Here is a 72,089-nt window from a genome sequence, read left to right on the forward strand (position 1 = left end):
TCTGTTCAAATGCTACTGAAATGACTATACAAAAACAACAACCACAATTTAGTGGAATGTAAAACTGCCTAAATAAAGGCAGTATTTTGTTGTGAAGGAGACGCCTGATAAAATACAACTTGTTTTAGAGAAATATGATAAACCGTTCAGCTGCTACTGAAGTTCCTTATTTATATTGTTTACAAAGAAAACCTCTTTATACAGAACCAGTAGAACTGTGTGCCGCCGTCGCCCTCTGCTGGCAGCTTTCTGCATAGCCTGAACCCCTCACTCTGTTTAAATCCTATTGAAATTATTAGACAAAAAATTTAACACCACAATTGAGTGAAAGTTAAGCAAAAGAGGCACTTAATAAAATATTACTTGTTCTGGAGATTTTTAAACAACCGTTTTTTATTTTTGCAGAGACAACCTCTAGTGCTGCAGTCTGTGCGGCCGTCGCCCTCTGGTGGCAGCTGGCGGCACAGACTGACCCTTTACACTGCTGAAAAGCTCCTGAAATTATTAGCCAAAAACTGACAACCACAATTTAGTAGAATATAAAAACTTGTTTTGGAGACATATTATCAACCGTTCAGCTGCTGCTGAAGTTTCTTATTTCTGTTCTGTTTTGTTTGCAGAGAAAACCTCTCTTTTCTCTCTTTGTTCGAAATTTGTTTGATTTATTTTGTAGAGTGTTTATTTTATAGTGTGTTTATTTTATACACAAACGGTTGCAGCTGTAACAACTGTAATTTCCCTTCAGGAACAATAAAGTATCTCTGATTCTGATTCATACAGAACCAGTAAAACTGAGCGCTGCAGTCGCCCTCTGCTGGCAGCTGTCTGCATAGTCTGAATCCCTTACCCTGCTCAAATCCTATGAAATTTTTAGACAAAAAACTGACCACCACAATGTAGTGGACTGTAAAATAGTCATATAAGCGCTGTAGTTTGTTGTGAAGGAGGCACCTCATAAAATGCAACGTGTCTCAGAGTCATATGATGAACCGTTTAGACGCTATTAAAGTTTCTTTATTCAGAACCAGTTTTGCAGTCTGTGCTGCGTCGCCCTCTGCTGGCAGTTGGTGGTACATGCAGCCTCTGTTCACCGTTTAGATTAAAGGCATTAGACAAAAACTGACCACCACAATTAAGTGGAAGATGAATTTGGACATAAAACATTTATAGTTTGTTGGGAAGGAGGCAGTTAATAACATTTAGATAAAATAACATTTGGCTTTCAACTGAAATGATTAGACAAAAACTGACCAGCACAATTTAGTCCCTAGTGAAAAAAGTAAACTCAGGTGTGTTCAGCTTTATTAAGCTACAGTGGACTAAAGTGTTCTTGTAGACTCACTAAAGATCAGTACACTTAAAGAGGGCAAGAAAGGATGAACCATCTTTCTACTTTTTCTTTTTTAATTACATAAATATAGAAAACACTAACTTTAAATTAAAATATTACTGTATATGTATTAAACCCATATTTTACATAAACTTAAATCCAAATAAAAATGTATTTGTATATGTATTTGTTTCCAATCCTGGATTTTGTTCTTAATAGACTTTAAAAGATCAGTTAATGTAACTGATTGACCATGTAATGTTACACCTACCAAGAACAAAGTCTCTGTCAAATTTGACCTAATTAACATATTAACAATGACCATCTTCACAAATACAGATGGTACAATTCTGCATTAGTGATCACTTCATTATTCAGGCACCATCAAGCTCTTACAGCCTTCAGCACTAAGATTAGACCCTAAGAACACTATACAGACAACAAGTGACCACATAGGGGAATGTAGCCTGGGGGAAATTACTGCACATTGATGGTGAGTAAAGGGGGAAAGACACGCCCAGTATGGAAACAGGTGGCACCAGGAGCCAATAGGAAAGTGAGAGTTTTACTCAAATAGGTTGTATTCCACACACAACCCCACTGTATATTACTGACCCAGCACAACTGACTCAGTTACTGGACTTGTTGGGAAACATCAATATGGGAGAAATGATTCAATCCAACATCAGTGCAGTTTATTTCTATTTGTGTGTTTTTAAGATCACATGGAACAATCACTGTCCATTTACCAACATCAACAGAATAAACTCAATTATTATAAGCTGATTCAACAAAGATCTGTAAAATGATCACAAACGCTCACCAAACTCAAAACAGTTGAACAGTTTTACTGCACCAGGCTTCATTTATTTGGGTAGAAACAGCGTTTAGGATTACAGTAGTCTTCATCATTTTATGAGAAATGGAGAGATTAGATTTAATTGTCTGCCTCTGAAATCTGATATGTCCAGTTGAAAAGGCTGGCCAGTGCACAGCACTACTCGGGTGATTTTGGAGTTAAGAAGCTTTGGCAGGGATACAGCAGCTATCCCTACGTGGACCCTCACCATCTTCAGCATCTGGTTGTCGGTTGAGCATCACATCGGCTACGACCTGCCCTGGACCCCAAGCCACCTTGTTTCTTTTGGACTGCTTGGAGGAGCACTAGCTCATGACCTTGACCACCAGGAGCCCAGCAGCAACTCTGCTCCTTTCTTCAGTCACTGGGACAGACTTTTCGGCACATCCAACAATGTGGTGAAATGGACTGAGAAAAGCATGTTGGATGGGAAAGTCGCTTAAACATGTTTATTTATTTATTTATTTATTTAGTGTACAAAAGCCTATTAATTCTAAAAAGACCAATATTAAAATATTATTTATTATTTTTCTGCCGTTCTCTGTTATGAATTCTATGCTGTATTTTCTTTATTAAACATGGATAAACATTAATAAATATATTTTCTAAGAAATGTGGTCTTGTGGGATGTTTTGCTTGGTAAGTCTGAGCATAGTTCAGCAGCACCATGATCAAACTGCACTTGTGAGCCCATATGCTGGTGCGGTTGGCCCTGGGTTCCCCCTAACGCAGGACAATGCTAGACCTCATGTGGCTAGAGTGTGTCAGCAGTTCCTGCAAGATGAAGGCATTGAAGCTATGGACTGGCCCGCCCATTCCCCAGACCTGAATCCGATTGAGCACATCTGGGACATCATGTCTCGCTCCATCCACCAACGTCACATTGCACCACATACTGCCCAGGAGTTGGCGAATGCTTTAGTCCAGGTCTGGGAGGAGATCCCTCAGGAGACCATCTGCCACCTCATCAGGAGCATGCCCAGGCGTTGTAGGCATGTGGAGGCCACACACAATACTGAGCCTCATTTTGGCTCAGGACATTACATCAAAGTTGGATCAGCCTGTAGTGTGTTTTTCCACTTTAATTTTGTGTGTGACTCCAAATCCAGGCCTTCACTGGTAAATAAATTTGATTTCCATTGATTATTTTTGTGTGATTTTGTTGTCAGCACATTTAACTTTGCACAGAACAAAGTATTCAATGAGAATATTTCATTCATTCAAATCTAGGATGTTATTTGAGTGTTCCCTTTATTTTTTGAGCAGTGTATGTATATGTGTTTATTAATATAAATATGATATAAATATTCTTTATAAAGATTCTGAAGGTCCTTAAGAAAATGGAATGAAGCTTGTGAGGACAAAGACAAAGCTAATCCTGTGCTACACACTGCAGTAGGTGTCTGGTGCAGAACAGGAACGAGGACTAGGATGTGATGATGAGGAGCCTGGCTGTGGTGCTGCACATCCACCTAGTCTTCATGATAGCAGTGATTCAGGTTGGCAACTGGATGGAGCCCAAATGTCCGACTTTAGTCTCTGTTATTAATCTCACTGATTCAGACTGACCAAAAGCTTCAGACTGATCACCTTCATCTCTGTACCACTCATTCCTTCTGAGCTGGCACTGATCACTAGGTGTGATACAGCAGCCCTATGATTAACATTACAGTAGTTTACATCCCTTGTAAATAAAGGACATAATATTATGCAGCTAACTGGATTACAGTGTGTTAGCTAGGGAACTGTGGGATTAGTGAAAGCACAGTGTTCAGACTGAAGAACTCCTTCTACACTCTCCAAGTTCTTGCCAGTTTGTACTGTGTCTTTAGAATGACCACTGATATTGATCACATGACCACTTCATTTAGTTTACAGTTTAAATCTATTAATGAATATGGAATTTGAGGTTTACCTGAATCCACCAGACAGTAGAGCGCGCAGGACCAGGCCAGGAGAGCAGTTCTGCACCATGCCACCTTCACGTCCTCTCTGATGAAGTGGCTGAATTCCTGAATCTTGTGCAGGAGAACACAGGCAGTGCTCTCAGCCTTCTTCATTGCACCCAGTGACCCAGAAGGTTCCAGGTGACTCTTCAGCAACAGGGTCATTGGCACCTGAGGTTCATTGATGGGCGTCTATTGAGGCCCCATCTCACAACTTACAGGATGTAAAAGATCTGCTGATTATGTTTTGGTGCCAGAGAACACAGAAACCCTTCAGAGGTCTTGTAGAGTTCATGTCTCTAATGCTCAAATCTGTTAATGCAGCACAAGGGGGACCAACTCATATTAGACAAGTGGTATTAATGATATGGCTGATCTGTGTACACACCTTCTTTAAAGAGAGCCTCCAGTTATTATGAGCAAAGCAGACACCTTGTCCCGTTAGGAGCCAACTGCCCTTCATATAATCCACCCTGCACTTCTCAAAATACAGCGAGTTACTGAGCTCTCCCTAACTGTCTAACATCACTCCAGCTTCTGTAAACATGGCAAATTCACTCAGGACTCAACAAAGTTGATGCTGGCTCATGTTTCAGAGTCCTGAGTTAAGCCATGTTAAACAAACCCATCATGCAGTCAGAGAACTAGTTAACACTATGGGCTCCTACCCACTTAGCCACCATGCTAACGCTCCCATTATGAAAGCCTCAGTTTAGGGTGGAGCTGCTAGCAGCATCGTTAGCTAAGGAGCTAACATTGTTTTAACTCTGAAATGATGTCGGGTTGAAAAAAATGCTGTTTGCTGTTTAGAACACAGTAAACTTACTTACCAGACAGTGTCAGCTCTTTAAAGCCGTTTTACAAAATGATCCATCAGCCAGCAGAACTTCCAGGAGCACAGCACAGCATAGAGGCGCGTATTTCTCCTCTGTAGAGCAGAATATTCACTGCATGTCTGCAGAGCTTTACACTCTCTTTAACTCCACCATTAGAGCAGCTTCACTCTCCACAGGGTTACATCTACTCTCTCTGGGTGGCTATATTGTCACTGATTTTTATGTGTCAGAAATGTTTATTGGAAAGTTTTGAGTTGAACAGATCTGAATAAATAAGTGAGATGGAAAAATGGGTTTTTATTTAGCTGCATAAAACTTCTGCACAATAATAGTTGCCCAAAACCTCACTTTTACTTTCTTAAACATTCATGTTTGAGGTTTATTAGCATTTTGGATTAACAGAGAGCACTGTAGTTGGTTAGATACCAGCATGTCCTCAGAAACCAGTATCAGAAGCCAGTATCAGAAACCAGTATCAGAAACCAGTATCAGAAGCCAGTTGAGCAACTCAAGCTGGTCTGAGGGGAACGAACAGAGAGGCTTTAGCTACAAACAGCAATTTCTATCTAAACCTCAGTGAACAAAGTTCACCTACTGTCAGAGTTATCAGACTGTAATACTCTGTAAGGCTGTTTGTCAATATTATAACATCAAAACTATCAATATTATAAACAGGAGGCCATATGCTGCTGGCTAAGCTCTGCTGCGTCTTCTTGTTTTAGCCTGTAATGACAGCTTGATACAGCTGGTTTAAGAGTTTATGGAGGGGTACTTCTGGTCCTGTCCTCAATAATAGAAGCTGTGCAAGTTCATCATCCGACAACTCCTTAAAACCGGTCATGTAATTTTAAACAGTGAGAGAAGTGGGTGACCACTAAAGACACTTCTGACCAGGCCAGAGCTTCACAGCAGACAATAAGATGAGCTAAAATACAAAAAGAGAGAGATGGGAGCTGAAAGTAATGGAGTAGAAGAAGATTAAGTAGAGAACTGTGTTCTTTATTTGGGTTCTTGTGGTTTTTCTTGTAGATGTTAATCTGTACACTTGTGTTGATGGAGCACTTGGATTGCTGCTCTGTAGGACGAGGAGGACAATGCTGCAATCATCGTCATCCTAATTGTATGAGCCTTTCGTTAAAAGTTCATTAGAGGAATGTCAGACGAAGCCGATCTGTAGACAAGTTACTTTCAGTTCTGCTGTCTTCAGAAAACCCCTGAGAAAACCCCTCTGATCTAAACTTTAGACCGGTGTTTTATTGTGTGATGTATGTTTGTGGATCTGATTGTAAGTCTGGTCATTGACTGCTTCAGCAACCAGAACCCTGTAGAAGAAGAGATGAAGAGACGTTCTAGATAAACATTAGGTACTAAAGCAGTGCAGAATGAGTAAAGCTGTAATGACAGGGTTTACTCACTGGGGGGCAGCAGTGTGTGTGCTGAAGTTCACAGCAGCATACTGAACATCCTGCTCTTCTGTGGGATCTAGAAAAGGTCTGGAAGTAGAGGCTGGAGATTCCTTGTGTGTGTGAGAAGGTCTGAACTGAACACTGGAGTAGTGAACGTCGTCCTGTTCACCTGAGTCCTCTCTCTGTGTGAGGTCAGAGGTCATGGCTAGGACTGAAATGTTACCATACACAGGAGGAGAGTCACACTGAGAGAGAGAGAGAGAGAGAGAGAGAGAGAGAGAGAGAGAGAGAGAGGTTTGGAAATAGGCTACATTTGATGATGTTTAGTCTCTCCTCTCTAATATATTCACCTGTTCACTCTCCTCAGTGCTCCTGTGCTCTTCAGACTTTCTCCTCCTGAGAGACAGTCAGCAGTGTTGACAGAAGTTAAAGCTTTCATTTAATGAAATTCATGTTCACACATTTATCTGATTAATAGTTCACATACCACAACCACACAGCTGCTGTGATGAGTATCAGAGCCACCAAGACCACCATCACTCCCACTGTGACCAGATTTAGCACTGAGCTCACCTCTGGACCTTCAGAAATAAACCATGAACCACATCATAAATTACAGAGAAGAAAAAAAAAAATCGAAAAAGAAAATAATTTAATACAAATTTTCCACTCTGACCCTGAAACTGCTAGTTTATGACTTCTAAACCCAAAGACCAACGCTTCAATATAAATGTGTTCACAGCTGTTATGTGCATTTTATCAATGTAATTAAGGCCCTCTATCTATCCACCTAAATATTTCACCCATACTGTTTTTTATGCCTTTATTGTGTATTTAGATTTTATGAAAAGAGCAATAAGTCACACAGTGAGATTCGGGTGGACTTTATTATACAGTCAGTAATGGGTCAGTAGTTTCCTCTCCTTCAGTAATTCTCACATTTAAATATTTGACAGAAGTGCTAACATATACAGTTATGATCCACAGCTGTGTAGTTTACATACACTCAGCATGTTTTATCTAATATTAGGTCAGATGTCCCTTAGCAAGTTGCACCATGACCAGACACTTTGGGTAGCCATCAACAAGCTTCTAGCAGAATTCTGTGTGGATATTTGACTTCTCTCCTCAGAACTGTACCCAAGGTTAAGGTCAGAGTCTGCTTTATCAATTACACTAATGTGTTTGGGCTCAGCGTCAAGTTTCAACCGTCTTGCTGAAGAGTTCTGGGGTAGTCTGCCTTTGTCATTATTCCATTCACTTTTTGCAATATACCAGTGCTAGACTTGCAGAAAAAATGTCTGAGAATGATGCTCTGGTGTTTAACGGCTCAGCTTTACTCTTCCAAACAAGCTTCTGGTCACTGTGGACAATCAACTCCAGAAGGCTTTTCTTTTGTCTGTGTGGTTCAGCTGCAAAGAGCTTTAAAGGTGTTGATTTAGGAGCAGGGCCTTCTTTTGTGGACTGCAACCTTTAAGTCCAATGTAAAACCTGCTGTTCCAGCAACTTCCAGTTAATGGCAGGCCTGTGCCTTGATGGTTCTTATGTTGTTTCTGACCATCTGAACCGTTTTCGTCTTAGCTGATGGTGACAGTTTGGGTCTTCTTACAGACCCTAGTGACGACACACTTCCAATAAGCTGTTCTTACCTATAATTGTTTAAACTGATGATCTCTGAATCTGCACTTGTGTAAGTCTACATAAGATCTTTCTCAGATCTGCACTGAGCTCCTTGGACTTACACACCCATGTACTGTGTGTTGGCCAAATCAATGACTGCTTTCAACCAAACCCTGGAGACAGAAGCTACCAGCTGTAGACAATCATGATCACCAACAGGAAGTTAAGAGGTATTGGTTTAGGCAAATTAAAAGACATTTAACACCAAATAATTCATAAGCCAATGACCCTGTGTTGATAAAAAAATAAAGCAGGTGGACAAATAAAAAAACATATTTTCTAATAAAGATGTTTGTCATGATATTCATGTCCATGATAAATGTGTGTAAAACATCCCACTACAACTATACAGTATATCAGCCATGTTACAAAATCCCTAAATCAAAGAGAGGGTGTAATCCAAACTGATCATCATTCTACAGCTGCTTACGTTTCACATCCAGATGAACGGGTGTAGAGCTGTGATGTCCTAGAGTCCGCTGTGCTGGGAGCTGATGTTGGTGATGCTGTAATTCTGGCCTGTTGTCAGCGGTGTGTCTGCAGCTGCTCTCTGCTTAAACCAGGAGTAGGAGAGAACAGGAGGGTCTGCATCACTGCTGCAGCTCAGAGTCACTGACTCTCCCTCCTCTGTCTCTCCAGAGGGAAGCAGCACTGCTCTGATGTTTCTGGGAGAGTCTGGTTGGAAAGTTGGTAAACAATCATGTTTCACTTATTAGTAGAATGATAGAAGATTAGATTATTAGTGAGTGTAGAAATGTCCACTCACACACTGGAGGAGAGAGGAGGCTCTCATGGCCTTCAACAGCACAGCTGTAGTTGACCGCTCCACTGACCACAGCTACAGAGCAGGAGGCAGATCTGCAGTGAGACTCACTCTGTCTGTTCTTGTACCAGATGTAAGTGGGGTTATTGGGCAGAGTGCAGGTGCTGCTGCAGATCAGTGTTACTGTCTGTTCCTCTGCAGCAGTTTTCACTTTCACCTGCAGGCCTGTGACAGACTCCCATCAGTGTCTTTACAGCTCAGACACAGATTAACACTGAGAGACAAACATAACACACGGCTCCTACCTGTGACAGAGAGAGAGACACCAGCAGAGCTGTGTGTGTGTTTCCAGTAGGGGGCTTTAAATCGGAGGAGATATTCTGCTGCGTCGCTGTGTGTGAGATGGTTCAGTCTCAGTGTGATCATATTCGCTCTCTCACTGAAAAACTCCACTCGGCCATCTGCAGGACTCAGCTCTGTCCTTTGTGTGGAGTCTGATGTACCAGGCAGGCTGGGGGTCAGGCTGCTGACGAGGGAAGGTGTAGTATCCGTGGATGTCCACTGATAAGCCAATCAGAGTGCAGATAGTCTGTGTGGAATAAGAAACACTCCAGCAGCTGCTCTGGTTAAAAACACCTGAAAGAAACAAAAAGAAATTAAAAATCAATCAGTTTTACAATCAGAAAAACCCCAAACACCAAACCACCTCCAGTACAAACTGAATTCTAACAGAAATGCTGAAACATCAGCGTCTCATATCTACTGGATATCACTGAATATGAGTTTACTGTAATCAGACAGAAGGAGGGAGAAGTTTACAGTGAGGTTCTTACAGACAGCAGGAGAGCGGAGCTTCTCATATCCTCTTACAGCGCAGGAGTAGCTGCCTGCATCCACAGTATTGTCATGCACATATAGCCATCTGCTGTACCTGTTAGATAAAGGCTGTCCGTTCTTGTACCAGATGTAAGTGGGGTGGTCAGGCAGAGTGCAGGTGCTGCTACAGGTCAGCTGCTTTCCTCTACTCTCTGTGTTTGACACTGTAATCTTCAGATCTGCAGGAGAGTTTGAACAAGGTCTGGTGTTCTATTCATTTACAGAATATTAATAATTAATAAACTAAACTTATTTAATAGAGTGCAGCTCTACCTGTGACAGACAGACTGACTCCAGGTCTGCCAGTATATTTGCCTCCAGGATCATCAGTGTAGAATCTGAATCTGTAGGTCTGAGCGTCTCTCTCTCTCAGGTCAGTGATTATCATGCTACAGTCATTCTGGGAGCTCTGTCTGTTCTGCACTCGGCCCTGATACTCCTCATCCTCTCTCACATCCACAGGTTCAGCAACAGTCTGCTCTTTAATGAACCACACTGATTTAGTCACTGTGTGTCCTCCAGGGTATTTATAAGAGCAGGAGAGATCAACTGATAATCCTTTCAGGGCACACACACGTTCAGCAGTGTAGGTCACACCCCAGCACTGTTCACCCAGCACACCTGGAACACACACACACACACAATAAATGATACCAGTTATGAGCACTACACTCTGTGTAGGTTTGTCTTTTGTCTGTCTGTCTGCTGTGAAGTGACTCCATTAGTTTAGATTCCATTATAAAGATTTGTTTATTAATACAGTAAAGGATAAACTACAGTCAGAAATGTTATGGTTTACTTCAAACTTTACTAACTGATCTGGGAAATCTGAGGACAGCTTATGCAGCAGGAGAACAGTTCACTGATGTTACTGTTGTTAGGTACAGTAGATTAATACTGTGTGTTCATACAGTACTGAGTGTAATTACACTATTTAAATAAAGAGAACATTTTTAGATCCAGTAGTTCTTTATGTTCATGTAGTTGTTAGTGCAGTTATGATACAGGTGCAGTTGTTACAGTGTAGTGTTTTGTATTCACTCTCTTTTTGGGCACCACTGTTGTCTGTAATAGCTCTGTTTAGGAACTACCCAGTTATCCAGCCTACAGAGGCTGTGTTTACTACTTTTCAATAAAATAAATAAAGACAAATTGTGTTAATTAGCCAAACTTGTGTCCAAACATTTGCATTAGACTGTGTACTGTTATAAATAATGTCTTCTTTAATTCCCTGTAATTCAAACACTGTTACAGAAGCAGTAGCTCTAGCGGAACATGTGCCTGTAGCTCACACACACACACAAATTATATCGAAACATTTGTAATGTTCACATGTAATGTTAAAATCACATGTAATGTTAAAACACAGAGACTCTGAGTGAGTGTATGGGTGTGTACCTGTAACAGTGAGCTGAACTCCAGATGAGGCTGATATCCAGTCACTGCTTGATGTTCTAAATCTGAAGTTATAAACTCCAGAGTGTCTCACTCTCACATCCCTCACTGTCAGCTCACACTCATTCTGCTCTGTTCTTACAGACACTCCTCCTTCAGTGGAGCTCAGGACTCGTTCTTCTCCATCAGAGCTGTGGATCCACTCTCTCTCTCTGACACTGGAGGAATCAGGTGTTGTATATTTGCAGGAGATTTCTACTGTAGATCCAGTAACAGCACAGAGACTCTGAGAGAGGAGAGTTACACTGTGCTGAGCCCCAACTCCTGCAACAAGTAAAAAGTAAAAAAGGTAAAGGTAAAGGTGAACTATGTACAGCGAAATGTGTCCTCCGCATTTTACCCATCTGTGGTAGTGAACACACACACATACATACATACTAGTGAACTAGGGGCAGTGAGCACACACACATCCAGAGAGGTGAGCAGCCAACTCCAGCCAACATCAACAGCTCAGATTGTGGCAGTCTGACCGAGGTGCATTTCTAACTGTAGTTTGGGCAGATTTGATGACGTACACATTTGGCAACAGTAATTAGGATTCTATCCTCTGAACCATGCTGTTCTCCAGGACTCACAACTTACTTAGTTAAATATTTATGTTATGTTAATTAAAATATTTAAATAAATCACAATTTAAAATGCATTCCACCAATGAACACTCAAATATCAAACATCCCCAAAATGCCACAGTGCTACAAACCATTACTTCTTAATCTAGAGGCACGAGAGGGTTGTCTGAAATGTACAGACGCTGAACTACAATCCTCTTGTCAGAGTGCGGATTGTAAAAAGATTTGTAAAACCACATCTGTCCCCAACCAAAGTCACATATTTACTATTTACACACCAAAGAACCACTTCAAATACTCCTGCTTTCTAATGCATTCTATTGCACCTTTAACCAGACTGGTGTGTTCATCTAAACACAGTTACTGTAGTGAAACACAAGCACATAAACACAGTAAAATGTAAAAGTTTACCTGCTAATAAGACGAGGATCACTGCTGCTGTAAAACCTCCTGACATCTGGTAAGACATGACCGCTGATACTCGAGGGTCTGATCAGTAGCCGATAGATTCAGAGAGTAGATTAGAGAAAATTTCACTAATAAAGAAGAAAAGAACAAACTCTGACTAAAATAAATGATCAAGCAGACTCACTCTTTTAGCTCCCAGCTGTAACTGAGTTCATCTCAGATTAGTGTGCTGTTACTCACCCTGTCCTCGTACCTTCTGATCTTACTAGTGAGCAAAGCAGGCCGAGACCCTGAAGACCTGTTTGTGCATGCGGTCATCACACCTCCTCCTTTAGCCACTTCCTGTTGTTCACTCAAGAATACAAACACCTTCAAGTGCAATCAGCTTTTCTCTTATTGCATTTAAAGTAGGAGTTAGAAATGTCCTGATTTCAGGCTTGACCTCTCCTGTGTCCAGCATCAGACAGTACATCTGGACTTCAGTTCTCTGTCTCTGTGTTTAGGAGCTCTGGTCAGTCAGGTGTGAGATCAGTTCAGTATATAATCAGTAAGTGTGTATTAAAAAGTGCAGAAGTGTCTCTGTACAGAATCTGAACTTATTTTCAGTTCAAAATCAATAAAATCATGTAATCTGACCAGGGGTGCTCAAAGTTCTGCATGCAGCTGTACACTGACTCACTAATGTTGGTATCTTTGGTAACTGGTCCTGAAACAGGAAGTCAAAGAGTCAAGCAGGTGAGAGAGCAGCTTTTCTCACCATCAGTCATTAGAGTGAGAACATTTACCCTTCTTTACTCTCAGTCCCGTGTTCAACACATCAGTCGAACACACAGAGTGTCTGCAGTGACCATTTAGCTGAAGCTGAAAAGCTGTGTATTCTTCTAGAATCAGTCACGTGACTGACGTTCAGTCTCGGCTCTTCCAGACTTTTAATCAATGTTCATAAACACTCCTCAGTTTTTACCAGGTGACTGACCGTCAATAATCCCTTTATTTTACTGAAGATTTTTAGAAGGCCAAAATCAGTCTGTGCTGATAAACCTGAACAGAGACTCTGAACTGAATTCTGGGAGTTCTGAGTGGTTGGGTTAGCTTTAGCTTTAGAGGTGAAACGGTGGAGAACGTTTAGTTAAAGGTGTGAGCAGAACAAGCCACATCAGCCTTGTGATTGGAGAGGGAACTTCTTACATGAGCTGTATCCAAAATTAAGAGTAATTTATTCATAATGAAGTTATTTCTAGAGTCAAATCTTTGTTTATGTAGATTGACTCCCCACAAGACGCCCAGTTTAAGGCTTTTCAGGCCTCAGGGCTTCAAGGTCAGCATCTCCACACAGAAACTGTTATTGGTACATTATTGAATATTGAATGCCTGACCTTTCATATTCAAACTGACTAATGAAGTCTTCAGGCTAAATGTAGAGGGCAATGAAGAGGCCTGGGAGAGCCCTGTCCTTCTGATCATCTGACACTTCTCTCCTTTTGGGTTCAGAGGTCATGGTCAGGGCTGAAATGGTCGGTTTAAGTGATTGTCTACAAATATAGCTGCAGTTTAACCTCATTCTCACACACTGGAGGAGAGCAGAGACTGCTGTCAGACTGACCAAATAACTGTAACAGTGGCTCCCCCTCCTGTCCTCTACAGGTACTGCCCAAAAGAGGAATTCAGAGTCCAGTATTAACAGACTTTAGAGGCTCTAAAGCAGATTTACATGTTAGAAACACTTCATTCTCATCTTTAATTCAGTTTATATTACATTCATATGATTTATGTTCAGCACATTTCATTAATTTCATTCAATGAGAAACTGATTTAAAAGCGTCATATTTTTATTATTCTGCACTGTTTTTATGGCATTTCATTTACTGTTATTGGTTAGATTTACTAATATATGTGTGATTCTGCTTCATCTTGTGTGATTTATTACTCTGAACAGTATTTTACAAAAAGACCATCAGAAATAAAATTGTGAAGCAGCTTTTGGTTTAGTTTTTAATGCTTATTTCTTCCTGGTTCCTCCACTGTGCAGCATCTGCTCTTCTACAACACTGCAGTGACAGCAGGGAGAGGATGGAGCTTTAAAACATGAAGAGATGATTGAACACAGCCTACAATAATGGATTAATGCTTTACAATCTGAACAATAATAAAACCAAAGCAGAGAATCAACCAACACATCTTCCAATCACAGATGCAATGACCTGATCTGATCACTGGGGGGCAGCAATGTGTGAAGACATCAGATGTCCCTGCTGCTCTACTGGGCTTCAGCTGGAGGAGCTCATTTACTTCATCTACTGCAGAAAGTTACTGCAAAGCCAACGTGGTAAAAGCAGCTCATCCATTTCAAGTAAAGAAAGATTTGAACGCTTCAGCAAGAGGAACTTTTAGCATGTCCGCTAAAACTACGCCTGGGTTCTACGACTTTTTCCACAAGTGCTTTCATACACAGCTTCTTATTCAGTCAAAGCAGCTCAAATTAGCAACTAAACAGCAGATCAAACGACTCACCTCTGAGTGAACACAGCTGTCTCTGGTTAAGGTGTGTGTGTTCAGCTCATGGGGAGGTTTACCACAGACGAGTCCAGAGCTGACTTTTTCAAATGAGCTGTTGTTTTTGGAAACGGGGAGAAAACAGCCTCCTTCAGTCTGTCAGGCTCTCTGTGTCCCCCAGACACATCTTATGACTAGAACTGGAGCTTCACCTTCAAACTCTATCCGCGGAAACAGGAGCTCGAGCTGAACAGCGCTGAAGGAGTCCTGCAGAACAACGGTTGCTAAGCAGTGATTGGAGGGTTAAGAAAATAAGGCGGGGCTTGAAGGGAGACAGCGCGCTGTGGAAAGTGCTAAACTCTCATTAAAGAAATCAAATCTCAGCAAAATCTGCATTTAAGCCCCAAATTTAGCTCCTAGATATGAAGAAAGACAAGAGAATCAGCAGAGTGATGAGTGTTTACTGTAGTTCTGTTAGTAATCCCACTGTTTTTAGAATGGAGCTGGAATCTGATTACTGCCTTTTTCCTCTGGAACTGGACTTTTTTCTATCCTGATTACAGAAAACTGTTACATGCATTGTGTTTCCAGCCAACCCTGGATGATACACTCCTAATATTTCACTCCTAATAGTGTGGAGGCAGCAGAGAACCACGTCCCGATCTGTGACGTCATAATAGAGACACGCCCACGTAACGTTCCATATTTAATGGCTGGTCTCTCAGTACTGTAATCAGTAGATGTGTGACTGTGGAGGAGAGCACATCTCAGAAGACTTCTCATCAGGATCTACAGGAATTACTTCGAGATGAAACCGAACAGTCCTGAAGATGGACCCATTATTCTTGCCCCCTCCCTTCGAGAGAGCATCAGGAGGAAGCGGCAGGAGTACATGGAGAAAATGAGACTCATGATGGACGACCCAAATGTGGACGTTCAGGAGTCCCGCATGGACCCTTCACCACCCTGCAGTTTGCCTCCGATAAGGCAGAGGGTCAGAGTTCAGACCCCACAGGTGGTGATAGAACAGGGAAGGTCTCCCTTCAGGGTGGAAGAGGACCTGAAATTTCCTGTTCTCCACACCCCTGTCCCTCCACCTGCTGCTGCCAAGTCCAGGAACAGGGCCTATGGGAACTCTTTTTCACTTCAGGAGTTCCTTTCACGCCCCCTGGTCCACACACCTGTCCCTCCACCTGCTGCTGCCAAAACCAGCAGATTCCCAAGACTGAGGGGGCTGAACATGGAGACCAAGGATAAGAACAAGACCAATGGGAGCTCCATTACTCTGGAGGAGTTCCTTTCACGGCCCTTGGTCCACACACCTGTTCCTCCACCTGCTGCTGCCCAACCTAAGGTGGATAAGAAAGGGTCCAAGGCCTATGATGCACCAGGTGAGTTCCAGTACTGAAAAACCTAGAGTCTTTAACCTACAGTATTTACATCTCAGGAGTCTTATGCATCATCTCCATAAACTCCATATAGCTCAGAAACACAATTTCTCTATATTACAAATTAGAAACACATACAAGTCATATTTAATAAGGAATGGAAAGATAATTAACCATAGCAAAATCCTGTTCTTATGATTTTATGATGAAAATGAATTAAAATAGTTTAGGTGCTCTAACCAGGTTTATTTAATCACAGGTAGCAAGATCCCCAGGTGGGTAGGCCTAGGTAGGAATGAGGCTGGACTTAGGCAGGAGAGGAGGACAGGATGCCAGATGGACACTGCAGGACAAACAGCTGCTCCAGATGTGTCCGTGGTTAGACAGAGCAGGGGAGCAGAGACCAGCAAGGAGCCTGTCAACAACAGGGCTGCTCCACACCTTGCTGAAGGTAGTCAGGGAAGAGGAGAGGTGCTGGAGATCCCAGCCCTGACTAGCGAGCAGCCCCTTGACAGGCCTGAGCTGGCACTCGGCCAGGCATTTAGCCTGCTGCAGGATGAGGAATGGTATGTCTTCAGTGAGCTGGAGTAGACCCACCACCCTTCCACTGATCCAGTTCTAATGGAGCAGTGATGTGTTTTAGAGTAGTGCTCAGACTAGAGTTAGAATAGCTGAAGTTACCTGAGAATATACAACTAAAATGCTTTGGAGTATCCAGATAAAATTAGTGATGGAATCTTCTAAACATCAGAGTCTATAAAGTGTCTGAAGAGAATTTCCAATGATCTCCATCTACTGCTGCTCTTCTGCTGTTAAATGTTCAGTGTATTGACTGAATCAGTCTTTATCATTCCTACTGTAATAACACCACCTTCCAGTCGTGTTCACCTCATTCTAATGTCTTGCTTTTGAAACAGGGAGAGGAAGATGGAGGGGCTGAAAGTGCTGCGCGCTCTGGCGGAACACCATGCCGAGGTTCTTCTGCCTGAGCTACATGATGTCTGCTTGGCCCTCATCAAGGAGGTAAGACCCACACTTCATACACACTCTGGACAACAGCTTCTGTAATGACATTATTCTAATTAATGCTAAAGCAAGTGTCAGTGGTTAAGTTAGAGACAGAGGCTCACTGTGCTTCTTTTGTCTCCACTGTCTCAGGTGAAGAACCTGCGCTCCATGGTGTCTCGTGCCGCCATGACCACCCTGTCCCAGCTGTACGCCCACCTGCAGCGGAAGATGGACAACGAGTTGGACAGCACTGCCTGTGTCCTCCTGCACAAGGCTGGGGAATCCAGCCACTTCATCAAAGAGGACGTAGAGGTGGCCCTCAGCACATTGGTGCAGAACTGCTCGCCTGGCCGGGTCCTGCACGCTCTACTGGCTGGTGGATTCAGGTAAACATCACATTCCATATTCATTAATAGATTTGAACTGTAAACTAAATGTAGTGGTCATGTGATCAATATCAGTGGTCATTCTAAAGACACAGTACAAACTGGCAACTAGCACTGATGTACGGCTGAGTCTCTTCCTACATTTTGGAGAAGATCTTGCTAGAAGGTGAGTCTAGAGTTCACCTGTGTGTAAACGCTGGATGTGTATCTTACTGTGTTCACTCTCCTCTCTCCAGCCACAGAAACGCAGCAGTGAGAAGATGCACTGCACTGCATCTGGAGAAGCTCTCTCACAAGTTGGGGGCTTCTCGTGTGCTGACCAGCAAGAAGGAATTCACCAGCAGGTTCCTGACCGCCGTCAGCAAACTGGCCCTGGACTCCGCACAGGAAGTGAGGTAAGCAGTTGCTTGTTTTTACACCTATTGGGTCAGAACTGAACACATCAGCATGTTTTCTTCACCAGCCAGCACTGAAAATGACCTTTTATCATTCTTCCTCCACAGACTCCATGCTCGAAACACCCTGAGATTTCTGGGGAGCCACGAGGACTGTGTGAAGATGGTGGACAAATTCGTGTCATCAAGGGACAAAAGATCAATCATGGACATCATCACCAAGAGCAGGTAAGAAGAAGAAAGTGATTTTTAAACAAATAAACAAATACATTTTATGATGATCAAAGACTTTATTATTAATGAGTTTGATTATTAATGAGGGTTTTTGTGTCTCCTTTTTTAAATATACAGATGAAACCAGCAGAATAATGAAGAACAGATGCTCCAGTGATGATCAACAGAGACGTCCATCATTTCTATCATTTCTGCAGAATTCAGTGGTTGAGATGTAAGTAAAGTCATTCAGAGTGGTTTGGTGTGAAATGCTCCGTTCTAGAGAAACTTACAGAGTCAGAACTGTTCACAGTGGAGGTGATGGGAACCAGACGTCTGAAGAGTGGAATGCCTCTAAAAGCTCCATCAGCGAGTGTCCTCTCTCCCGTGTCGAAGAGAGCTGAGCTTTTATGCTGCGGGTGCTCCTTCCTGAACAAGCAGCAGCTGTCTGTGATCAGAGGTAGAGAACCCAGCATGAACGGTCAGGCGACCCAGCAACCCCACCTTCCTCTCCCCAAAGTCTCTAAAGCCCCAAAGTCCCTCTTAGAGTCCAGCCACTAGGGTTAAACGTGAGGTGCACCCCGGTGTTTGGGCAACCACTGGGGAGTCCGGTGAAGGGAAGTGGTGTCACTTTGTGACATGGTTGCCACGGAGACCCAGGGATGGATCATTGTCTGCGTGCTCCAGGTCCTCGGGCCATGTGCAGCAGCAGCAATATCCCTTCTCTGTGTTGTCGCAGTCCTTGTCTCAGTGTTTCTCCTGTAGGCACCACTCAGACGTCGGGTTCCCATCACCTCCACTGTGAACAGTTCTGACTCTGTAAGTTTCTCTAGAACGGAGCATTTCACACCAAACCACTCTGAATGACTCTGTTTACATCTTAACCACTTAATTCTGCAGGAAACAGCAACATCTAATAAACTCTAATTAAACTACATCAGTCTCTCTCTCATCAATAGAGGTTTAGCACTGGAGCTATGAGGCTAATGTAGGTGAAGTAATGACCAAACACGGACAAACGTCCAGATAAAAATCAGACTTCCAGACTCCACTACAATAGCAGTAACAGCAGAAACCTTCTCTTCTGAGGAAACAGAACTGGCTGCTTCAGATGGCTTTTCTCTGCTTCCTAAAGGAACATCTAAACAAGTAAACATTCATCATCAAAAAACTAAACTATTCAGGGATTGAGATTTAGACTTTTAGTCTTGACTGAATTCAGGAATATGTTCATTAAGAAATTGTTTAATATGTTAAATGTAGCTAATAACAAACTGCTACCTGTCACCTGATAAAGGAACACACTGATGCTGCCATATGAACAGTGAGACACCATGTGTCTATTCCAAGCTCTCATTTCAAACACACTGATGAACCAGTTCATCATCAGCCTAACATCAGACAGCCTCTCCACCTGCCTCTCCTCTGTCTCAGCTCCTACACAGCCGGGTTGTTTCTGTCACCTGATAAAAGAACACACTGATGCTGCCATATGAACAGAGAGCAGGAGCATTCACGGCTTTGTCTGAGTTTCATTATTAGCAGTATTGTTGACTCTACACATTCACTGCTGAGAGTTTATTTCTTTGACTGACACTTTGACACTTTGACTTGATGTAAAGTAGCAGTGTTAGGATTGCCACCAGTTCCGTATAACAGCTTAAAGAATTGCTCCTCATTTAATAATAAAATGCTCTGTCCGTTACTGAATCAACACGAGACGTGGTTTTTGTGCACACAGCTGTTGGATGGTGTCTCTCACTCAGCCTACAGCAACAGAACCCTGTAGAACATGGAGACGTTCTAGATAAACATAACGTACTACAGCAGTCCAGAATGAGTGTTGATGTAATGGCAGGGTTTACTCACTGGGGGGCAGAAGAGTGTGTGCTGAACATCCTGCTCATCTGTGGGCTCTAGAAAAGGTCTGGAGGTGGAGGCTGGAGACTCTTCCTGTGTGTGAGAAGGTTTGAACTGAACACTGGAGTAGTGAACGTCATCCTGATCTCCTGGGATCTCTGTCTGTTTGGGGTCTGAGGTCATGGCTAAGACTGAAACAGAGAGAGAGATGATGTTTACAGTCTCTCTGCGAGTGCGAGTTTAAGAGAACCTAGTTTTCCTAAGTCATTACATACATATATACACACCGACTGTCCATAACTAACACCTCCTCCTTGTTTCTACACTCATTGCCCATTAGATCAGCTCCACTCACCATATAGGAGCACTGTGTAGTTCTATAATTACAGACTGTAGTCCATCTGTTTCTCTGCACACTTTCTTATCCTCATTTCACCCTGTTCCTCAATGTTCAGGACCCCACAGGACCCCACAAGATCACCACAGAGCAGGTATTACTTGGGTGATGGGTCATTCTCTGCATTCTCAGGGTCATCTGTGGTTTTACTACTGAGTGTTCATTCACTCTCCTTTATCCTTAAAAAGACTTCACCCAGCTTTTGCAGAAGTAAATGTCTCTGCTGTCTGGGGAAGGCTTTCTACTAGATTCTGGAGCACTGCTGAGAGGATTTACATTCAGAGAAAATAGTGCTAGTGAGGTCAGGATGATCACCACCCACCTCCTCAGAATTCAGTTCTGGACAGTGAACTTATTATAGAGAGCTGCAGAAGAATTTTACAGCACAGCAATAAACACAAATCCTGCAGTTTGTGTTTTATTATCTCATATTTCAGTGAATTCCTGACTAAAAGAAATGGAGTAATACGATAAGAAACTGCAGGATTTCTGTAGAGTTTATTGTAGAATTCTTCCACAATATCTAACATCTATAAAACCTTCACCTCCTCTTACAGCTCAACACACGGCTCCAGTTATTAGTCACTGATTCCAGTTTGCTTTCATACTTTGACTTTGACCACATTTCAGCCGTCCGAAGATCATCAGCTTCATACAGACAGAGTATCCTACTGATCTCCACATTTGCTAGCTAGTGAACAGCGGATCACCATGATCTGTACCAGTAACATTAGCTTGCTAGCTGACATCAGTCTAACGTTAAAGTGACCTTCATACCGTTACAGTGAGCATCTACAGCTCTATTACTGTAAATACTGCTGTCCTTCTAAACCTACATGAAGCTGAAACAGCACTGTGTTCTCCGGCTGATCCTGGGGACTGGCTGTTTCTCTCTTTTTCAAATATCTCGTGATGTCCATGGTGTTCACGTTACTGTCGACTGACAGCGCGACGAGGGCATGAAGGAGGAGAAATGGGCTGTGTCCCAAATACCATGTTTAAAAACACGCGCTCTGAAGGGCTCCTGACTTATTGCGCTGCTCGCTGTTGATACCAAAAAGAGTAACTTTGAGGAGAACTGCAGAGTGTAGGGTGTGATTTGGGACTGGGCCATGGTGACCTATAGGAGTGTAAGAGTGCAACTGCTAATATGTGAAGTGCACAGAGTGAGAAGCAGCGCTAAAGGATCTGCATCCTCCCCTCAACCCCCGCGGAGTCGCCTATGGTCAGTGCAGTCCGTGCAGCAGGTCTGAGTGTTTTAGCACGAATCTATAAATATAATCAATACATATAATCGATCTATATCGATATTTAAATAATATAAACATGAATTATTATCCGTTGTGCTCGTGCTATAAGATTATTTCTATATAATTAGATCATCTACAAACAGTTAATCAGGTGTTACTTGTTATAGGATACAGCGCTTATAAACCTTATAAGGAATAAAATGATGTCACAGTCGGCGCCGCCCGTCAGCCCAGTGGTGAAGGTGCAGGACCTGGAAGTAATGGAGCCACGAGTCGTGGGCTCGACTCCCGGCTCTGCCCCCTCCTGACACTGGTAAGCGTCTATACTAGGCAAAGGTTTACGAGTTTGGACGCAAGAACCCTGCCTTAGAGAATCTAGTGTCGCTTACCTGTGCCAGTAGGGGGCGCAGTCCAGAGCCTCCCTCCTGCGCCTTTGCTAAGGGGTGGGCGGTGCCGCTTTTTGATGAAACTTTTTACTATTATTTTTATCAATTAAAAATAAAAAAACTACATATTAAAAGAACAGCACAATCATATTTATTATTAATTATATAGTAATAATTATTATTATTATTATTTACAGTCATTACTCAATGATTACTCTATCATTGGTTGTAAGATTGTAAGGCTGTAAGATTAACATGATAACTCAATATAATCAACAAAACTAACATTTCAGATCTGTACTGTTATTTAGTCGGAGCTTATTTAAAATAGTGAAACTGGGTGTTGAACTGAAAGTAACTCATCTACAGATCGGCTTCGACTGACATTCCTCTAATTAACTTTTAATGAGAGGCTCATACAATTACATACAAAAGAAATCCAGGACTGGAAACTGGAATATTAATGTTAATATATTTCATGTATATTTTAGAATGTTTCTAATAAACTCAGTTGTAAAACCTAATCTAAAAACTACCATCAAAATAGTTTAATTCTAGCTCTCTTTAAGTGTACTGATCATTAGTGAATCTACAAGAACACTTTAGTTCACTGTATCTTAATAAAGCTGAACACACTGGACTCTAATTTTTGGCGCTAGGACCCAGGGGGAAGAACAGCTCACTGACGGAGCGAGAAGGGAGGCTCCGCCCTATATGCAAATAGGTAGTGTGAGGAACCAATGGGAAAGATGTGAGTGTTACTCAGAGGTTGGGGTACAGAAACAAGCCCCGCAGCCCCGCTGTTTTTTACTGAACCCTCCTCTCATGAGAGAGGAAGCTGCTTTATTGTTCAGCTTTTATGAATCTTAAATAAAGATGGGAGTTTTCTCTCCTCTCTTCAGCTCTGCTTCTCTTCTCCTTTAGTTTGGAGCTGTTTTTATTCTCTTCTCTTTTCTTCTCTGTTCTGTTCGCAGTGAGAAGCTCTGTACCGCCAGTCTGTGTCTGTCGCCCTCTGCTGGCAGCTGGCGGCACAGGCTGACCCTTTACACCACAATTTAGTACAATGTACAGATGAGCATATAAGAGTTGTATTTTGTTGTAAAAGAGGCACCTTAGAGACACATGATCAACAGTTAAAATATTTAAGATTTTTCCTTTTTGTTTGCAGAGAAAACCTCTTTATACAGAACCAGCAGCGCTGTGTGCCGCCATCGCCCTCTGCTGGCAGCTGGCGGTACAGGCTGACCCCTAAACTGTTCACATTCTGTTTATTTTGTAGTTATTAGACAAAAACCGAGAACCACAACTTAGAGGAATGTGAAAATGGCCATACTAGAGTTGTAGGTTGTTGTAAAGGAGGCATCGGATACAGCTTCTTTCGGAGACATATGATGAACCGTTTAGACGCTGTTAAAGTTTCTTTATTCAGCCTCTTTATACTGAACCAGTTTTGTAGTCTGTGTCGCCCTCTGCTGGCAGCTGGCGGTAAATGCAGCCTCTGTTCACCGTTCTGATGCGATGGAAGTTATAAGACAAAAGTTGCCCACCACAATTAAGTGAAAGTTATGGACATATAATATTTATAGATTCTTGTGAAGAATGCACTTAATACAATACAACCCAGCTGCTGCTGAAGTTCTTTATTTTCTCTTCTGTTTTGTTTGCAGAGAAAACCTCTTTATACAGAACCAGTAGAACTGTGTGCCGCCATCGCCCTCTGCTGGCAGCTGTCTGCATAGCCTGAACCCCTTACCCTGTTCAAATATTGAAATTATTAGACAAAAACTGATCACCACAAATAAAATATAATGTTAAATTAGGTCATATAACAATTGTAGTTTACTGTGAATGAGACACTTGATAAAATATTACTTACTTTGGAGAGAAATGATAAACCATTTATTTGCCTTTTTTTTTGCAGAAACGCCGTCGCCCTCTGCTGGCAGCTTTCTGCATAGCCTGAATCCCTTACCCTGTTCAAATATTGAAATTATTAGACAAAAAAAAAAAAAAAACGGACCACCACAATGTAGTGGACTGTAAAATAGCCATATAAGCGCTGTAGTTTGTTGTGAAGGAGGCACCTCATAAAATGCAACGTGTCTCAGAGTCATATGATGAACCGTTTAGACGCTATTAAAGTTTCTTTATTCAGAACCAGTTTTGCAGTCTGTGCTGCGTCGCCCTCTGCTGGCAGCTGGTGGTAAATGCAGCCTCTGTTCACCGTTTAGATTAAAGGCATTAGACAAAAACTGACCATCACAATTAAGTGGAAGATGAATTTGGACATAAAACAGTTAAAGTTTGTTGTGAAGGAGGCACTTAATAAAACTTCTTTTGGAGCCATATGATCAACCGTTCAGCTGCTACTGGAATGATTAGACAAAACTGACCTGCACAATTTAGTCCTTAGTGAAAAATGTAAACTTAGGTGTGTTAAGCTTTATTAAGCTACAGTGAACTAAAGTGTTCACTAATGACACTTTAACACACTAATGATCAGTACACTTAAAGAGGGCTAGAAGGGTGAAGTTTACTTGATGAAGTTTACTTAGCTAAGCTAAAATGGAACTATTTAAAGTCAACCTGGTCTTTAAACATACTACTGTACATGTATTAAAACCTATATACAAACACCTAAATACATTTTACATACACATAAACCTTTTCAGTTTATGTTGAAGTTAATACTACATTACACCAAAATATACTCAAATATATTTACATTAAATTAATTTATTGTAATTAATTTTGTTCTTGCTGTACTTTAAGAGAACAGTTAATGTAACTGATTGACCATGTAATGTTTCACCCATCAAGAACAAAGTCCAGATTTTAAATCTCTGTCAGATTTGACATTAGTGATCACTTCATCATTCAGGCACCATCAAGCTCTTACAGCCTTCACCACTAAGACTAGACTCTAAGAACACTATACAGATTACAAGTGACCACATAGGGGAATGTAGCCTGGGGGAAATTACTGCACATTGATGGTGAGTAAAGGGGGAAAGACACACCCAGTATGGAAACAGGTGGCACCAGGAGCCAATAGGAAAGAGAGAGTTTCTCAAATAGGTTGTATTCCACCCACAACCCCACTGTATATCACTGACCCAGCACAGCTGACTCAGTGACTGGACTTGCTGGGAAAATCAATATGGGAGAAATGATTCAATCCAACATCAGTGAAGTTTATTTCTGTCTGTGTGTTTTTAAGCTCACATGGACCAATCACTGTCCATTTACTAATGTCAACCAAATAAACTCAATTATTATAAGTTGATTCAACAAAGATCTGTAAAATGATCACAAAACGCTCACCAAACTCAAAACAGTGGAATAATATGTGGGATGTTTCCAGTTTTACTACACCAGACTTCATTTATTTGGGTAGAAACAGCGTTTAGGATTACAGTAGACTTTATCATTTTATGAGAAATGGAGAGATTAGATTTAATGGTCTGCCTCTGAAATCTGATATGTCCAGTTGAAAAGGCTGGCCAGTGCACAGCACTACTCGGGAGATTTTGGAGTTAAGAAGCTTTGGCAGGGATACAGCAGCTATTAGCCAATGTTTGAGAGGCTTGGCTAGACAGTCTGACATGGACTGGAAATGAACCTCAGTCAGACATGAAACCAGCAAAGAGCTGTTTTCACAAAGTGTGACTGAAAGCACCCAGACAGAAAGCCCAAAAAGCCAGAATCCAGCTGAAATTCTAAAGGAGTGAAAATGAGGTTATTCGGGAGGGGTAAATCTCCCTCGGTTCAGTCTCAAGGTTGGGAAATGAAGATAATCCTGCACAATTTGGACTCACACAAAACCAACATTTAGAAAAAAGTTGTGAAGGAAAAACTGGTGTAACGCGGCTGTAGAGCAGGTTAGACTGTCTGGCTCAGAAGTATAAATAAGGCTGAAGGCTTCCACACCAGTATGTTCTCCCTACAGCAAAGCAGAGAACAAGATGTGGAACATCAGTAAAGTTGCTTTGCAGCTTCCTACTTCCAGGGCTTCAGACCAGCTTCTCCAGCCACTGTGGGACTACCTGCTGTTCCATCATTACTCCCTGGTCTCATCACCTTTCTTCCCCGTCATGCTCGCCTTCTCTAGCTACTTCATCTTCAGTTGTCCCTTTGCAATTCTGGACCTCCTGGGAGAGCACGCTCCTGCCTTTTACAGCTACAAGATCCAAAAGGAGAGGCGACCGACCGCCAGCATGATGATGAGGAGCTTATGCATGGCGCTGTACAACCACCTGGTCTTTGTGGTCCCAGTGGTTCTGATCAACAGTGCTGTGATGCCAGCTCCTCAGCTGCCTGCGCTTGCTCCAACAGTCTGGGAGCTTTTCTCCGGGAGTCTTGGTGCCTTGATCATTTTTGATACCCAGTACTTCTTCTGGCATATGGCTCATCACAGGAACAGACACCTGTATAAGTGGGTCCACGCCATCCACCATGACTACATCTCGCCCTTCTCCTGGTCCACCGAACATCTTAGTGCTGTGGAGCTGATGACAATGGGTTTCTGGAGTAACCTGAACCCTCTCCTTCTACGGTGCCATCCCCTGACTACGTGGACCCTCACCATCTTCAGCATCTGGTTGTCTGTTGAGGATCACATTGGCTACGACCTGCCCTGGACCCCAAGCCACCTTGTTCCTTTTGGACTGCTTGGAGGAGCACTAGCTCATGACCTTCACCACCAGAAGCCCAGCAGCAACTTTGCTCCTTTCTTCAGTCACTGGGACAGACTTTTTGGCACATCCAACAATGTGGTGAAACGGACTGAGAAAAGCATGTTGGATGGGAAAGTCACTTAAACATGTTTATTTATTTATTTAGTGTACAAAAGCCAATTAATTCTAAAAAGACAAATATTTAAATATTATTTATCACTTTTTATTCTGCCGTTCTCTGTTGTGAATTCTATGCTGTATTTTCTTTATTAAACATGGATAAACATTAATAAATATATTTTCTAAGAAATGTGGTCTTGTGGGATGTTTTGCTTGGTAAGTCTGAGCATAGTTCAGCAGCACCATGATCAAACTGCACTCAGTCAGATTTTGTTTACTTGACCTCAGTGACTACACTGCAGACAGTTAGAACTGAAATATTAATATATATAATATTTATTAATATAAATATGATATAAAAATTCTTTATAAACATTCTGAAGGGAATGAAGCTTGAGGACAAAGACAAAGCTAATCCTGTGTTACACACTGCAGAAGGTGTCTGGTACAGAACAGGAACTAGGACTAGGATGTGACGATGAGGAGCCTGGCTGTGGTGCTGCACATCCACCTAGTCTTCATGATAGCAGTGATTCTGGTTGGCAGTGATAAGAGCTGGATGGAGCCCAAATGTCATTTCTGACTTTAGTCTCTGTTATTAATCTCTCTGATTCAGACTCACCAAAAGCTTCAAACTGATCACCTACATCTGCTACACCACTCATTCCTTCTGAGCTGCCACTGATCACTAGGTGTAATACAGCAGCCCTATGATTAACATTACAGTACATCCCTTGTAAATAAAGGGCATAATATTATACAGCTAACCGGATTACAGTGTGTTAGCTAGGGAACTGTGGGATTAGTGTTCAGACTGAAGAACTCCTTCTACACTCTCCAAGTTCTTGCCAGCCTGTACTGTGCCTTTAGAATGACCACTGATATTGATCACATGACCACTTCATTTAGTTTACAGTTTAAATCTATTAATGAATATGGAATTTGATGTTTACCTGAATCCACCAGACAGTAGAGCGCGCAGGACCCGGCCAGGAGAGCAGTTCTGCACCATGCCACCTTCACGTCCTCTCTGATGAAGTGGCTGAATTCCTGAATCTTGTGCAGGAGAACACAGGCAGTGCTCTCAGCCTTCTTTATTACACCCAGTGACCCAGAAGGTTCCAGGTGACTCTTCAGCAACAGGGTCATTGGCACCTGAGGCTCATTCATGGGGCGTCTATTGAGGCCCCATCTCACAACTTACAGGATGTAAAAGATCTGCTGATTATGTTTTGGTGCCAGATAACACAGAAACCCTTCAGAGGTCTTGTAGAGTTCATGTCTCTAATGCTCAAATCTGTTAATGCAGCACAAGGGGTAACAACTCATATTAGACAAGTGGTATTAATGATATGGCTGATCTGTGTACACACCTTCTTTAAAGAGAGCATCCAGTTATTATGAGCAAAGCAGACACCTTGTCCCGTTAGGAGCCAACTGCCCTTCATATAATCCACCCTGCACTTCTCAAAATACAGCGAGTTACTGAGCTCTCCCTAACTGTCTAACATCACTCCAGCTTCTGTAAACATGGCAAATTCACTCAGGACTCAACAAAGTTGATGCTGGCTCATGTTTCAGAGTCCTGAGTTAAGCCATGTTAAACAAACCCATCATGCAGTCAGAGAACTAGTTAACACTATGGGCTCCTACCCACTTAGCCACCATGCTAACGCTCCCATTATGAAAGCCTCAGTTTAGGGTGGAGCTGCTAGCAGCATCGTTAGCTAAGGAGCTAACATTGTTTTAACTCTGAAATGATGTCGGGTTGAAAAAAATGCTGTTTGCTGTTTAGAACACAGTAAACTTACTTACCAGACAGTGTCAGCTCTTTAAAGCCGTTTTACAAAATGATCCATCAGCCAGCAGAACTTCCAGGAGCACAGCACAGCATAGAGGCGCGTATTTCTCCTCTGTAGAGCAGAATATTCACTGCATGTCTGCAGAGCTTTACACTCTCTTTAACTCCACCATTAGAGCAGCTTCACTCTCCACAGGGTTACATCTACTCTCTCTGCCTTTAACAAGATCAGCTCTGAAATATCAACACCCAGTTTCACTATTTTAAATAAGCTCCGACTAAATAACAGTACAGATCTGAAATGTTAGTTTTGTTGATTATATTGAGTTATCATGTTAATCTTACAGCCTTACAATCTTACAACCAATGATAGAAGAGTAATGAATTAATATTATTTTATAATTAATAATAAATATTAGTGTTGTTTTTTTAATATGTAGTTTTTTATTTTTAATAATAAAAATAATAGTAAAAGGTTTCATCAAAAAGCGGCACCGCCCACCCCTTAGTAAAGGCGCAGGAGGGAGGCTCTGGACTGCGCCCCCTACTGGCACAGGTAAGCGACACTAGATTCTCTAAGGCAGGGTGTTTGCGTCCAAACTCGTGAACCTTTGCCTAGTATATACGCTTACCAGTGTCAGGAGGGGGCAGAGCCGGGAGTCGAGCCCACGACTCGTGGCTCCATTACTTCCAGGTCCTGCACCTTCACCACTGGGCTGACGGGCGGCGCCGACTGTGACATCATTTTATTCCTTATAAGGTTTATAAGCGCTGTATCCTATAACAAGTAACACCTGATTAACTGTTTGTAGATGATCTAATTATATAGAAATGATCTTATAGCACGAGCACAACGGATAATAATTCATGTTTATATTATTTAAATATCGATATAGATCGATTATATATATTTATTATATTTATAGATTCGTGCCAAAACACTCAGACCTGCTGCACGGACTGCACTGACCATAGGCGACTCCGCGGGGGTTGAGGGGAGGATGCAGATCTTTCAGCTCCATACTCCAGATCAGAGCGCGGCTGGTGGCCTCTGTGCTGAATGTGAAGCTCAAGGAGGCTGAAAGCTGTGACTGCCTTTCTGAATGTTAAGACCACTGTCTGCAATATTTCATTTAATTCAGTTCAATTCTAATGTATTCATACAGCACTTTTCACAACTAATGCTGGGAGCAGACAGCAGGGGGCAGCTCAGTACATAGGAGAGAGGAGAGAGAAGAAAGGGTTTGGGAGTATGAACATACTGGTGAAGGGTCTGTAAATATGTAGATATGAGACAACAGTAAGGATCAAAACCTGTAATCAGAGCAGTGCAGAACAGTGTTAGTATGGGAACAGGCTACATCAGCAAAGAGTTTAAGAAGTTCCCTAAGACACTGTGTGATAAACCATTGAGAGACTAACAGTGAGGCAAACAAGTATTTATTCAGCCACTGATTGTGCAAGTGTAGCATAACCTTTGTTGGCAATGACAGAGGTCAAACATTTACTGTAAGTCACACACTGTAGCTGATATTTTGGCCCATTCCTCCATGCAGATTTCCTCTGGAGCAGGGGTGGTGCTGGGCAACACAGACTTTCAACTCCCTCCACAAATCTTCTATGGGGTTGAGGTCTGGAGACTGGCTAGGTCACTCTGGGACCTTCTTCGTTGCCTGAGCAGTGTGTTTGGGATCACTGTCATGCTGGAAGACCCAGCCACGTTCCATCTTCAGTGCTCTCAAAAGTTCTATTTTCGTTTCATCTGAACACATGATATTTTACCAATCCTCTTCTGGATCATCCATATGCTCTCTGACAAACTTCAGACGGGCCTGGACACGCCTGGCACTGCAGGATATGAGTCCCTCTAAGCGTAGTGTGTTACTGCTGGTAGCCTTTGTTACTTTGGTCTCAGCTCTCTGCAGGTCATTCATCAGGTCCCTCTGTGTAGTTCTGGGATTTTTCTTCACTGTTCTCATGATCATTTTGAGATCTTGCGTGGGGCCCCAGATCGAGGGAGATTATCAATGGTCTTGTATGTCTTCCATTTTCTTACAATTGCTCCCACAGTTGATTTATTCACACCAACCTGCTTGCCTATTGTAGATTCACTCTTCCCAGCCTGGTGCAGATCTACAATTTTTTTCCTAGTGTCCTTCAACAGCTCTTTGGTCTTGGCCATGGTTAAGTTTGGAGTCTGACTGTTTGAGGCCAACAGGTGCCATTGATACAGGTAACGAGTGGAGGACAGAAGAGCTTCTTAAAGAAGAAGTTACAGGTCTGTGAGAGCCAAAAATCTTACTTGTTTGTGGGTGACCAAATACTTATTTTCCAATATTAATTTACAAATAAATTATTTTAAAAATCCTACAATGTGATTTCCTGGATTTTGTTCCTCATTTTTTCTCTCATAGTTGAAGTGTACCTATGATGAAAATTACAGACCTCTCTCATCAAGTAGGAGAACTTGGACAATCAGTGGATGACTAAATACTTTTTTGCCCCGCTGTAAAATCAATGTGGAATCTAACTGGTAACCAGTGCAGGGATGAGAGAGAAAGTTTCTAGCTCTGGTGAGCCCTCTAGCAGCTGCTTTCTGAAGTAGATGAAGCTTTTTTAATCATTTGCATGAACGTTCAACCAGAAGGGCATTACAGGAATCCAGTCTAGAGGTTATAAATACATGCACCGGCTTATCAGCATCATTTAACATACAATATGCAGTCTGTCAAAATTACATAGATGAAAGAAGGCAATTTTAAAGATTTCCATGTCAGAAACACTTCATTCTCATCTTCAGTTCAGTTTATTTTACATGCATATGTTTTATGTTCAGCTCATTACATTCATTGAGAAACTGATTTAAAAGCTTCATATTTTTATTCTTCTGCACTGTTTTTATCATTTACTGTTATTGGTTAGATTTACTGATATTTTTATCCATTTCTGCTTCACCTTGTGTGATTTATTACTCTGAACAGTGTTTTACAAAAACACCATCAGAAATAAAATTGTGAAGCAGCTTTTGGTTTAGTTTTTAATGCTTATTTCTTCCTGGTTCCTCCACTGTGCAGCATCTGCTCTTCTACAACACTGCAGTGACAGCAGGGAGAGGATGGAGCTTTAAAACATGAAGAGATGATTGAACACAGCCTACAATAATGGATTAATGCTTTACAATCTGAACAATAATAAAACCAAAGCAGGGAATCAACCAACACATCTTCCAATCACAGATGTAATGACCTGATCTGATCACTGGGGGGCAGCAATGTGTGAAGACATCAGATGTCCCTGCTGCTCTACTGGGCTTCAGCTGGAGGAGCTCATTTACTTCATCTACTGCAGAAAGTTACTGCAAAGCCAACGTGGTAAAAGCAGCTCATCCATTTCAAGTAAAGAAAGATTTGAACGCTTCAGCAAGAGGAACTTTTAGCATGTCCGCTAAAACTACGCCTGGGTTCTACGACTTTTTCCACAAGTGCTTTCATACACAGCTTCTTATTCAGTCAAAGCAGCTCAAATTAGCAACTAAACAGCAGATCAAACGACTCACCTCTGAGTGAACACAGCTGTCTCTGGTTAAGGTGTGTGTGTTCAGCTCATGGGGAGGTTTACCACAGACGAGTCCAGAGCTGACTTTTTCAAATGAGCTGTTGTTTTTGGAAACGGGGAGAAAACAGCCTCCTTCAGTCTGTCAGGCTCTCTGTGTCCCCCAGACACATCTTATGACTAGAACTGGAGCTTCACCTTCAAACTCTATCCGCGGAAACAGGAGCTCGAGCTGAACAGCGCTGAAGGAGTCCTGCAGAACAACGGTTGCTAAGCAGTGATTGGAGGGTTAAGAAAATAAGGCGGGGCTTGAAGGGAGACAGCGCGCTGTGGAAAGTGCTAAACTCTCATTAAAGAAATCAAATCTCAGCAAAATCTGCATTTAAGCCCCAAATTTAGCTCCTAGATATGAAGAAAGACAAGAGAATCAGCAGAGTGATGAGTGTTTACTGTAGTTCTGTTAGTAATCCCACTGTTTTTAGAATGGAGCTGGAATCTGATTACTGCCTTTTTCCTCTGGAACTGGACTTTTTTCTATCCTGATTACAGAAAACTGTTACATGCATTGTGTTTCCAGCCAACCCTGGATGATACACTCCTAATATTTCACTCCTAATAGTGTGGAGGCAGCAGCTTTATCAGATGACCACGCCCCCGTGTGTGACGTCATAATAGAGTCACGCCCACGTAACGTTCCATATTTAATGGCTGGTCTCTCAGTACTGTAATCAGTAGATGTGTGACTGTGGAGGAGAGCACATCTCAGAAGACGTCTCATCAGGATCTACAGAAGATGGAAGAGGAAGATGGACCCATTATTCTTGCCCCCTCCCTTCGAGAGAGCATCAGGAGGAAGCGGCGGGAATACATGGAGAAAATGAGACTCATGATGGACGACCCAAATGTGGGCGTTCAGGAGTCCCGCATGGACCCTTCACCTCCCTGCAGTTTGCCTCCGATAAGGCAGAGGGTCCGAGTTCAAGCCCCACAGGTGGTGAAAGAACAGACTGAGGACCTGAAATTTCCTGTTCTGCAAACCCCTGTCCCTCCACCTGCTGCTGCCAAGTCCAGCAGGTTTTCGACACTGAGGGGTTTGAACATTAGGGCTCAGGATGGGAACAGGGCCTATGGGAACTCTTTCTCACTTCAGGAGTTCCTTTCACGCCCCCTGGTCCACACACCTGTCCCTCCACCTGCTGCTGCCAAAACCAGCAGATTTCCCAGGCTGAGGCAGCTGAACATGGAGACCAAGGATAAGAACAAGACCAGTGGGAACTCCATTACTCTGGAGGAGTTCTTTTCACGCCCCTTGGTTCTCACACCAGTCTCTCCACCTGCTGCTACCAAACTGATGGTGGCTCCAAAAAAGAACAAGGCCTATGACGCACCAGGTGAGTTCCAGTCCCTTAAATAGTCTTTAATCTATAACCTAGAGAACAGACATCTTAGGAGTCTTATGTAACTTCATTACAAACTCTATATAGCTTAGAAACACTAGTTCTTTATATTAGAAATTAGAAACATGTAACCATGGCAAAACCCTGTTCTTAAATGATAAAAAATAAATACAAATAAATGAAAGTAGATAAGATGTTCTAACCATGTTCACATAATCACAGGTAGCAAGATTCCCAGGTGGGTAGGCCTAGGTAGGAGTGAGACTGGACTTAGGCAGGAGACAAGGACAGAGGGTCAGGACGAGGCTGCAGGACAAACAGCTGCTTCCAAAGTGGTTAGACAGAGCAGGGGAGCAGAAACCAGCAAGGAGCCTGTGAACAACAGTGCTGCTCCACACCTTGCTGAAGGTAGTCAGGGAAGAGGAGAGGTGCTGGAGATCCCAGCCCTGACTAGTGAGCAGCCCCATGACCGGCCTGAGCTGGCACTCGGCCAGGCATTTAGCCTGCTGCAGGATGAGGAATGGTATGTCTTTAGTGAGCTGGAGTAGACCCACCTTCCACTGATCATTCAGAATTAAGATCCAGTTCTAATGGAGCAGTAATGTGTTTTAGAGTAGTGCTCAGACTAGAGTTAGAATAGCTGAAGTTACCTGAGAATACACAACTAAAATGCTTTGGAGTATCCAGATAAAATTAGTGATGGAATCTTCTAAACATCAGAGTCTATAAAGTGTCTGAAGAGAATTTCCAATGATCTCCATCTGCTGCTGCTCCTCTGTTGTTAAATGTTCAGTGTATTGACTGAATCAGTCTTTATCATTCCTACTGTAATAACACCACCTTCCAGACGTGTTCACCTCATTCTAATGTCTTGCTTTTGACACAGGGAGAGGAAGATGGAGGGGCTGAAAGTGCTGCGCGCTCTGGCGGAACACCATGCCGAGGTTCTTCTGCCTGAGCTACATGATGTCTGCTTGGCCCTCATCAAGGAGGTAAGACCCACACTTCATATACACTCTGGACAACAGCTTCTGTAATGACATTATTCTAATTAATGCTAAAGCAAGTGTCAGTGGTTGAGTTAGAGACAGAGGCTCACTGTGCTTCTTTTGTTTTCACTGTCTCAGGTGAAGAACCTGCGCTCCATGGTGTCTCGTGCCGCCATGACCACCCTGTCCCACCTGTACGCCCATCTGCAGCGGAAGATGGACAAGGAGGTGGAGGGCACTGCCTGTGTCCTTCTGCACAAGGCTGGGGAGGTCAGCCACTTCATCCGAGAGGACGTAGAGGTGGCCCTCAGCACGATGGTGCAGACCTGCTCGCCTGGCCGGGTCCTGCACGCTCTACTGGCTGGTGGATTCAGGTAAACATCACATTCCATATTCATTAATAGATTTGAACTGTAAACTAAATGTAGTGGTCATGTGATCAATATCAGTGGTCATTCTAAAGACACAGTACAAACTGGCAGCACTGATGTACGGCTGAGTCTCTTCCTACATTTTGGAGAAGATCTTGCTAGAAGGTGAGTCTAGAGTTCACCTGTGTGTAAACGCTGGATGTGTATCTTACTGTGTTCACTCTCCTCTCTCCAGCCACAGAAACGCAGCAGTGAGAAGATGCACTGCACTGCATCTGGAGAAGCTCTCTTACAAGTTGGGGGCTTCTCGTGTGCTGACCAGCAAGAAGGAATTCACCAGCAGGTTGCTGACGGCCGTCAGCAAACTGGCCCTGGACTCCGCACAGGAAGTGAGGTAAGCAGTTGCTTGTTTTTACACCTATTGGGTCAGAACTGAACCCATCAGCATGTTTTCTTCACCAGCCAGCACTGAAAATGACCTTTTATCATTCTTCCTCCACAGACTCCATGCTCGAAACACCCTGAGATTTCTGGGGAGCCACGAGGACTGTGTGAAGATGGTGGACAAATTTGTGTCATCAAGAGACAAAAGATCAATCATGGACATAATCACCAACAGCAGGTAAGAAGAAGAAAGTGATCTTTAAACAAATAAAAAATACACTTTATGATGATCAAAGACTTTATTATTAATTAGTTTGATTATTAATGAGGGTTTTTGTGTCTCCTTTTTTAAATATACAGATGAAACCAGCAGAAGAATGAAGAACAGCAGCTCCAGTGATGATCAACAGAGACGTCCATCATTTCTATCATTTCTGCAGAATTCAGTGGTTGAGATGTAAGTAAAGTCATTCAGAGCGGTTTGGTGTGAAATGCTCCGTTCTAGAGAAACTTACAGAGTCAGAACTGTTCACAGTGGAGGTGATGGGAACCAGACGTCTGAAGAGTGGAATGCCTCTAAAAGCTCCATCAGTGAGTGTCCTCTCTCCCGTGCCGACGAGAGCTGAGCTTTTATGCTGCGGGTGCTCCTTCCTGAACAAGCAGCAGCTGTCTGTGATCAGAGGTAGAGAACCCAGCATGAACGGTCAGGCGACCCAGCAACCCCACCTTCCTCTCACCACAGTCCCCCTCTTAGAGTCCTGCACCCACTGGGGAGTCCGGTGAAGGGAGGTGGTGTCACTGAGTGACATGGTTGCCACTGAGACCCAGCGTGCTCTGTCCCGAGTCCCACACTGTTGGAGGCTCAGGCAGGGCCGGGGATGGATCATTGTCTGCGTGCTCCAGGTCCTTGGAACACGTGCAGCAGCAGCAATATCCCTTCTCTGTGTTGTCGCAGTCCTTGGCTCTGTTTCTCCTGTAGGCACCACTCATACCACCCTTCAGACGTCTGGTTTCTATCACCTCCACTGTGAACAGTTCTGACTCTGTAAGTTTCTCTAGAACAGAGCATTTCACACCAAACCACTCTGAATGACTCTGTTTACATCTTAACCATTTAATTCTGCAGGAAACAGCAACATCTAATAAAGTCTAATTAAACTACATCAGTCTCTCTCTCATCAATAGAATAGAACAGTCTTGAAAGAACAGTTCAGTCAAAAAACAGTTTTCCCTTGAAGCCCAAAAGTACGTATATAATTCTCTTCAGTTTCCAGCAGCAAAGAAGGAAATTAGATCAGATCATTTTGGAGAAACAGAAATCATTTCTATTTACTATGAGCTTTTATTGCTAATCACATGATCAATAATAAAGAGAACCGGTTACTTGAGCCATATCTCAAATGACTCTCTGCTCCCTATGTAGTGCACTATGTAGTCATGAAGTTATGGCTTCTACACCCAAGTAGTGTGTTATAGGTCTAATAGAAAGGCCTTTATATTCAGCTATAGGTTGTGTGACTCTGTTTAACATTTAGACACTACTTGAGTGTAGAAGCCACAGTTTTTTGACTTATGTAGTGACTATATAGGAACAGAGCTGTGAGAGTGAACAGGTAGAGATGTCTGTATCTGAAGACTGGTACACAGTAGAACACACACACACACACACACACACACACACACACACACACACACACACACACACACACACACCAGGGGAGAGTGAGTTCCAACACAGCTTCATCAGATGGACAGACAGTAACACTGACCTGTAGTAGCACCTGCACTCTGCCAAACAACCCCACTTGCATCTGGTACAAGAACGGACAGCCTGTAACTAACAAACCCAGCAGAGACAACAAGCTGTACCTGAACTCAGCGAGCAGTGAGGATGCTCTCCAGTATTCCTGTGCTTTAGGAGGTAACATTATTATTATGATCTATTTGCTAATGAGCATCTCCCAAATAACATGCCCATGTGGGGCCTGTTTGGGTAGTCCAACTGGGAACCAGAAGGTTTTTGCCATGTGCCCCATCTAGGTGGAAACTGGCACATGGGGTCTAGATGGGACGTAATAGGGATTGCAATGATGGGGCTTATTTAAGAAGCCCAACTATTGTCCCAGTGACAACACGTACAAACCCGCTCATAGCTCATCATGCACATTTGGAACCCAACATGCCTTATGCAGCTCGCATGCTAGACCATAGCAATGCTGCTACAGCTCAGCACATCACTCAGAAAAAAGAAAAATCAATCTAACCCCTAGTGGATAGTAAGTGTCATTGTGGCCCCTATCTTTAATTTCATCAACTAGACCAGGGCCGTGTCTGACCAAATACCTGGTCTTTTTGCCAGCTTTGCCATGAAGTTCTGCTGTCACATAGTGGTCCCTACAGGGAACTACAGTCAGTTTGAGAATTACAAAATGATTCTTTTCTGTCTACTTCTTTGTGAATGATTCTCATACACAAGGCGGGTTCTCGTTAGTAAAGATACTAATAAAGATGGTTCTCCATAGAAGCTACTCATCACGGCAGCTCTGTGGATGTGGTATGTGAAGTGTGAACTGACTTACCTGTAAGTAATGTAATTATGGCATTAAAACATGATATCTAATTTGGCCCCTGTTCTCATTGTTGGTTCCTCAGGAGGAGAAAGTCTAAAGATAAACAGATACTGTAAGACTCATGGTATAAAATCTCAAATAAAATCTCATGGTTTCATTACTGAATCTAGTATATTCCACTTTTTGTAAACCACCCATGTAATTATGCTAACTTTCATAAAGAATATGCTAGGTATATGTTCATGTTTCCTGACCATTTTTTCAGATCTGTTTTTTGTACACTGATTTTTGAGTGTTCATTTAGATTAAAGTTTTAATGAGTTTCTTTAATACAGCAAACAGGTATTAGGGGAATCTTCCTTGTTGGCACTGTTGTAGTTTTATGTTTGTAAGCTAACGCTTGTAAAGATTTAAAGGACCATCCCATCTTACGCTGGATACAGACTGCTCAAAGACAACTTTGAGCACTATAGGCCCACAGCAGGAATGAAAGCATGGGATAGGGGTCTATCAGAATTGGGGCAGGAATTCGTCTGGGACGTGCAATATGGGACAATGTTCTGGGTGCGTCAAAAACCCTGAGTCATCAGTATATACACTTGACATTTTATCACAGAGCACACACAGAGGAATTAGAGATTAAATGGGACTTGCTCCAGATCCATGTTGCAAATTAAGCTCCCATGGAGCCACTGGCACTGGTTTTTAATACACATGGTATGGGAATGTCCAGGTTATCAGTATTCGTGGAAAACTGACTAGGATACAGGGATTGAGGGAGGGGGCAGGATGGTGGAATTAACATTTACAAGGTAATTGTTGCAGAAAATGTTTATTATTGACACTACAATAAAAAGATTTCATAAACTTAATTAAAATAAAGCCAATCACTAGCCGATGCATAAATCAAGACAAAATAATGAAAGTTCTTGTAGTTGCTGATGAAATACAGAATGGAAGATGTTATAAAATATTTTCATTTTCATTTATATACAAACTATATAGTTACAGATAAACATGAACCTATTGGCACCATGCTGCCTAATGCCAGGCTTGGGCTAGAGGGGTGTAAAGCCCAGCATTGAGCTGTGGAGCAGTGGAAATGTGATTTCTGGAATGATGGATGATGGAGAAATAAGCAGGTGTCCCGATACTGTTGTCTATATAGTGTATATGATCCAAGTAATGAAATCCTCTAAATCAATAACACCAGACTATAGAGCAGTATTCTTATGAAGGGGACAACCCTAAGATCATCAAAAGCATTTAGATAAAGTTTTAAGACTGATAAAAAGAACACAACACAGGAGCTTCATGGAGCCCCGCTGATGACATATCGCATAAATAAGTTCTGGCCATGACTTAGTAAGGCGTGGGAACAAGATCCTGAATTTTGTGGCTTTGACTTAATAAGGCACAAGAACCAGATCATTAAGTCGTGGTCAAAAATGAGTAAGGCGTGGGACCAAGTTCCTAAGTTGTGGCCACGATTTGGGAATGAGATCCAAAGTCATTTAAACAAGATAATTAAATCACTAACACAACTTATAAAGGCATGGGAGAAGATCCCAAGTCGACTTAGGATCTCGTTCCCATGTCTTATCAAGCTGTGGCCACAACTTAGGATATTGTTTCCAAGGTTTATTAATTCATGGTCACTTTTTAATTATCTTGGTTCCATACCTTACTAAGTTGTGGCCACAATTTAATTATTTTGTTCCCACAATATTTCAAGTGGTTGCTGTGTACTTTGTAAGGCATGGGAATGAGATCCTAAGTCATGGCCACAACGTAGTAAGACGAGCTCCTGTCTGCATAGGGGGCGCAATTAGCACAGAAACTTGTTTTGTGCTCTTTACTTAAAATCACCACACCAGCAGGATCTCATAAACGCATTGTTTCTGCCTACCAACAAGCTCATGTTTTAACCAGCTTCACTGTGCTGTACTCAACTTCCTCTTCTCGTTTAAGAGTGCTTGGCTGTTGGACAGGGGAGTAGAGAGGCCCTTCCTGGGTGTGAGGCCAATTAAAATGAACAATGGAGTACTGAACCTCATCCTGATCATCTGAGGCTGCTGTCATTGTTGGGGCAGAGGTCAAGGCCAGGTCTGAGACGGTCTCATACACAGGAGCAGAAGCTTGCTGAGAAAGACAGAGAGAGAGGGTCTTAATTATGCATACAGCACGCCTAATATTTAGATAGATGTCCCCTTAACCAGATGCTTTTGGTACCCATTAACAAGCTTCTGGGAGAATTCTGGCTAGACGTTTGACCATTCTTCTAGGCAGAATTGGTAGAGTTTGATTACACCCGACGTTTAGTCCCAATCCACACAGTTTTGAGAGTGTTGAGGTCAGGACTTTGGGAAGGCCCTTTCAAAAATGTAATGTTAGGCTGCTTTATCCGTTCAACAACCACCTCAGATCTGGTTGATGGTTTGAGATTATGCAATGTATCAGTTTCACTGGCAGAGCATAATGCTACCACCACCATGCTTAACAGGTGGTACCGTGCTCTCTGGATTTAATGTCTCACCTTTATGCCTCCAAACATCTTTGTCTTATCAAAACCTCACAGTCGTATTGTGAGAGACGGTGTAATCATGTTTCAGGGGAAAGCAAAAATAGTGTGAAGAGTCTCAAAACAGCGTTTTCTGCCTGGTTCTGGAACTGAACCCTGATTTCCAGCATACTGGGAAATGCTTTGATCCACTACACTATTCAGGTGCTAGCAATCAGTGAGTGAAGTTAAGGTGAAATCTTCACAAGGAGGCATCTAAAAGTGATGGTGCTTGTGGAGCTCAAACTGATCCAATAGTCAGTCGTGCCTCACAGACTTACTCACAAAGAGAGCAACAGTGAAGTCTGAGGGTAAAAGGGAAAGGGCCCAGTACTTTCCAAGGTCTATCTGTGGACATGTCTAAAAAGAGAGAACACGCAATTGATCTTTTGACTCACAGTTCCTCTGTTTTCCTCACTCTTACTGCTGGAAGCTGTAGCTCGTCTTCTGTTGGAGTTTACAAAAAAAGAATATCACCATCTTTGGATTAACATCTCCAGTGTTAATTAAACCCATGTAGTCTTTATATGACACTCTACAAGAAACATGGTTTCTGATTCTCACCTCAACAGAAAGACCATAAGCAGAACCAGTAGAAGAACCACAGCGACCCCAGATGCTGCGTATATCACTGTTGAGTAATCTGTATCAGTGCAGAGACATGAGCAGATTACATAAATGTAAGAGACCTCTGCTTTGTGACATGGTGCATCATCAAGCTGGAAGTAGTCAATGAGTAGAAGATGGGAAATGGTGGCCATGAATGGAGGCACATAGTCAGCAACAATACTCAAATAAGCTGTGGCCTTCAAGCAATGATTGATTGGTATTAACAAGCCAAAAGAGCGCCAAGAAAACATCTCCCACACGAATACACCACCGCCTCCACCAGCCTGGACTGCTGACACAAAGCAGGTTGGGTCCATGGATTCATGCAGTTTGAGCCAAATTCAGATCCTACCATCTGTGAGCCTCAGCAGAAATCCAGATTCATCAGACCAGGCTACATTTGTGTTGGTAAGTCTATGCTGAGCCACTGCGCCTCAGCTTTCTGTCCTTGGCTGACAGAAGTGGATCCTGATGTGATGTGGTCTTCTGCTGTTGTAGCTCATCCGCCTCGAGGTAGGATGTGGTGTTGTGCATTCGGAGAAGAAAATGTAGCCTTTCTGCCTGCTCTAACCAATCTGTTCATTCTCTGTAGACGTCTCTCAACTACAAGGTGTTGAAGTCTACAGAACTACTGTTCACTGAGTGCGTTTTCCTTCTTTCACCATACTGAGCAAACCATAGAGACTGTTTAATTATTTGTATTAAATAATTAATACAAAGAGGAAGGAGGAAGCAAGAAGAGATGCTGCTCATCTCATCAAGCAGACTGAAACCTAGCCTGAAAAATAGAAAGGAAACAATGAATAGAAAGTGATGAATTAAGTGAATCACCCACCTGATGATGGAAACGACCATTCTGAAGAGTTGTATGATCCAAGTGCATTCTCTGCTTTACAGTAGAAACGTCCAACTTCTCCTGCTGTTAAAGTTAAACTGCTGCTGTTCCCAACCACTGTGACAGCACTGCCTGTCGTCTTGTACCAGATGTAAGTGTGGTACTTAGGCAGAGTGCAGGTGCTGCTGCAGGTCAGGTTCTTTCCTCCACTCTCTGTGTCTGACACTGTAACCTTCAGATCTGCAAGAGTTTAAACAAGGTTTGTTGTTCTTATAATTTACAGAATATTAATAATTAAATAACTACATTTATTTAATAGAGTGCAGCTCTACCTGTGACAGTCAGAGTGACTCCAGGTTGTCCAGTGTGTTTACCTCCATCAGTGTAGAATCTGAATCTATAGGTCTGAGCGTCTCTCTCTCTCAGGTCATTGATTATCATACTACAGTGATTCTGGGAGCTCTGTCTGCTCTGCACTCGTCCCTGATACTCCTCATTCTCTCTCACATCCACAGGTTCAGCACCACTCTGCTCTTTATTGAACCACACTGATTTAGTGACCTTCTGATTATCAGGGTAGGTGTAGTAACAGTTTATCGATGCTGATGAGCCAATCAGAGCGCAGATAGCTTTGGGGTAGTAAGTGACACTCCAGCAGCTCTTCTGATCTGAATCAGCAGAAATACCTGAAACACACAAACTAACTTATTAGAAAAAAAAAAATACCTGCACCTGAAAACACTGAAAACACCTGCAGTTACAGTCTGTGGTACAGCAGTAGATCCTCACTGTCTTAACACAACCATCATCTCCAAAATGATAACTGTACAGGAGGAGGTAGAATTATTTAATTTACACTGAAAACCATTAATGCAAGAAGATAAAATGAGATTATATGATACATGGTTTTGATTAGAGTGATTATTTGGTATTTCCTAACTGTGTGGGAAGGTCATCAGTAACCTGCTGCTCTGTCTCGTTTCAAGTCTGACTGAAATTAAGCAGCTCTTATTCAAGCAGGTTTGAGTATTGAATATAAAATCGTTCCCTCTTTAAAATCTATCGGAGAGAAGAGAGCAGAATTATGACTGTTTTCATGTCATTTTCTAGAAGAGAAACTCTGCTTGAAATGAACTCTCTAACCTGGGATAAAGTTAGGTGTGAGACAGACTTACACACTGGAGAGGAGCGATGCCAGCTTCCTGACACCCTACAGTGGTAGCTCCCCTCATCAGATGGACTGGTGTGGAGCACAATGGAGGAATCTGCTGTGTATGTCTTGAATTCTCCATTCCTGAACCAGAAGTAGGAAAGACTCTTATTGAGGCTGCAGGTGGAGCTACAGGTCAATTTCACCTCTCTCTGTCCCTCAGTCCGAGTATCCACCTTCACCTGCAAATCTACACACACACACCGACACACACAGACACACCATATACTAAAATTCTGTCAATCGCATTCCACAGAGACTGTGAGTGTATGTACTGGTACCTGTAACAGTGAGCTGAACTCCAGATGAGGCTGATATCCAGTCACTGCTTGATGTTCTAAATCTGAAGTTATAAACTCCAGAGTGTCTCACTCTCACATCCTTCACTGTCAGCTCACTCTCATTCTGCTCTGTTCTTACAGACACTCCTCCTTCAGTGGAGCTCAGGACTCGTTCTTCTCCATCAGAGCTGTGGATCCACTCTCTCTCTCTGACACTGGAGGAATCAGGTGTTGTATATTTGCAGGAGATTTTTACTGTAGATGCAATAACAGCACAGAGACTCTGAGAGGAGAGAGTTACACTGTGCTGAGCATCAACTCCTGCAACACACACACACACACACACACACACACACACACACACACACAACATGAAATGATATCTCTCACGGTCTAACTGACTGATTAACCACAGTGTTAGGTACTGCTGCTGTTACTATGGGCAACACCATGACGTGTAGAGCTGACCGGTTGTGTAAAAACCACAGAGAAAGTGAGGAACCTCAGATTAAACCGTTTAACATAGAGCTTCACACAGTTTTGCTAGAATGAACATATCTGCTCTCTGTGTGAGATCTGCAGTTTGTGTACCTGAGTGAACAAGACCACTGACACCTCTCCAGTTCTATCAACAGCTTCTTTCTACAGTCAGTGACTCTTTGATAGATCATTAAACAGAAGTGCTGCTATTAATCCCTCACTACTGTCCTTGTTGTGTGTGTTTAAAAGCAATGTCTCCTAAACCCAGCAGTTAACTGCTGAGCTGAACTAGGTGTGATTGTGGAGGAAAGCTGAATCCTCTAGAACTGAACTCAGAGCTGGAATTCTATCAGTATCGTAATAAGATGTAAAAGTTTACCTGTCAGTAAGATGAGGATCACTGCTGCTGTAGCAGACATGGCAGCATCACCCCTCAAACACAGCTCTTAAAAGCCCAGAAAAGAACATGTTAAAAGTCAAATTGGAGCTGAAAATGATCAGAAATGAACCCTGACTAAAAGAAAAGAGCCAGCAGTCATGGTTCTACCTATGAGAAGTAACTGAGCTGATCACTGCTCTGCTCATGCTTATTCATCCTACACTGGTGAGCAGATATCTCATATTCTGACATCATAGTTTTTCCGTTTAGCTCACACACACTTCCACTTTCAGTCTGTTTAAAATGCAACAACATTTAAGTGTGATGAATATTATTCATGAATATATATATATATGCTGATTAGCGGTTTAGCTCGTTAGGCTGCAGTATTTAAACCAGTCTAACATTTTGAACTACAGGTTTGATTTATTAGATGAGAAGAACCTCATGAATCTCATTGTAACGCACTCACATTCTCACTCCCTCAGTCTGGATTAAAAGGACTTTTTCCACAAGGGGGCGCTGCTAAATGCTTTTGATGCATCACATCAATGACACTGTGTGTCCTCACATGCATACTTTACATGACATTATTTCTATAGTGTTGTCTGTAGTTTAATATAGTAGAGTATAGGTTTGGGGGTCTCTGTTGTAGTGACAGGAAGCTTGTTTTCTTTTTCTGAACCAGTTCATTTGAACTCCTTTACAGTAGAATTACAAACGCCCAGCTCTACAGAACCCATATAGGGTGTTAGTTCTCTACAGTGTGTTGGGCTTCAGTGTGGTGCTGTTCTGTAGAATTATTCTATACTAAGCTGAATAATAAATTTACCTATAGTGCAATTTATTTATTTTCCTATAGTGCTGTTAACCCACTAAGTCTGTAACTTGAGCCACATTTGACTAATGCAGAGTAAATCAACTTCATACAGCATCTCGTACTGTTTTACATACAGCCAATTTGCTAACACAGGATGGCTATAGGCATTTGTGTGGACCATAAGCCTCCAGTAGGTAGATGCTTGATTCAAGACACTGGAAAGGACAAATGCGATTTTGTGATTGACAGCAGGACGAGATCCTGACCTATTTACATAATTACACTACATTAATATATAAAACAGAGATGATTCAGACATAATTAAAAACTACTTACATCCTTGTGTAAGGGTCTCTTACAGCCATCAAAGCTAGTGTGCAGTGCAGAGTGTGGCAACAGGACGTGTGTGTGTGTGTGCATGTGTGTGCATGTATGTGTGTGTGGGTTTCCTTCCCTTTTTCTTTGCATTCAGTTAAAATTAACAGTCAGCAAGGAAGCACTTACTCCTTATATACTTACTTATACTGGCTGCCACATGACAGTTCTGTAGGCTTCATGCAGATAGACATATACACTACATACACTTCTTTAACTTCTGTATAGTTCTACATCTCGCACACAAACTACATCACCCATACTGCTTTGCTGAAAGAGGAACATGAGGGTTACAGTGGTGAGAAATCTACTAGTAGAGTTTAGATGTGCTGCACACATTGAAATTTGTACTCCACTTTCAACCCATCTGTGCAGCGAACACACACACTAGGGAAGAGTGCCCGGAGCGGCGGGCGGCCCTAGCTGCAGCACACGGGGAGCAGTTGAGGGTTGAATGCCTTGCTCAAGGGCACTTCAGTCAGGTCCTGTCGGTTCAGGGGATTGAACTGGCGACCCTCCAGTCATAAGGCCTGTTCCTCTTACCTTCAGGCCTCATTTCAGGCTTATCAGGACTCATTCAGTATGAGGTCATTCTCTAGTATAACATGAGACACTTTTGGTCTTCTTTACCTCACAGTGAATTTCCACTGTTTTCTGTGGATTTGAAGGTCAGTATCTCCACATAGAAACTGTTCAACTGGTACATTATTCAAAACAGGCCTGGCCTTTCATATTCAGACTGACTAATGAAGACATGCCTCAGGTAAAAGTGGCTTTATATGTGGGATCGAAATCCGATACATATTTGATATGCTGCAATGAGACTCAGTCTGACCAGCTGCTCTCCTCACTGAGGAGAAGGAAAATGAGCAGTGAGGGAGGTAACAGAGCTCATTAATATTTGGGTGTCTCTGTTAATCTAAATAAGGCCAATATTGCAACCGCTCCATTATTCTCCAATATTCTCCAACGCAGCAGTGAGAAGATGCACTGCACTGCATCTGGAGAAGCTCTCTCACAAGTTGGGGGCTTCTCATGTGCTGACCAGCAAGAAGGAATTCACCAGCAGGTTCCTGACCGCCGTCGGCAAACTGGCCCTGGACTCCGCACAGGAAGTGAGGTAAGCAGTTGCTTGTTTTTACACCTATTGGGTCAGAACTGAACCCATCAGCATGTTTTCTTCACCAGCCAGCACTGAAAATGACCTTTTATCATTCTTCCTACACAGACTCCATGCTCGAAACACCCTGAGATTTCTGGGGAGCCACGAGGACTGTGTAAAGACTGTGTGTGAGAAGATTTGAACTGAACACTGGAGTAGTGAACGTCATTCTGATCTCTGTCTGTTTGGGGTCAGAGGTCATGCTTAGGACTGAAACAGAGAGAGAGATGATGTTTACAGTCTCTCCAATCTAATATATTCAAGATCAAAGTTATTTAGCATTCACAAGGTCTGGATTTAGACCAAAAACAGCACTTAAAATGGCATTACTAAGAGTCACAAATTAGATAAGATAATCCTTTATTAGTCCCACAGTAGGGAAATTCTCAGATGATGATCTACTTACTTCACAGGATAGGGGCTGCACTACTCTTCTTGTGCTGCTTGACCTTCCAAGATAATTTCACATTCATAAGCAGAGAAGCTACTGTTCCTTAAACAGAAACAGGAATTCTACCACAAACAACACTGTAAAACTATCAGTAGACACAGGCTTCAACATCTACAACTTCCTGCCTCAAGTAAAATGCTGTGAGAGCTGTTAAAGATCACCTGTCCAGTTGGACCAGCTGGTGTTTTTGGTCACTATAGATATTCTTCTGTTAACAGCTGAAAGAGAAATTTACCAGTAGCTTCATTGTAGGGAGTGTGTATCTGTTCCAACTGCAGGTCAACCTGCACTGTTAAGATTAGTATATAGTACATGTTAGAAGATAAATATGCTTAATATTGTTGCTAACATACACAAATTTACCACAGTAGTGCTGTTTTAATCTCTCATAAACTCTTTTTGAATACTATTGATGAGTAATATTTCTGTCCACATAGTGTACATCAGCTATTTCTCAATTTCTCAATGATCTGTACATTCAGAAATGTGTATCAGCAGTTTTAGTGTAACTTTTTTACCTGTTGCTGTAGCAGAAGAACTTGTTTTAGGATACATTTAAGTTTTTTAACATTAGGTTTTACTTGTGGGATTCTGTGTGTCAGCATTTGTAAACGAGACAAGAAAGATCCAGAATTTTAGTATTGGGTCAGCTTGCGTGTACAGACAATGTAAGCATAGTAGAAACATGTAAACTGACTGCATATTCTGTAAAAAACAGCATCGGTTGCGTTAAAGGTTCAGTCCACAGCAGACACATGCTGTGCTAAGTGTATTCAGAGTTTTGAAATGGTGACAACAGACTGGACAAAAGGCTGTTATCCAGAGTGTGTATGAAGTGTGGGTCTTACCTCCTTGAAGAGGCAGACGTCATGTAGCTCAGGCAGAAGAACCTCGGCATGGTGTTCCGCCAGAGTGCGCACCACTTTCAGCCCCTCCATCTTCCTCTCCCTGTTTCAAAAGCAAGACATTAGAATGAGGTGAACACGTCTGGAAGGTGGTGTTATTACAGTAGGAATGATAAAGACTGATTCGGTCAATACACTGAACATTTAACAACAGAGGAGCAGCAGCTCCACCTGGCTCTCCATCCTCCTCTCCTGGCTAAGCCCAGTCTCAGTTTGGGCAGCTCTGTTTTTCAGGCTACACGTCAGCTTTAACTGGACACATCCTCTGCCTACCTAGGCCTACCCACCTGGGGATCTTGGAGGGGCAGGTGTGTGGAGCAAAAGGGCGTGAAAGGAGTTCCCATAGGCCCTGTTTCCATCATGAACCTTATTGTTCAGACCTATCAGTGATGAAAAGCTGCTGGATTTGGCAGCAGCAGGTGGGGAGACAGGGGTCTTCTTCAACCTTGAAGGGAGAGCTTTCCTCACTAACCCTATCTTTGGGGCATGAACTTGGCATAGGACTCCCTACCTTATTGGAGGAACTACAGGGTGGTGAAGGGTCACCCACACTGATGCCAGTTTGGTTTTATGGCTGATCATGATCATGGATCAAGCAACAGATCCGTCTGAAAATGGCATCCTGAACTAATGTCTGACATTTAGGCCATTAATCATGAGGCTCATTTTCCCCCCCATGTACTCCTGCCGCTTCCTCCTGATGCTCTCCCGAAGGGAACCAAAACCAAACAACATTCAGATTAGACAAATTACAAACAGTTCACTTCTATGTCAGACTGGTCAAACACCATGATGTCAGGCTTTTTCTTCTTTATGGTAGTATGTATTTGAGCAGCACAGGTAAAAAGTAGCAGAAATAATGTTTTGGTCATTTAGTGGAGAATTTCTACTGTATATCAGTTAGGAGCAGGACTTTATCAGCCACAGACACCTGAAACATCTCACAGTTTGGATCAAAGCAGACACCTTGTCCCGTTAGGAGCCAACTGCCCTTCATATAATCCACCCTGCACTTCTCAAAATACAGCGAGTTACTGAGCTCTCCCTAACTGTCTAACATCACTCCAGCTTCTGTAAACATGGCAAATTCACTCAGGACTCAACAAAGTTGATGCTGGCTCATGTTTCAGAGTCCTGAGTTAAGCCATGTTAAACAAACCCATCATGCAGTCAGAGAACTAGTTAACACTATGGGCTCCTACCCACTTAGCCACCATGCTAACGCTCCCATTATGAAAGCCTCAGTTTAGGGTGGAGCTGCTAGCAGCATCGTTAGCTAAGGAGCTAACACTGTTTTAACTCTGAAATGATGTCGGGTTGAAAAAAATGCTGTTTGCTGTTTAGAACACAGTAAACTTACTTACCAGACAGTGTCAGCTCTTTAAAGCCGTTTTACAAAATGATCCATCAGCCAGCAGAACTTCCAGGAGCACAGCACAGCATAGACGTCTGGTTCTTATCTCCTCCACTGTGAGCAGTTCTGACTCGGAGCATTTCACACTAAACCACTCCGAATGACTCTGTTTACATCTTAACCTTTTAATTATGCAGGAAACAGCAACATCTAATAAGAAATCAGAAACCAGTTAAGCTACTCAAAGTGGTTTTAGATAAATGTGGTCTGAGGGGAATGAACAGAGAGGCTTTACCTACAAACAGCAATTTCTATCTAAACCTCAGTGAACAAAGTTTACCCACTATCAGAGTTATCAGACTGTAATACACTGTAATGCTGTTTATGTTATAACATCTAAACTAACTATTATAAATAGGAATAATGAGGTCATATTTCTGACATATTCAAGCATATACAGAGTTTTTATTGTTTATTATAGAGGCACTTTATCTCCAGAACATTAAAACACTAGCACTTAAGGCAGCAAATAATCAGACAGTCTAAAAAAAAGACATGTTTAATAAAGAAATACAGGCAGAATTTTCATACAGAAATAACTGCACAGAAAAAAACAACTTCATAAGTCTTAACAAGGACATCACTGACTCTACCTGAGTGAAACAACACTGTGTTCAGCATTAATAACAGTGACAGCAGAAATCCCTTCACACGGCTTCTTCTGAGAAGGTAATGCTCCAAATGTGAGCAGACAGATCATCACAAAATTTTATACTAATAAAAGCTAATGAGCTCAGCTGTTGGGCTGCTTCACTCACACACACACACACACACACACACTTTTTGCCCAAAACCTTTCATGTGACCGTATGTCCAATCAAAAAGTTATATATAAGCTCAAATTACACAATCAGACTGAACAACCTGGAGTTGGAATGAACAAAATAAAAATAAAGATAAAAAACGAATAATATAAATCTGATAACAAAACCGCTCTGCTACTCAGAACTACAGCACCACAGAGACCATCACTCCACCTCTGTTAACACCTGATTCTACACAACAGCTCATTACTAAGCCTTCCTTAAATCAATCTGCAGCTCTGAGGAGGACTAAAGAACACTCAACTGAATGATTCTGGAACAGTCATTTATACAATGCAGGAAAAAAGGCTGGAGAATACAGTGATGTAGAACAATGACCAGTGATGTAGAACAGCTGTTTATCCTTCATTTCTGGAGCATTTCTCATCTCTCAGTGAGGACGAACAGCCTGACAACACACACACACACACACACAGTTAGATACTCCAAATCCAGAATGGACACACACACACTCCGTATGCAGACTTACTGTCAGAGAGTCATAATCAGACGTCATGGTTGCAGGGTTTAAGGTTGAGTATGTGTCACACGGAGAGTCTCCAACACACTGGAGACAAAAAAGAAAACTAAACACTCTGCAGAGTAAAACACACACACACACACACACACACACACACACACACACACACAGGCATAAAGACTGTAGACTTACCTGTAGTGTATCATAGTCTGAGCTGATGGTGGTGGGGTTGAGAGCTGTGTATGTGGGGTCTGCAGGATTTGGGGTCTTTTAGAGAGAGATGAGGAGAACACAACTTCAGTCTTTATTCAGCAGCAGCTTTATAGGAGGATGTAGAGAGAAAGAAAGTGAAATCCTCTCTCAGTACCTGAATATGTGTGTCTCTCTCTGCTCCTCTCCTCCTCCTGATCACACAGATTAAACAGAAAAGGCCAGTTAGAGTTTTGAGTTCTGTAGATCATAAAAGCTTGTATTTGAGGTTAAAGTTGAGGTTAATATGGTGTTTAATGCAGATTTAGAGATTCAGAGATAAATAATAAACAATACTGTCACTCACTTAATGCACAGAACAGCAGTGAGAGAGAGAAGCAGAACAGGGACCACTCCAACAGCTCCCCAAACATCTTCCCAAACAGCACGCTGCTCCAACAACTCAGCTGAGTGTTTGAACAGAATCAGTTCATTCAATCTGATCAGGAGAACAACAGCTAATTCACCAGTAATTACACATACTGACTGAACACAGTCACTGCAGACTGCTGTACCTTTCACATCCAGATGAAAGGGTGTAGAGCTGTGATGTTCTAGCTGGTTGTGAGCGGTGCAGTAGTAGAGTCCGCTGTGCTGGGAGCTGATGTTGGTGATGCTGTAATTCTGGCCTGTTATCAGCGGTGTGTCTGCAGCTGCTCTCTGCTTAAACCAGGAGTAGGAGAGAACAGGAGGGTCTGCATCACTGCTGCAGCTCAGAGTCACTGACTCTCCCTCCTCTCTCTCTCCAGAGGAATCCAGCACTGCTTTGGTGTTTCTGGGAGAGTCATAAAGATTCAGATATTACAATAATTAGCAGCAACATTTTTAGCAATAATAATCATCATCTGACAGAGAATTCATTGTTTTATTAAAATTAAATAAGATTATTGAAGTGATTGTTTACCTTCAATTAAAACAAAAACTCAATTACAGTGAAAGACCCAGAAAAGGCTGTCTTAAAGTAAACAAAGGGGACTTAATGAGATTAATACAAATAAAAGTAATTTGGTGTTTAAAGTGAGGTTCTTACAGACAGCAGGAGACCGAAACTCCTTATATCCTCCTATAACGCAGATGTAACTGCCTGCATCCACAGTACTGTCATACAGATCCAGTTCATTACTGGACTGGTCAGATACAGGCTCTCCATTCTTGTACCAGATGCAAGTGTGGTACTTAGGCAGAGTGCAGGTGCTGCTACAGGTCAGCTTCTTTCCTCCACTCCCTGTCTCTGACACTGTAATCTTCAGATCTGCAGGAGAGTTTAAACAAGGTTTGTTGTTCTTTTCATTCACAGAATATTCTTTTAATAAACTAAACTTATTTAATAGAGTGCAGCTCTACCTGTGACAGACAGAGTGACTCCAGGTTGTCCAGTGTGTTCACCTCCATCAGTGTAGAATCTAAATATGTAGGTCTGAGCGTCTCTTTTTCTCTCAGGTCAGTGATTATCATGCTACAGTCATTCTGGGAGCTCTGTCTGTTCTGCACTCGTCCCTGATACTCCTCATCCTCTCTCACATCCACAGGTTCAGCACCAGTCTGCTCTTTAATGAACCACACTGATTTAGTGACCTTCTGATTATCAGGGAAGGCATAGTAACATGATGCTGATGAGTTGATGAGCCAATCAGAGCGCAGACAGCTTTGGGGTAGTAAGTGACACTCCAGCAGCTCCTCTTATCTGAATCAGCAGAAACACCTGAAACACACAAACTAACTTATTAGAAAAATAAAAACACCTGAAACTGAAAACACTGAAAACACTTACAGTTACAGTCTGTGGTACAGCGGTAGATTCTCACTGTCTAAACACAACCTGTTCAAACTGTACAGGAGAAGGTAGAATTATTTAATTTACACTGAAAACCATTAATGTAAGAAGATAAAATAAGATTATATGTTCAGTAATAAATGGTCTTGATTTGAGTGATATTTGGTAACCAGGTACTTAATGTGTAATAAGATCTCCGTCTCGTTTAGAGTCTGACTGGAATTACACAGCTCTCATTTTGGCTGGTTTGAGTATTGAGTATTAAATCATTCCCTTTAAAAACAATTAGAAAGAAGAAAGCACACTTATGTAGGATTGAGTTCTTTCCTCTTCTGATTTTATGTTGTTTTCTAGAAGAGCTGGTTGAAATTAACTTACTGACATTTACAGAAGTCTGAACAGGCTGGACTAAAGTTAAGTGTGATGTTTGAAGGAGTGACACTTACACACAGCAGGAGAGAGATGCCAACTTCCAGCCACCTTACAGAAGTAGCTGCCCTCGTCAGATAAACTGGTGAAGTCGAGCAGAATGGAGGAATCTGCTGTGTAAGTCTTGAATTCTCCATTCCTGAACCAGTAGTAGGAAAGCTTTTCCCCGAGGCTGCAGGTGGAGCTACAGGACAATTTCACCTCTCTCTGTCCCTCAGTCCGAGTATCCACCTTCACCTGCAAATCTACACACACATAGGGCCTTAAAATGGAAAACTGAATTTATCTTGGCAAAACTGAACGAGAGTCCGGTCTTGGTCTTTTATTTATGCCCCGCAAAATAATATCAAATCATGTGAAGAAGTTCACCCTCTGTGAATTCCATGATTTTACATGGTTGGTGTGGCGCGACAGATAACACCACTACCTGCCAGTGAGTTACCACACCATGTGGGAGACTGGGGTTTAATTCCCAGTCTGGGCGGCTATGCTGCGCTACACCAATAAGAGTCTTTGGGCAAGACTCCTAACACTACACTGGCCCTCCTCTGTAATACAAGTAACCTTGTAAGTCGCTCTGGATAAGAGCGTCTGCTAAATGCCATAAATGTAATATCAGGACATTATAAAAAAACATCTGAACAAACCACAAGACTTCTGGAACAATGTCAGCTGGACAAACAAGGCCAAAGTGTAGATAGTCACAATGCACAGCGCCACATTTGGTGAAAACCAATCATTGTCCTGTTGCATTGGGTTATGTTAAAGGACAATAATCCAAAGCACATTAGCAAATTTAAAAAGAAAACAATGAAAGTGTTGCAATGGCCCAGTCAAAGTCCAGACCTCAACCCAGTTAAAATGTACGTGTGTAGTAACCAAATGAATTATAGAGGGGCTTATTACCAATTACAACCCCCCCAAGCAAAAACTTCACCCTGGAAATTATGCTTTATAACATTACAACGTTAAATTATGTGTATAACAGTAAACACTGCGTCTTCTTATTTCCGCAGGATGAACATGACCACACTATTACATCATCCTGACACTCCTGTAAGTTTGTGTGTGTGTCCTGAGTGTGGTTTGTTTTATTCACTGGTTTCTTTTTGCCATTGCAAAATTACAGACAAGCGCTGCAGACCACTTCTAAATTGAACACAGTTCTCCATACAGGGGTTTCCATGTTGTGTCCTACTTACACTGGAGATCAGTCATGTGTTCATATCATATCAACCACACAAACACACACACACTGAAACCATCACCTGGAGGCAAGCTTTGTGTTTGAGCTCTCTGAAAAAGGAAGGAAATTCACCCACGTCAGAAAACACACACAAACACACACACACACACACACACACACACACACACACACTTTCTCCTCACACACTCTTCACAGCTCTGTTCCAGTGAGGGAGGAAAGTGAGAGACGTTTTGACAGCAGAATGTAAGTAAGCTGTTCTTCATGAGATCTGCTCTGTGTGTGTGTGTGTGTGTGTGTGTGTGTTTCTGATCATTATTAGAAGATCAGGAAGCTGGATTCTATAAAAAGTAAACTGTGCTAGAAAACGGTTTTAGCATAACTGCTAAACATGTGTTTAATGGTCTCAGGACAGTACAGACATGTTGTGGCCCTCAGAAGAGCAATAAAGACAGAAGTGAATATTACACAAACCAAAGGTCAGAAGAATCAGTGAATCAGTTTCAGCCACAGTTCAGTAGTATTGTTGAGTGGCCTGTAGCTGTGGCCTGTTAATATCCAGTGCAGCACACACTACACAAGAGATCAGACGAGGCTCAGACACTACACCATCTTTCATCTTTTACACTGGTGTTACTGGTGTTACTGGTGTTAGCACTACTGTTACACATATTTTGAGGTGCTAATCAGCATCATTGTAGAGGTGTACTTTTTTATATATTCATATTTATATTTCTTATTCAAACTAATATTTAGAAAATTCTGAATCCACTTCAGAAGACATGAAGGGCAGCCTGTTCAATATTTTCACTACGTCTTTAAGACTGATGTCACATAGGTGAGTTCTGTTCTGAGAGAGGAAGCACACTCAAACGCTGGCATTCACTTCTTTGTGTTCTGAAAAGTCAAATATTAATATAGTAGTCTGCTGTCTGTTTCTGCTGAGGTCAGGTGGAGAGGAACCATGGGCTTTAAATGTGGAATTCTGTCACTGATCATCCTGCTGTTTATTCCAGGTAGGATTACTCTGTTGTAACAACTGCTGGGTGTCATCTGCACTCACTGTCCACTTTATTGGAAACACCTAATATGTCCCTCCACTGTCTGTCCACTTAGTTAGCTCCACCACTCAGGTCCACTATACAGATTGTAGACTATACAGACTGTAACACATCTGTTTCTGCACATCTGTTTCCACATCTGTTTTTAGCTGGTCTGAATCTGCTGGAAAGTGAACCAGGAAAAAAAAAGACCCATCTTAACGTTTGCAGCTCAGATTTTCATTTAGGTTCTAGGTAATAAACAGGTGCACACTATAGAAGACTCTTTAGATGACGTCTACGGTCTTTTTACCCCATATAACCACCATCTGATTTCTCTGATGTAGGTTCTGTGGGTGGGAGTCTCAGGGTGGTCTGCGATCCTCAGACTATCTGTGCTCTGCAGGAGTCAGAGGTGAAGCTGAGATGCTCTTACTCAAACACCAACATCAGAGCTGTCTTCTGGTTCAGCTCCAAGCAGAAAGCTAAATGGAGGAATGAGGAACATCCAGAGGATTTAGCTTTAGACTCAGACTACGCAGGAAGAGTGAACTACACTGAGACCACCAGCTCCAGCTCAACTCTTACAATAAGAGACCTGAGAGAGAGAGACTCAGGAGAGTATCAGCTCCTGATCATTACAGACCAAGGAGAGACACACCTCAGCTCAGCTGCAGTCAGTCTAACGGTTACAGGTAAACAGAGCAGAGCTGATCTGTTCAGTCATTAGAACAGAGCTGTTTGTGTTTACAAAAGATTTCCATTCAGTCCTGCAGGTCAACACTCATATAGGGAAGACTGGACAGACATTGACCTGTAATACATCCTGCAGTTTGACCTCTGGACCTCATTCTTACAACTGGTTCAAGAATGGCCAGTATGTGTTCAGGAATGGTGGAAATAAGGAGTCTTTGGTTTTAACCAGCATTGCTGATGCTGGCAGCTACTCCTGCTCTGTTAGCGGCCATAATATAATCCACTCCAGTTCAGTGTGTGAGTATTAGAGCTGTTCATAACTCTTCATGATCCAATCACATCAACACATGCTAATCTGTGACTTTTACAGGTGTGTTTGATAGGAACTGCTGGAGTGTGACCTACACAGACAGGAGAGTGTGTGTTTTGGAGGGTTCATCAGTGGACTTTCCCTGCACTTACTCATATCCCAGTGATCACATCCTTACTGAGGTGTTCTGGCATTATCTTCGGCCTGAAGAGGGTGTAAAGAACATAAGTGAGGAAGAGCGGTTTGCTGGCAGAGTGGAGTTTATTGGAGATAAAGAGAGAAACTGCACTCTGAGAATGAGAGAAGTGAGAAAGAACGACTCTAGAGAATATTACTTTAGAATAATCACTAAAATGATGGAGGGAAATAAAATAGAGAAATTCTCTGGTTCTCCTGGAGTCATTCTGAATGTTACAGGTATCAGACTGTGTTGCTCTTTTCTGCTGGTTCTGCTGTTTATTTTAGAACACCTGAAACCTTTCTGTTGTTTTGCATCTTCAGATCTGCAGGTGAGAGTGAGCTCCAGCACAGCTTCATCAGATGGACAGACAGTAACACTGACCTGTAGCAGCACCTGCACTCTGCCCAACAACCCCACTTACATCTGATACAAGAACGGACAGCCTGTAACTAACAAACCCAGCAGAGACAACAAGCTGTACCTGAACTCAGCGAGCAGTGAGGATGCTCTCCAGTATTCCTGTGCTTTAGGTGGTAACAGATTAATATTATTATTATAATTATTATTATTAAGATGGCATTATTATTATTATTATTATTATTATTATTATTAGTGATGTCCAAATTATTATTGTGCATAGCAAAGCAACTATGTTCTATTTATCTTTTTGCTGGATTTTCATTGTGTATCTCGTCCTGCAGTTTTTTAAATAGGATGAGGCCCAAAATTTATGTTGAGCAAAAGTGTTGAAGGCACCCTACATTTTAGCCAAAAGTTTGTGGACACAGACATTTTAGTCAAATGTATTTACATTACACAGTTTGGCCAAATGTTTTTGAACATAACATTGTGCTGAAAGTATTCGCATAAAACATAGTGACACATTAGCAACCACTGTGGCAACCTAGCAACTACCTAGCAACACCTTAGCAACCAATAGCTATGCTGTAGCAAAACCTTCGCAACCACCTAGCAACACCTTAGCAAGCATCACCTGTACCATAGCAAACCTTTAGCAGCCACCTAGCAATGCATTAGCAACCAACAACTATACCTTAGCAACCACCTACATCTTAATAACCAACAAGCTATACCATCACAACGCCTTAACAACCAACTAGCAACACCTTAGACACCACCTAACAAGCATCTAGGAACAGCATAATCACTTGGGATACCATGGCAACCACCTATCAACACCATATTAAACATCCGGGATGCCACAGTAACAGCCTGCAACACCATAGCAATGGCCTTGCAACCACTTACCTACAACATGGAAACGACCTGAATCCATGTAGCAACAGCCTAGCAACTACCTGGAGGTGGAATCCATGTCAGCTGCCCAACCATTCTGTAGTTTCTTCAGGAAATGCCCTTTTCTAGTTAAATCATTTTGTTTAGTAACTGTAGTGTAACTGTGTCTGTCAGATTTAGCTGTAACTGTGACTGATGATGTGGTTCATGGTTTACTTGTAAATATGCTGAAGGTCCAGAGGAGAGCTCAGTGATGAAGCTGATCACAGTGGGAGTGGTGGTCTTTCTGCTTCTATTACTCATCACAGCAGCTCTGTGTTTGTGCTGTGTGATCAGGAGGAGGAGGAGAGGAGCAGAGAGAGACACACATATTCAGGTACTGAGAGAGGATTTCACTTTCTTTCTCTCTACATCCTCCAATAAAGCTGCTGCTGAATAAAGACTAAAGCTGTGTTCTCCTCTCTCTCTCTAGAAGACCCCAAATCCTGCAGACCCCATATACACAGCTCTCAACCCCACCACCATCAGCTCAGACTATAATACTCTACAGGTGCGTCTCATGTGTGTGTGTGTGTGTTCTCCTGGTGAGTGTATTTAGTTCTATAAGTGTGTTTAGTGATGTTTTATTTTCCAGTGTGTTGGAGACTCTCCCAGAGACACATACACAACCTTAAACCCTGCAACGATGACGTCTGATTATGACTCTCTGACAGTAAGTCTGCATTGCTAGAGTGTGAGTGTGTGTGTGAAGGTGTGTGTTTTAATATTTCTCTGGTGTGTGTTTTTCAGGGTGTGAAGGCTTCAGGCAGTGAGCTGCAGCTGAGTGTCCTGCAGAGAAAATCTCCAGCAGCAGATTATGAAAACATACAGAGACAGTTTTCAGGTTTAATTTAATGTCTGTTTATTTTCTTTTATGTTGTTTATATCAGTGTGTTTTTATAGTGGCAGTTTATTCATCCTCATGTTTTAAAATATTTTAAGGACTAAAGCTGTGATTTGTATTAAATTGCTGTTTCTCTTTATCTTATATATAAAATATAAATAAAAATATTAAGCAGCTGTAAGATTCTTTAAGTGTTCAGTTACCCAACAACTCAGAGTTCAGTAAAAGAGCTGAGCTCCATTAACTCCTCTAAAGAAACCATTATAACCTCACCATCCTCTGACAGCAAGAGGAAGATAATGAGGCATCTTGGAGGTGTTTTACTGCATAAAACATTTGCTGGTTTTGGGAGCTGGTTGGGATTGTGACACACTAAACCACACACCACAGCTATAAACACTAGATCACAGACACACACTCAGCCTGACTGCCCACCATCTACCAATAGTAGCTCATCACCACAGTCACCGCTCCTCTCTGTTTACTAAGGCTGACCTGAGAAGATGTTAGTATCTGAAATGAAAAAAACAGCAGTCGTTTAACCACTCTATTGCATCATCCTGACATCTGTGTTTGTGTGTGTGTGTGTGTGTGTGTGTGTGTGTGTGTGTGTGTTTTGTATTCTTGTTTGAGGTTCTGTCTTTTTTGTCTCACACACACACAGCACTGCAGAGAAGAGCTGAAGGCAACACATGTAAAGTACCCACAGTTCTCTGCACACATTTCAGTTCATCAGTGTTGAGTTTATTCAGCTTCTGTGCAGCACTTGGATTGTGCTGATCTTCTGTAGCAGCTTCTCACATTTACTGATCTCCACTGGAGCTCTGCTGCTCTTTCACCATCTCCACACCATCCCCACACTCAACAGTGTTACCACCTTGTCCCAACACATCCCCCTACTGTTATTATAAATATTACACATAGGAATCCCCCTATATCTACTCTATAGATGATATATAATATAGTATAATAATTTAAATAATAATAATATAAATATTTTCTGTTCTGGAGAAACGTAAACATTCTTCAAACTTTTAAAGGGAACATATTAGACCCCCAGCTCAGAGACAGAACACTTTACTGCAGACTGGACCAAAGATCAGTTGTGTGTATTGTGGTTTAACAGCTTCTGAAGATACACACATAGCTCATCACATACACTATAAAGCCCATGATTACAAGAGCAGGCCAGTTGTGCTTCCTTCAAGTATTTATATATATATAGATGTAATGACCTGATCTGATCACTGGGGGGCAGCAATGAGTGAAGACATCAGATGTCCCTGCTGCTCTACTGGGCTTCAGCTGGAGGAGCTCATTTACTTCATCTACTGCAGAAAGTTACTGCAAAGCCAACGTGGTAAAAGCAGCTCATCCATTTCAAGTAAAGAAAGATTTGAACGCTTCAGCAAGAGGAACTTTTAGCATGTCCGCTAAAACTACGCCTGGGTTCTACGACTTTTTCCACAAGTGCTTTCATACACAGCTTCTTATTCAGTCAAAGCAGCTCAAATTAGCAACTAAACAGCAGATCAAACGACTCACCTCTGAGTGAACACAGCTGTCTCTGGTTAAGGTGTGTGTGTTCAGCTCATGGGGAGGTTTACCACAGACGAGTCCAGAGCTGACTTTTTCAAATGAGCTGTTGTTTTTGGAAACGGGGAGAAAACAGCCTCCTTCAGTCTGTCAGGCTCTCTGTGTCCCCCAGACACATCTTATGACTAGAACTGGAGCTTCACCTTCAAACTCTATCCGCGGAAACAGGAGCTCGAGCTGAACAGCGCTGAAGGAGTCCTGCAGAACAACGGTTGCTAAGCAGTGATTGGAGGGTTAAGAAAATAAGGCGGGGCTTGAAGGGAGACAGCGCGCTGTGGAAAGTGCTAAACTCTCATTAAAGAAATCAAATCTCAGCAAAATCTGCATTTAAGCCCCAAATTTAGCTCCTAGATATGAAGAAAGACAAGAGAATCAGCAGAGTGATGAGTGTTTACTGTAGTTCTGTTAGTAATCCCACTGTTTTTAGAATGGAGCTGGAATCTGATTACTGCCTTTTTCCTCTGGAACTGGACTTTTTTCTATCCTGATTACAGAAAACTGTTACATGCATTGTGTTTCCAGCCAACCCTGGATGATACACTCCTAATATTTCACTCCTAATAGTGTGGAGGCAGCAGAGAACCACGCCCCCGTGTGTGACGTCATAATAGAGTAACTCCCACGTAACGTTCCATATTTAATGGCTGGTCTCTCAGTACTGTAATCAGTAGATGTGTGACTGTGGAGGAGAGCACATCTCAGAAGACTTCTCATCAGGATCTACAGGAATTACTTCCAGAGATGAAGCCAAACAGTCCTGAAGATGGACCCATTCTTCTTGCCCCCTCCCTTCGAGAGAGCATTAGGAGGAAGCGGCAGGAGTATATGGAGAAAATGAGACTCATGATGAACGACCCAAATGTGGACGTTCAGGAGTCCCGCATGGACCCTTCACCAACCTGCAGTTTGCCTCCTATAAGGCAGAGGGTCCAAATTCAAGCCCCACAGGTGGTGAAAGAACAGACTGAGGACCTGAAATTTCCTGTTCTCCACACCCCTGTCCCTCCACCTGCTGCTGCCAAGTCCAGCAGGTTTTCGACACTGAGGGGCTTGAACATTAGGGCTCAGGATGGGAACAGGGCCTATGGGAACTCTTTTTCACTTCAGGAGTTCCTTTCACGCCCCCTGGTCCACACACCTGTCCCTCCACCTGCTGCTGCCAAAACCAGCAGATTCCCAAGACTGAGGGGGCTGAACATGGAGACCAAGGATGACAAGAAGACCCATTGGAACTCTATTACTCTGGAGGAGTTCCTTTCACGGCCCTTGGTCCACACACCTGTTCCTCCACCTGCTGCTGCCCAACCTAAGGTGGATAAGAAAGGGTCCAAGGCCTATGATGCACCAGGTGAGTTCCAGTACTGAAAAACCTAGAGTCTTTAACCTAGAGTATTTACATCTCAGGAGTCTTATGCATCATCTCCACAAACTCCATATAGCTCAGAAACACAATTTCTCTATATTACTATTTAGAAACATATGTAAGTCATATTTAATAAGGAATGGAAAGATAATTAACCTCAGCAAAATCCTGTTCTTATAATTTTATGATGAAAATGAATTAAAATAGTTTAGGTGCTCTAACCAGGTTTATTTAATCACAGGTAGCAAGATCCCCAGGTGGGTAGGCCTAGGTAGGAATGAGGCTGGACTTAGGCAGGAGAGGAGGACCGAATGCCAGGTGGACACTGCAGGACAAACAGCTGCTCCAGATGTGTCCGTAGTTATACAGAGTAGGGAAGCAGAAACCAGCAAGGAGCCTGTCAACAACAGGGCTGCTCCACACCTTGCTAAAGGTAGTCAGGGAAGAGGAGAGGTGCTGGAGATCCCAGCCCTAACTAGTGAGCAGCCCATTGACAGGCCTGAGCTGGCACTCAGCCAGGCATTTAACCTGCTGCAGGATGAGGAATGGTATGTCTTTAGTGAGCTGGAGTAGACCCACCACCCTTCCACTGATCATTCAGAATTAAGATCCAGTTCTAATGGAGCAGTGATGTGTTTTAGATTAGTGCTCAGACTAGAGTTAGAATAGCTGAAGTTACCTGAGAATATACAACTAAAATGCTTTGGAGTATCCAGATAAAATTAGTGATGGAATCTTCTAAACATCAGAGTCTATAAAGTGTCTGAAGAGAATTCCCAATGATCTCCATCTACTGCTGCTCCTCTGTTGTTAATTGTTCAGTGTATTGACTGAATCAGTCTTTATCATTCCTACTGTAATAACACCACCTTCCAGACGTGTTCACCTCATTCTAATGTCTTGCTTTTGAAACAGGGAGAGGAAGATGGAGGGGCTGAAAGTGCTGCGCACTCTGGCGGAACACCATGCCGAGGTTCTTCTGCCTGAGCTACATGATGTCTGCTTGGCCCTCATCAAGGAGGTAAGACCCACACTTCATACACACTCTGGACAACAGCTTCTGTAATGACATTATTCTAATTAATGCTAAAGCAAGTGTCAGTGGTTGAGTTAGAGACAGAGGCTCACTGTGCTTCTTTTGTCTCCACTGTCTCAGGTGAAGAACCTGCGCTCCATGGTGTCTCGCGCCGCCATGACCACCCTGTCCCACCTATACGCCCACCTGCAGCGGAAGATGGACAAGGAGGTGGAGGGCACTGGCTGTGTCCTTCTGCACAAGGCTGGGGAGTCCAGCCACTTCATCAAAGAGGATGTAGAGGTGGCCCTCAGCACAATGGTGCAGACCTGCTCGCCTGGCCGGGTCCTGCACGCTCTACTGGCTGGTGGATTCAGGTAAACATCACATTCCATATTCATTAATAGATTTGAACTGTAAACTAAATGTAGTGGTCATGTGATCAATATCAGTGGTCATTCTAAAGCCACAGTACAAACTGGCAGCACTGATGTACGGCTGAGTCTCTTCCTACATTTTGGAGAAGATCTTGCTAGAAGGTGAGTCTAGAGTTCACCTGCGTGTAAACGCTGGATGTGTATCTTACTGTGTTCACTCTCCTCTTTCCAGCCACAGAAATGCAGCAGTGAGAAGGTGCACTGCACTGCATCTGGAGAAGCTCTCTCACAAGTTGGGGGCTTCTCGTGTGCTGACCAGCAAGAAGGAATTCACCAGCAGGTTCCTGACCGCCATCAGCAAACTGGCCCTGGACTCCGCACAGGAAGTGAGGTAAGCAGTTGCTTGTTTTTACACCTATTGGGTCAGAACTGAACCCATCAGCATGTTTTCTTCACCAGCCAGCACTGAAAATGACCTTTTATCATTCTTCCTCCACAGACTCCATGCTCGAAACACCCTGAGATTTCTGGGGAGCCATGAGGACTGTGTGAAGATGGTGGACAGATTTGTGTCTTCAAGGGACAAAAGATCCATCATGGACATCATCACCAAGAGCAGGTAAGAAGAAGAAAGTGATCTTTAAACAAATGAAAAATACACTTTATGATGATCAAAGACTTTATTATTAATGAGTTTGATTATTAATGAGGTTTTTGTGTCTCCTTTTTTAAATATTCAGGTGAAACCAGCAGAATAATGAAGAACTGATGCTCCAGTGATGATCAACAGAGACGTCCATCATTTCTAACATTTCTGCAGAATTCAGTGGTTGAGATGTAAGTAAAGTCGTTCAGAGTGGTTTGGTGTGAAATGCTCCGTTCTAGAGAAACTTACAGAGTCAGAACTGTTCACAGTGGAGGTGATGGGAACCAGACGTCTGAAGAGTGGAATGCCTCTAAAAGCTCCATCAGCGAGTGTCCTCTCTCCCGTGCCGACGAGAGCTGAGCTTTTATGCTGCGGGTGCTCCTTCCTGAACAAGCAGCAGCTGTCTGTGATCAGAGGTAGAGAACCCAGCATGAACGGTCAGGCGACCCAGCAACCCCACCTTCCTCTCACCACAGTCCCCCTCTTAGAGTGCACCCTGGTGTCAGGGCAACCACTGGGGAGTCCGGTGAAGGGAGGCGGTGTCACTCTGTGACATGGTTGCCACGGAGACCCAGCATGCTCTGTCCCGGGTCCCACGGCTGGTGGAGACTCAGGCAGGGCTGGGGATGGATCATTGTCTGTGTGCTCCAGGTCCTCGGACCACGTGTAGCAGCAGCAATATCCCTTCTCTGTGTTGTCGCAATCCTTGGCTCTGTTTCTCCTGTAGGCACCACTCACACCACCCTTCAGACATCAGGTTCCTATCACCTCCACTGTGAACAGTTCTGACTCTGTAAATTTCTCTAGAACAGAGCATTTCACACCAAACCACTCTGAATGACTCTGTTTACATCTTAATCATTTAATTCTGCAGGAAACAGCAACATCTAATAAACTCTAATTAAACTACATCAGTCTCTCTCTCATCAATAGAAGTTTAGCACTGGAGCTAAAAGGCTAATATAGGTGAAATAATGACAAAACAGGGATTTCCACACTCCACTACTGTTTCAGCATGTCAGTGTTTATAGATACCAGTATGTCCTCAGAATAATACTAAAGCTCAGAACTAGGTTCAAGGCAGCAGCTTATTACTAAGCCTTCATTAAATCAATCTGCAGCTCTGAGGAGGACTAAAGAACACTCATCTGAGCAGAACCTCAGTTTTTCAGACCTGCTTTAAAAGGGCAGATTTTAATGCAATGTTCTAAACAATCAATCCACAATAAACTGAATCATAAACATTAAATGTCAATAAGATACAAACATGTTTCAAAGCAGAATCTGCTATGATCACCAAACTCCTCTCCTGTGTGTCTTTAAGTGCTGCTGGTGCTGCTGATGGTGGAGAATACAGTGATGTAGCACATCCGGTTATCCTTCAGTTCTGGAGCATTTCTCATCTCTCAATGAGGACGAACAGCCTGGAAACACACACACCCTGTTATATATTCCAACTACAGAAACACACACACACACACACACACATTTGCAAGCAAATAAATAAACTGCAGACTTACTGTCAGAGATTCATAATCAGACATCATGGTTGCAGGGTTTAAGGTTGAGTATGTGTCACTGGGAGAGTCTCCAACACACTGGAGACAAAAAAGAAAACTCTGCAGAGTAAAACACACACACACACACACACACACACACACACACACACACACACACACACAAACACTGTAGATGTACCTGTAGAGTATCATAGTCTGAGCTGATGGTGGTGGGGTTGAGAGCTGTGTATGTGGGGTCTGCAGGATTTGGGGTCTTTTAGAGAGATGAGGAGAACACAGCTTCAGTCTTTATTCAGCAGCAGCTTTATAGGAGGATGTAGAGAGAAAGAAAGTGAAATCCTCTCTCAGTACCTGAATATGTGTGTCTCTCTCTGCTCCTCTCCTCCTCCTGATCACACAGATTAAACAAAAAGGCCAGTTAGAGTTTTGAGTTCTGTAGATCATAAAAGCTTGTATTTGAGGTTAAAATTAAGGTTAATATGATGTTTAATGCAGGTTCAGAGATTCAGAGATAAATATAAACAACACTGTCACTCACTTAATGCACAGAACAGCAGTGAGAGAGAGAAGCAGAACAGGGACCACTCCAACAGCTCCCCAAACAGCTCCCCAAACAGCTCCCCAAACAGCACGCTGCTCCAACAACTCAGCTGAGTGTTTGAACAGAATCAGTTCATTCATTCTGATCAGGAGAACAACAGCTAATTCACCAGTAATTACACATCCTGACTGAACACACTCACTGCAGACTGCTGCTTACCTTTCACATCCAGATAAACGGGTGTAGAGCTGTGATGTCCTAGCTGGTTGTGAGCGGTGTAGTAGTAGAGTCCGCTGTGCTGGGAGCTGATGTTGGTGATGCTGTAATTCTGGCCTGTTGTCAGCGGTGTGTCTGCAGCTGCTCTCTGCTTAAACCAGGAGTAGGAGAGAACAGGAGGGTCTGCATCACTGCTGCAGCTCAGAGTCACTGACTCTCCCTCCTCTCTCTCTCCAGAGGAATCCAGCACTGCTCTGGTGTTTCTGGGAGAGTCTGATTAGAAAAGTCATAAAGATTCAGATATTACAATAATTAGCAGCAGCATTTTTAGCAGTAATAATCATCATCTGACAGAGAATTCATTGTTTTATTAAAATTAAATAAGATTATTGAAGTGATTGTTTACCTTCAATTAACACAAAAACTCAATTATAGTTAAAGGCCCAGAAAAGGCTGTCTTAAAGTAAAAAATGGGGACTTTAATTAATACAAATAAAAGTGATTTGGTGTTTAAAGTAAGGTTTTTGCAAACAGCAGGAGACAGAAACTCCTTATATCCTCCTACAACGCAGATGTAGCTACCTGCATCCACAGTACTGTCATACAGATACAGTTCATTACTGGACTGGTCAGATACAGGCTGTCTGTTCTTGTACCAGATGTAAGTGTGGTACTTAGGCAGAGTGCAGTAGTAGGAAAGCTTTTCCCCGAGGCTGCAGGTGGAGCTACAGGACAATTTCACCTCTCTCTGTCCCTCTGTCTGAGTCTGAGTATCCACCTTCACCTGCAAATCTACACCCACCCACACACACACGCACAACAGAATTCTGTAAATCCCGATCTGCAGAGACTCTGTTTGAGTGTTTTGATGTGTGTATACCTGTAACAGTGAGCTGAACTCCAGATGAGGCTAATATCCAGTCACTGCTTGATGTTCTAAATCTGAAGTTATAAACTCCAGAGTCGCTCACTCTCACATCCCTCACTGTCAGCTCACATCCATTCCACCATGTACTTACAGAAACTCGCGCTGAGAATTCTGGATCTTTGCTCAGGACTCGTTCTTCTCCATCAGAGCTGTGGATCCACTCTCTCTCTTTGACACTGGAGGAATCAGGCATTGTGTATTTGCAGGAGATTTTTACTGTAGATCCAGTAACAGCACAGAGACTCTGAGAGGAGAGAGTTACACTGTGCTGAGCCCCAACTCCTGCAACACACACACACACACACGCACGCACACGCACACAGTTCAGATGTAAGAGGAAACTCTCATGGTCTAAATGGCAGAGTGACCACAGTGTGAAGTAATGAAGCTGTTGCAATGGGCGATAGAGTGTGTAGTAGACGTGTGTAGTATCCAAATGAATTACAGAGGGGCTTATTACCAATTACCAGTTACACCCCCACCCCCACCCCCCCGAACACTGGAGATCAGTCAAGTGTTCATATCATTTTAACCACACACACACACACACACACACACACACACACACACACATACAAAAACCATCATCTAGAGGCAAGCTTTGTGTCTGAGCTCTCGAAATAGGGAAGGAAACTTTTGGTTTGTGATAGATATTTACCCACATCAGAAAACACACACACTCTTTACAGCTCTGTTCCAGTGAGGGAGGAAAGTGAGAGATGTTTTGACAGCAGAATGTAAGTAAGCTGTTCTTCATAAGATCTGCTCTCTCTCTGTGCGTGTGTGAGTGTGTGTACATGTGTGTGTGTGTGTGTGTGTGTGTGTGTGTGTGTGTGTGTGTGTGTGTGTGTTTCTGATCATTATTAGAAGATCAGGAAGCTGGATTCTATAAAAAGTAAACTGTGCTAGAAAACGGTTTTAGCATCACTGCTAAACATGTGTTTAATGGTCTCAGGACAGTACAGACATGTTGTGGCCCTCAGAAGACCAATAAAGACAGAAGTGAATATTACACAAACCAAAGGCCAGAAGAATCAGTGAATCAGTTTCAGCCACAGTTCAGTAGTATTGTTGAGTGGCCTGTAGCTGTGGCCTGTTAATATCCAGTGCAGCACACACTACACAAGAGATCAGACGAGGCTCAGACACTACACCATCTTTCACCTGCAGATGAAGCCAGTCTGATCACCAAATCCCACTGTCTTACTGAAAGGTGTTCATTACACTAAACTGGAGCTGAGGAATCTGCTGTAGTCGTTTCTTCATTAATTCTAAATGATGGATGAAAATGGTGTGATGTGCTCTCAGCATCCGATAAACTGTCAGTCTTAGTCTGACTTATGTCAAACCATTAGTGTGGATGTAAACGTAGCTACTGTAAAACCTCTACGTGCAAGGTGATCTAGATGGAAATGCACTGAAAGCTTCAAATATACGTGTTTAGTCTAGAACAGCCAATAAGTTCATTTACACTGGTGTTACTGGTGTTAGCACTGCTGTTACCACTCACATATTTTAAGGTGGTAATCGGCATCATTGAAGAGGTGTGCTTTTTTATGTATACATATTTATATTTCTTATTCAAACTAATATTTGACTGAAATTAGACTGATGTTACATAAGTTATATAAGCATTCTGATATGCCGCCTTGTATTGTGCCTTATTCAGAAATATGGAGGGTATGAACTGGGTTATTCTGAAGCTCCAACAACATCTACATATTACTTCAGACTCCTTCATTTCAGTAAAGAAGAACATTCAGCTTTTCATAATTGAAGCTCATCACTCTCATAGAACTGCTCTTCTCTTCTTCCTACTCTTATTAGTATCTCCATCATCAGCTCTCTGATCTGGATCTTATGAAGTTTAAATAGTTGATATTGTAAGTTAGTGAGGAACTACTCTAGCAGCCAAGCTCAGCTGTGGACCCAGTCCAGTGGTTTATTGGTTTGTCGGTCTTTTATTTATGACACTGGCTTCAGTTGTTGACAGTGTTCACCACCATTGTACAGAAAGTTGCTTACCTGAATGTAGAGCTCTATAAAGAGCAGAACCTTCCTTCAGTCTTTATTCAGTTATGATCCAATCCTGGAATTCTCCTTACCTGAATAACTGAAACACACATGTGAGGAAAAAGAAGCACACACAAACACTTGCATTCACTTCTATTTGTTCTGAAAAGTCAAATATTATTTTTCATAACAGTCTGCTGTCTGTTTCTGCTGAGTTCAGGTGGAGAGGAAGCATGGGCTTTAAGTGTGGAATTCTATCACTGATCATCCTGCTGTTTATTCCAGGTAGGATTACTCTGCTGTAACTCTTTCTGCACATCTGTTTCCACATCTGCTTTAGCTTGAATCTGCTTTAGTGTAAACAGTTAGTGTAAACAGAATCTACACTTAGTGTAAGTGTAAACAGTAAAACCAATAATATCTGCAAGCAAATGCTAAAGACCCAGCTTAACATTTACAGCTCAGACTTAGTTTAGGTTCTAGGTAATAAACAGGTTCACACTATAGAAGACTATTTAGAGGACGTCTACTGTCTTTTTACCTCATATAACCACCATCTGATTTCTCTGATGTAGGTTCTGTGGGTGGGAGTCTCAGGGTGGTCTGCGATCCTCAGACTATCTGTGCTCTGCAGGAGTCAGAGGTGAAGCTGAGATGCTCTTACTCAAACACCAACATCAGAGCTGTCTTCTGGTTCAGCTCCAAGCAGAAAGCTAAATGGAGGAATGAGGAACATCCAGAGGATTTAGCTTTAGACTCAGACTACGCAGGACGAGTGAACTACACTGAGACCACCAGCTCCAGCTCAACTCTTACAATAAGAGACCTGAGAGAGAGAGACTCAGGAGAGTATCAGTTCCTGATCATTACAGACCAAGGAGAGACACACCTCAGCTCAGCTGCAGTCAGTCTAACGGTTACAGGTAAATTACTGAACCTTCAGGACCTGTTCAGTAATTATTTGTTTTTATGTTGAAATATTTGTTTAGACATTTGTATCATTTTATTTACATTCAGATCTTCAGCTGAAGATGAGCCCTCACACTAAACCGCAGACTGGACAGAAAGTGACCTGTAGCACATCCTGCAATTTGACCTCACTACCTCTAATTTACACCTGGTACAGGAATGGACAAAGAATTAACACATCAGATGTAAACTGGTTTATGGTTTCATCCAGCACTGATTATGCTGGCAGCTACTCCTGCTCTGTTAGCAGTTATAATAAAACCCGCTCCAGTTCAGTGTGTGAGTATTAGAGCTGTTCATAACTGACTCTTCATGATCCAATCACATCAACACATGCTAATCTGTGACTTTTACAGGTGTGTTTGATAAGAACTGCTGGAGTGTGACCTACACAGACAGGAGAGTGTGTGTTTTGGAGGGTTCATCAGTGGACTTTCCCTGCACTTACTCATATCCCAGTGATCTCAACCTTACTGAGGTGTTCTGGCATTACTTTCAGCCTGTGGTGACACCAGAGAACCTAAGTGAGGAAGAGCGGTTTGCTGGCAGAGTGGAGTTTATTGGAGATAAAGAGAGAAACTGCACTCTGAGAATCAGAGCTGTGAGAAAGAACGACTCTGGACAGTATCGGTTTCGAATCATCACTAAAACTCATAGGAAAGGAAAATTCTCTGGTTCCCCTGGAGTCATTCTGAATGTTACAGGTATCAGACTGTGTTGCTCTTTTCTGCTGGTTCTGCTGTTTATTTCAGAACACCTGAAACCTTTCTGTTGTTCTGCATCTTCAGATCTGCAGGTGAGAGTGAGCTCCAGCACAGCTTCATCAGATGGACAGACAGTAACACTGACCTGTAGCAGCACCTGCACTCTGCCCAACAACCCCACTTACATCTGGTACAAGAACGGACAGCCTGTAACTAACAAACCCAGCAGAGACAACAAGCTGTACCTGAACTCAGCGAGCAGTGAGGATGTTCTCCAGTATTCCTGTGCTTTAGGGGGTAACAGATTATTATTATTAAGATGTCATTATTATTATTATTATTATTATTATTATTATTATTATTATTGATGTCAGAATTATTCTGGTGCATAGCAAAGCAATTATGTTCTATTTATCTTTTTGCTGGATTTTCATTGTGTATCTCGTCCTGCAGTTTTTGAGATAGGATGACGTTTTGCCCAAAACTGATGTTGAGCAAAAGTGTTGTAGGCACCCTACATTTTGACCAAAAGTTTGTGGACACAGATATTTTTGCCAAATGTATTTACATTACACAGTTAAAACATAAAACATAGTGACACGTTAGCAACCACTGTGGCAACAATCTAGCAACTACCTAGCAATACCTTAGCAATTAATAGCTATGTTGTAGCAAAACCTTTGCAACCATCTAGCAACACCTTAGCAAGCTTCACTTGTACCATAGAAAACCTTTTGCTAGCAGCCACCTAGCAATGTCTTAGTAACCAACAAGCTATGCCATCACAACACCTTATCAACTGTCTAGCAACACCTTAGACACCACCTAACAAGCATCTAGGAACAGCATAATCACCTGGGATACCATAGCAACCACCTAACAACACCTTATTAAACATCTGGGATGCCACAGTAACAGCCTGCAACACCATAGCAATGGCCTTGCAACCACTTACCTACAACATGGATTCAGGAAACAACCTGAATCCATGTAGCAACAGCCTAGCAACTACCTGGAGGTGGAATCCATGTCAGCTCCATGTGGCTTCTTCAGGAAATGCCCTTTTCTAGTTAAATCATTTTGTTCAGACTTATTTTCAGTTACTGTAGTGGAACTGGCTCCGTCAGAACTACATCATTTTTAGCTGTAACTGATGATGTGGTTTATGGTTTACTTGTAAATATGCTGAAGGTCCAGAGGAGAGCTCAGTGATGAAGCTGATCACAGTGGTGGTCTTTCTGCTTCTATTACTCATCACAGCAGCTCTGTGTTTGTGCTGTGTGATCAGGAGGAGGAGAGGAGCAGAGAGAGACACACATATTCAGGTACTGAGAGAGGATTTCACTTTCTTTCTCTCTACATCCTCCTATAAAGCTGCTACTGAATAAAGACTGAAGTTGTGTTTTCCTCATCTCTCTCTCTAACAGACCCCAAATCCTGCAGACCCCACATACACAGCTCTCAACCCCACCACCATCAGCTCAGACTATGATACTCTTGAGGTACGTCTAGTGTGTGTGTGTGTGTGTTCTCCTGGTGAGTGTATTTAGTTCTATAAGTGTGTTTAATGATGTTTTATTTTCCAGTGTGTTGGAGACTCTCCCAGTGACACATACACAACCTTAAACCCTGCAACCATGTCGTCTGAT

The 72,089-nt window shown here is 42.5% G+C and overlaps 2 protein-coding genes and 2 long non-coding RNA genes across 4 annotated transcripts; 1 reads left to right on the forward strand and 3 right to left on the reverse strand.

Moving 5' to 3' along the window:
* Window positions 1-6,394: 6,394 nt before the first annotated feature.
* On the reverse strand, window positions 6,395-6,951 carry LOC140547853 (uncharacterized). Its single transcript, XR_011978516.1, has 3 exons — window positions 6,865-6,951; window positions 6,728-6,773; window positions 6,395-6,622 (listed from the first exon to the last, which is right to left on the reverse strand). It is a non-coding gene; the product is annotated as an uncharacterized lncRNA (long non-coding RNA).
* Window positions 6,952-23,535: 16,584 nt separating this feature from the next.
* LOC140547849 (uncharacterized) lies at window positions 23,536-28,060 on the reverse strand. Its single transcript, XR_011978513.1, has 3 exons — window positions 27,654-28,060; window positions 23,781-23,877; window positions 23,536-23,658 (listed from the first exon to the last, which is right to left on the reverse strand). It is a non-coding gene; the product is annotated as an uncharacterized lncRNA (long non-coding RNA).
* On the forward strand, window positions 25,870-26,724 carry LOC140548161 (cholesterol 25-hydroxylase-like protein 1, member 1). The gene has a single exon (XM_072671586.1). The coding sequence runs from the start codon at window positions 25,870-25,872 to the stop codon at window positions 26,722-26,724; it is 855 nt and encodes a 284-aa protein (XP_072527687.1).
* An 11,577-nt stretch (window positions 28,061-39,637) lies between the features above and the next one.
* On the reverse strand, window positions 39,638-54,199 carry LOC140547743 (uncharacterized). Its single transcript, XM_072670878.1, has 14 exons — window positions 54,184-54,199; window positions 53,038-53,226; window positions 51,813-52,030; window positions 51,294-51,441; window positions 50,722-50,780; window positions 50,539-50,616; window positions 48,119-48,126; window positions 47,775-47,874; window positions 42,944-43,160; window positions 42,101-42,454; window positions 41,769-42,008; window positions 40,889-40,967; window positions 40,723-40,771; window positions 39,638-39,906 (listed from the first exon to the last, which is right to left on the reverse strand). The coding sequence occupies exons 1-14, from the start codon at window positions 54,197-54,199 to the stop codon at window positions 39,682-39,684; spliced, it is 1,980 nt and encodes a 659-aa protein (XP_072526979.1). The 3' UTR covers window positions 39,638-39,681.
* Window positions 54,200-72,089: the final 17,890 nt, after the last annotated feature.

Source organism: Salminus brasiliensis, chromosome 25 (genome assembly GCF_030463535.1).
Source record: "Salminus brasiliensis chromosome 25, fSalBra1.hap2, whole genome shotgun sequence".
Lineage (NCBI taxonomy): Eukaryota > Metazoa > Chordata > Actinopteri > Characiformes > Bryconidae > Salminus > Salminus brasiliensis.

Bases quoted from the DNA above. Each gene is read 5' to 3' on its own strand.
- LOC140548161 (XM_072671586.1), top strand. From the start codon at position 25,870: ATGTGGAACATCAGTAAAGTTGCTTTGCAGCTTCCTACTTCCAGGGCT.
- LOC140547743 (XM_072670878.1), bottom strand. The intron at 52,031-53,037 runs GTAAGGTGGCTG...ACTCTCCTGCAG, and splicing joins TGACGAGGGCAGCTACTTCT to ATCTGAAGATTACAGTGTCA. The intron at 40,968-41,768 runs GTGGGTGATTCA...GCACTGATACAG, and splicing joins ATGGTCGTTTCCATCATCAG to ATTACTCAACAGTGATATAC.